Source organism: Molothrus aeneus, chromosome Z (assembly GCF_037042795.1).
Source record: "Molothrus aeneus isolate 106 chromosome Z, BPBGC_Maene_1.0, whole genome shotgun sequence".
NCBI lineage: Eukaryota > Metazoa > Chordata > Aves > Passeriformes > Icteridae > Molothrus > Molothrus aeneus.
In genome coordinates, this window is record NC_089680.1 from 7,070,814 (window position 1) to 7,123,224 (window position 52,411).

At 50.2% G+C, this 52,411-nt stretch overlaps 1 protein-coding gene across 1 annotated transcript; it reads right to left on the reverse strand.

The window, feature by feature from the left end:
- Positions 1-13,220: 13,220 nt before the first annotated feature.
- NOL6 (nucleolar protein 6) lies at positions 13,221-39,791 on the reverse strand. Its single transcript, XM_066569196.1, has 26 exons — positions 39,786-39,791; positions 39,454-39,666; positions 38,039-38,155; positions 37,593-37,772; positions 36,832-37,000; positions 35,945-36,079; positions 35,634-35,797; positions 35,296-35,416; positions 34,904-34,962; positions 34,665-34,766; positions 34,017-34,132; positions 33,464-33,641; positions 32,949-33,071; positions 32,645-32,793; positions 31,849-31,924; positions 29,478-29,618; positions 29,082-29,193; positions 28,708-28,862; positions 28,314-28,477; positions 27,738-27,890; positions 26,484-26,581; positions 25,482-25,606; positions 25,232-25,321; positions 22,965-23,162; positions 14,712-14,813; positions 13,221-13,616 (listed from the first exon to the last, which is right to left on the reverse strand). Exons 1-26 carry the CDS (start codon positions 39,789-39,791, stop codon positions 13,467-13,469), a joined length of 3,396 nt encoding a protein of 1,131 aa, XP_066425293.1. The 3' UTR covers positions 13,221-13,466.
- Positions 39,792-52,411: the final 12,620 nt, after the last annotated feature.

Sequence of the window (52,411 nt, forward strand, 5' to 3'; positions counted from 1 at the left end):
GAGGGAAGAAACATGCCTTTTTATCTTGTCACATTCTTGCATATGCAAGGGAATAACTGAATCCCTGTGGCAAGTTCTGCCTAGCAGAGCAAGCCCAGCTGCAGAACCTCCCAGTGCAGCCCACATAAACATCACCTTGGGAAGATCTCTTGGGAGTCACAGCACAAAACAGCTCTGTGCCTGGCAACAACTACAACAGTAGGGAAAAAATCCCTCACTATGGAGCCTGGGTCTCAAGGCACTGTAACACATTAAGCCTCACCAACTCATTTCCTTACCCTGGGGAGGCTGCACCATGGGAAGCCACCCGAATCCTCTCATAGGAAGTGCTATGATGGGGAGGACACTCAGCAAAACAGGTGGTACCACACCTCACCTGCACTGCACAGGGCATTGTTGAAAAAAAGGACATCCTTACCCCCTCAAGGAGGGGTAATGAGGCAAGACAGCAGCAGGATGAAGCAACAACTTGGGCAGCAAAAGACACAAACAGGAAAACCTGCTCTTGGGTCAGATGTTTTAGCCCAGGCCAGATCACCCTTTTCTATCCCATTCCTGTCATTACTGCTGCTGACCTTTCAGAGCAAACCCTGACATCCAGAGATCTGCAAGGCAGATGGACAGTGACCATCAAAGCTGACCACTGGCATCACTCAGGCTGAAGAGCTCCACACCCTGGTTTGCATGGCCAGCTTGTGGCAGCAGAGGGGCTACAGGAGTGGCTTCTATGTGACTTCTATGAGAAGCTTCTGGAAGCTTCCCCCCCCCCGTCTGGCAGAGCCAATGCCAGGCAGTTCCAGGCTGGACCCAGCACTGGCCTCTCAGGACTTCAGCTGGTCAGAGTGACCCCAAGATGTGTTAGAAAGTCTCTTTTCCCAGCTAGGCAGTTAAAGAAGGAGTCAGAACTCTTCAGTTCTCGGTTGCAAAGTTGTTTATTGTTTCTTATCTATAAAATTCTCTCTCCTGCCCAGCCGAGGTCTGCTCAGCAAGACAGAGGCACCCTGTCTTGGATTCAGGTGGTTTTCCAGACAGAGGCACTCTGCCTCCCCCAGGGTGGTGTTATCTTTTTATACTAAAAACCACGTGTACAATATTTACAATTACTTTCCAATACCTATCACCTGTGTTAGACAGTGAACTTCTACTCTAAACCAATCTAAAAGTGCCAACATCACAGCAGAAGATGGAGACCAAGAAGAAAAAGGAGAAAGGCTGGACACACCCAGATTCCCCATCTTGCCCCCTGAACCCCCATATTAAAAACCTCAAAAAATCTATTTCTCACACCTGACAATCTAATTATTATTCTATATAAGGTTGGTAACTTTTTCCATGGGTCATAATCAAAGTCACGGGCATCTTGGGCTCTGTGCCAGGGTCTCTGAGCCCCCTAGCAGGGGTCCTGGCAATCCAGGACAGCCAGAGAGATGTCCTGAATTCTGACACTGGCCAAGGCTGGGCCTGTCAGGAATGACAGTAATGCCTTTGTGATAACATATTTAAGGGAAAAAAAGTTATTGTGCAGAGGCAATTGCATCCAGAGAAGAATGGAGTGAGAAGATGCGAGAGGAGCATCCCTGCAGGCAGGCAGGGCAGTGCAGGAGGGGCAGGAGCTGCTGCAGGCTCTGGAGCTCAGATTCCCCTGCAGCCCCTGGAGCAGCCCAGGCTGAGGCAGCTGTGCCCCTGCAGCCCAGGGAGGGCACGGGGGAGCAGAGATCCACCTGCAGCCCCTGAGGGAGCCCGGGCTGGAGCAGGGGATGCCCATGGGAAGCCTCTGCTGGAGCAGGATCCTGGCAGCACCTGTGATTCCATGAGAGAGGAGGCCAGGCTGGAGCAGGTTTGCTGGTAGAACTCCCCCGTGGGGGACCCACACTGGAGCAGCCTGTTCCTGAAGAATTGCAGCCATGGAAGACTGAGCCACACCGTGGGATGGACTCACATTGGAGATGTGCATGGAGAACTGTCTCCTGTGGGAAGGTCCCCACACTGGAGCAGGGAAGAACTCCTCTCAGGAGCAGCAGCAGGAACAATGTGCGATGAACTGACCACAGTCCCCTTTCTGATCTCCCTGTGGCACTGTGGGGGGACGTAGAGCTGGGAAGGAAGGAGGGGTGAGGTGGGGGGAAAGTGGTTTTGAGATTTATTTTACTTCTCATTATTCTGCTCTGATTTTGATCAGTAAAAAATTCAATTAACATTTTCAGTTTGAGTCTGTTTTGCCCATGACAGCATCTCATGAATGATCTCTCTGGGTCCTTATCTCAGCCCATGAACTTTTGTTATATTTTCTCTTGTCCAGCTGAGCAGTGACAGAGCAGCTTTGGTGGGTGCCTGGCATCCAGCCAAGGTCATCCCACTCCCCCTGCAGTTCCCAGCCTAAGCCTGGCCATCCTCATGGGTAGGATTTGGTGAGCTCCTTAGCAAGGCAGCTGTGTGCTCACCACCTCAGAAAGGCACCCAAAGAGCTTTTGCTGGCCAGGGTCTGCCTGTGGGTATTCACAGCTCTGAGGGATGGCCCAACAAACCCTGACTCTCTGCCTTTGTTCCTCTAGAATTCCATACTTTTCCCTGCTGCTGTCATCTCAACCATCCCACCTCTGCCCTCAGTGTTACCTTTCCCAGCATGGCCATGGGCAGCACCACAGCTGGGATTTCAGACTCAGGGAGATGGGGCCTGGGAGCAGGGGATTACCCAGAGATGGGGTTACAGAGAGATGGGGTGAGGGTGGAGAGGAGGGGTAGGAGGGGTGGCTTCCCCATGCCTTTTCCTTGAGCTGTTCCACCTCACATGGGAAAGAAAGAAAAAAAAAAAAAAAAAAAAAAAAAAAAAAAAAAGAAGAAGAGTCCCTTGAGCCACAGAATGCGTAATAGTGAGCACAGCTCCACCGTGAGTCATTTCTGCTTCCACACAGGACAGGAGGGCTGAAGTTTCCCACGACTTGAACACAGAGGACAGTCTGGCACTGGCACTATAAATCAGGGGAGCATCTCCCACAGGGTCAGAGACACACAGCCCTCAGACACAGCCCAAGCCAAAGCCTGGCCTGAGAGGAGAGGACATCATGATACATGGTTCTCAGCTGCTTGTCTTATGTGACATTCAGCAGGATCCCTTCCAAGTCTTGTGGAAGCTGTCCCTGCCTGTGGTAGTTCACCTGGGAAACAAGATGATCTTTCAGGTCCTTCCAACCAAACCATTCTGTTTCAAATCCCAGCTTAATGGGGTCAAGTCAAATTTCCCTGCAGAGTGAGGATCCAGTACCTGACTACCCACTAGAGAGGACTGCATGTGTTACTGCTGAAATCCCAAGATGAATACAGGAACCTCTCACACTGGTGCCACAATCCCACTGGAAAGACTAAAAGCAAATCTACCTTTGGATCATCCTGTGTGCTTTATGCTGCCACAGAGAGAGCCGCATGAGAAGCTTCCACCTGCTCTGCCCTTTCCCACATTTCCCTGTGTGTCCCTGGAGATGTGGCACAGAAGCAGCACTAGGGATGACAGTGTTTGTTGGACCCACTAGATTCAGGATCCCAGCTCAAGCCTCTCTGCTCCCACCCCAGAAGCAGATTATGGTCACTCAGCCCCCCTAGGAGGTGTGTGGGGAGGTAAATGCTGCCCTCCAGCCCTCACAGCTGGTTTGCCAGACACACATGAGCTGAAGGCATAAGCTGAACAACAACAGCTTGTGCAGGGACTCTCCCTCTGAGGGCTTTGCAGCCCTTTTTGGGGTTACACAGGTTCAGGCTGTCCTAGTGGGCAGTGCAAGAGTAACCCCAAGCCGGAGGGTTTCACTGGATATGGGTACACTCTTGAAGACAGCATGGAGGCAGCTTGGGCAAAGCAGTGCAAACCCTACTCTCCTCTCAGTGCTGCATCCATGCCCATCCACCCCAGGTTAGCTATTTTTGTTGATCTGGCTGCACACAGCCAGATTCTGTCTTCTCAAGAACTCCGTGTGGGTGATCCCCAAACAGACCTCAGATTCTCTGGCACCAGTTGCAACATTCCTGCTGTGCACACTGAGCTCTGCTTCAGCAATGCTCAAAACCTCAGAAAAACAGATTTCTGCTCTCAGGATCCCCAGAGAGCTGCTCTGGTAGTGAGTTCACCTTTGTTGTCTACAGCAACTCCCAGAGGAGGCTGTGTTGATCTCTTTCCTAGGAGATGAACACTTCTGGAGGGCAGCAGCGCATGCGCCGGCACAGCCAGGTCTGCCCTGACTCACACTGAGTCCCATTTGCCCCAGGGCCACCAGTTCTAGCCATAAATCCCAGCCTGGGCAAGGTCTGCCAGCACGCTGGGCCCGGCCAAAATTCCTTCAGAAAAGCTAATACTAATAAATGAAGGTTTGCTGGAAGTGTTGGCACGAGGCAGCAGGATGTTTCTGAGCTCTGCACAGAAACCTACCAGCAGCGTTGTGGTTTCAGATGAAACTCAAGGCATGTGAGTCCTCCGGCCAAGTTTCACCACTGGGTTTCAGTGTCACCCTCAGCAGCAGGAGCCAACCACCACTGCAGGACACTGGGATGTTGGGCTGGGAGCACAGCCAGATCCCCAGCACATCCAAGGCTGGATATGCTCCTGGTTCAGGAGGCAGAGGGGAACTGGTCTCCCCTGTACCCTACAATGACAGGGTTCCCTGGCAGCCTGCAGGTCCTGGATTTCACCTCACTCCCCAAAATGTGGCAGGGAGGCCCTACCCCAGTCCTCTCACACCAGGGACACAGGAGAGGCTCCTGTGAGTGGTGCCTGGCTCACAAGCCACACAGGGCAGCTGGGACCTGGCTGGTCAGCCCATGCACCTCCATCCCCAGCCTGACTTGCTGCAGTGATTGCGAGCTCAGGCAGCCTCCCATGCTGAGTGACCTCTGCATCCCTGTCAGCTGCACTGCCACTGGGAGCTGCAAGCCCAAAGCCTCCTCTAGCTTCCCCATCTCTCATCCTGCATCTCCAAAACTGCAGCTTGTGGATTTAGGGCTGCTGCTTGCTACTGAGAAGGCTTTTCTCCAATTGCCACCACCAATAGATTTTTGCCCATGCAAAACTGCAGACAAGCCACCTCCTATTTCCAGGGACAAAAGGTTTGTGGGGCAAATCCCTCCAGTCAGGCAGGGCTCTTCTGTCCTCATCACAGGAGGGGTGGCAGCTTTGCACATCCCATTTCCATGGAGCTGCCCCGCAGCAGGAGAGGTGTAGGAGAGGCCTTGAAGAAGTGTGTTATAGGCTGATAGTTTATCTTGGACCACTCCTGAGCACAGGCAATCCCTCAAGCCTTGGAAGAAAACTCTCTTGGCTGCTTTGAACACTACTGTTCAAGCCCAGCAGCAGACACAGGGAAATATTTTCATGCTCCAGGACATGTTTTGCTGGAAGAGGGAGAAAGAGTGGCCAGATTCATGTCCCTGCTTCCAGCACTGCTGGTGACTCGTCCTGTGACTTGGGTCCCATTGTTTCACAAACCACACCATGTCCAGCTGAGATGGGAAGAAAAAGGCAGCCCCACACTGCCAGACCATGGCTGTCAGACATTTTTATAGCCCTTTATACACACAGGTGGTAAAGATTGCAGCCTTAAAAGGGAATTGACATGTTTGCCCCCCAGCCTGGCTGTGGGTAGCTGAGGGAACAGCTGCTGCACTGGGGAAATTGTGTAAGCCAAACCAGGAGCACAGGTCTGGAAAAGGCCAATGCTTCTCCCCATGATGGCTGCATCAGTGACAAAGCCCCACCTTGGGATGGACACCACATCACTGGGGTGAAGAGGGGGTGCCAAATGCAATTTTGGATGGCTGAGATCCATGTTCATGGCATGGAAAAGAGCAGGGGAAGGAATCCTGCAAGCCCATATGCTGTGTATCAGCATGCCAGCCATCCTCCTGCCTTGCACAACAGGGACAGGCTTCCCCTTTTTCCAGGACCATTCCCAGACCCGTGGCTGTGATGTCCCACCCATTCCCTGCCCAGAGCCCATGCTTACCCTGAAACTCCCTCCCCATGTGCTGCTCACGCCCTCCATGTCTCATCCTACCTGCCTCCAACCGTTGGTGCTCCAGGGCAGGGAAAATATCTCCTTGCCTCCTTTCCATGGGCTGTGGCAAATTGCTGGGGCTAAACAAATTGCAGTTCCTGCCAAAATTCATCACTGTCGTAGGGCAGGAACTGAGAGCGTTACTCACCCAGGGAATTGTGTTTGCCTGTGTCAAAAAGGGCTGGGGGCAGCAGCTGCCCTGCTCACTCTCTGCTACACACCAGTGGTGACGTGGCACAGGCCACCAGTCCCCAGCTACATATTCCAGGGAAAGGCATGTCATTCCCCAGATCCTCACCACCCTCCAACAAGTACCCAAAAGAGTGAAGGAAAGGCATACCTATATAAATATAAGGTGTGGGGCAGGCATAGGGCAGGGCAACACCTTGCTCTGTAACCATGCAAGGGAAGGATATGAAGTATACCTTGAAGGGCATAAGGGAAAGGAAATGTCCTTGGGATGGGACTGCCTGGGCAAGAGGTCCTGGTGCTGTGGCAGCAGGAAGAATGCTAACCATCTACAGCCCCAGGCTGTACTGGGACTGAAGCATGGGATTTGGTTGCCAATTATTCCACCTGGCTGAGCCTTTAGCAAAGATAATCCCCTCTGACAAGATCTAACAGAAAGGGCTGGCTCAGCCCTGCACTGTAGGACACCCCTTGCACCATGCAGTCCTGCCCTGTGAGCCCTGATCCCACTGGATGGTGGAGAGGCATCTCCCATCCCTTCTGATCTTCCTTTGGTTTGGGAAATGGCCTTGTTTTGGGACAGGGTCTGCTGATCCCTGGTATCCTTACACAGCTAGCTGCCCAGCTGCAATTCACAGCCCCTCTTCCCTTCCCTGTAACTCTTTAGTGTCTCCCATCATGCAGAAGGACATGGTTACCCCACAGCAGCAGCTCCAGCCCACAGCCATGATCTTGCCCTGCATTAACACAAAGCAGGTCAGCATTCCACCAAACCAAGCCTGGCTACCATGTGTATTCACAGAATCACAGCATAAGCTGAGCTGGAATTGGCCCAAAAGGATCATTGAGTCTAGCTCCTGACCCTGCACAGAACCACCCCAAGAGTCACACCATGTGCCCAAGAGCATTGCTCAAACCCTTCTTGAACTCTGTCAGGCTTGGTGCTGTGACCACGTTCCTGGGGAGCCTGTGCCAGTGCCCAGCCACCCGCTGGGGGAAGAACCTTTTGCTGATATCCAACCTAAACCTCCCTGGTACAACTTCAGGCCATTCCCTCAGGTCCTGTCACTGGTCACAGAGCAGAGATCAGTGCCTGTCCCTCCTCTCCCACCATGAGGAAGTTGTAACTACAATGAGGTCTGCCCTCAGTCTCCTCCAGGCTGAGCAGACCAGGTGACCTCAGCCCCTCCTCACTTGGCTTCCTCTCAAGGCCCTTCATCATCCTTGTTGCCCTCCTTTGGATGCTCTCTGGTAGCTTTATATCCTTCTTTTATTGTGGCACCCAAAACCGCACCCGGAGCAGAGCAGGACAATTTGCTCCCTTGCCCAGCTGGCCCGATGTCCCCAGGACAGGGATGTCCCTTCTGGCTGCCAGGGCACCGCTGACTCATGTTCAGCTTCTCATCAACCAGGATCCCCAGGGTCCCTTTCCCTGGCACTGCTTTCCACCTCTCATTCTCCTGTCTGTCTGTCCCATGTCCCAGCCCTGTATCCAGGGTTGTCCTGTGGTGCAGAATCCGGCACTTTCCCTTGTTGAACTCCATGTGGCTGGTGACTGCCCAGCCCTCTAATTTGTCGAGGCCTCTCTCAGGGAGAGAGCTCCTCCCAGCTTTGTATCACCTGTGAACTTGCTCCAGTTCTGCATCCAGGTAATTTATGAAGGTGTTGAAGAGCAGAGTGCCACGGATGGAGCCCTAAGGAACCCCACTAGTGACAAGTCCCCAGTCTGATGTCACCCCAGCCACTATAACCCCTTGTGCCTGATCTGTGAGCCAGCTGGTCTCCCATCCTATGATGTCTTCATCCAGCTGTGGAATGGACATTTTGTCCAGAAGGACACAGTAAGATACAGTATTGAAAGATTTACTGAAATCCAGGAAGTTGGCTTCCTGAACTGGCTTCCCTTGATAACTAGGCAGGGAAGAGACAGAGAATGACAAACTTAAAACCTGGTGGGGCCACCACTGCAGTTTGCCTCCCAGACACTGATCCTCAGTGTTTTAATATGCATGAAACAATGGGATGTAGCCAAAAAGGAGAGACTCAAGGCTAATAAATCAATACAGTACCAGGTTCCTGCCATGCCCTTTTCTGGCACCTCCCTTAGACTTCCCATGCATATCCAGGAGCAACATTAACAGGAACAGTCTGTCTGGCACCTTCAGCAGTGCAGGAGTCAGCAGCACAAGGCACAAGTGTTTCTCTGCAGGCTCACTGCCAACACAAGCTCTCGGCACCTTCGTTTGTGACAGCAAACGAAACCCTGGGGAACAGATTCCCCCATTCTTGCTCTCTGGTGGGAAGAGGCAGAGTTTGCAGAGCCTGGTCATGATGCTCAGCAAGAAAGTGGAATAATGGGGAGGTCCTTGATACACCCCCAGTTCATTCCTTTGCCAGATCCCACCATGCATCACCAGCTACCCAGCACCTCCCTGCTGTGCTTTTGGCCAATGTTTATTTTTCTCCTGGTGGCTGCTGAGCCTCTAGCACTTGAGTCTAGTGCAAAGGCTTCCCAGCACCAGAGAATACAGCTTTGTGACAGCTCGTATGGTCTGAGCAGCTTGCAGTTTCGTTCTGCTCCCCCTCACGCAGCCCTGGGATGCCAGTAACCAGCATTGCTGCTCCCACTACCCCATTTGTCCCAACCCCAGCCTCTTTCCAGACTGCATTTCTCCCATTTTGCAATTCCCCCACCCAATATCTTGATTTCCCCTTCCCGGTGGTGCACCCTGCACTTACTAAATGCCACCCTCACCCCTTACTTAGCTGCATCACTCTGCCTTTCTGAGGAGACCACAAGCACTAAAAGCTGCCACCTGCCAGAGCTGCATTCCTGGGGAACCAGTACTTCCCAAGAGCTGCTGCCTTGGCTGGGAATAATCACTTCAGGTCCAGAACATTTGTCTGATAACAAAAACCCCAACCTACAAGTCATTGCCCAGGCTAGAAGAATGGCCATTGTGGGAACAGCAAACTAGGGGATATTATTCCCTTTCCCTGCAAAAAAAAAACCCAGACAATTGCTCCTTCCCTAGCCAGCCATGGAAATTTAACCTAAGGGTTTTCAAAAATGACCAGTAATTGTGGGTGCCTGAACAAGAAGCTTCTTTATTTGCAGGACACACGTGCTTCTTGCTTTCAAAGGGTCAGCCTCAAGCCAGACAGCCCCACAGAGACCCCAAACAGCCTCTGAAAAGATCTCAGCTGCCCCAAAGAATGAACAAAGTCTGAACAATTCAGCAAGCAAGAAAACCTCACAGCACTCAACCTGCTGTGGTCATCCCATCATCCAAGCTTGTTTTATCAACCTGTTCCCCCTGCTCCCTTTCATAAATCTTGTTATGGTCACGCAAAGCTGTCGAGGGCACCTGGCAAGCAGGAGTCTGGTGGCACAAGATAGGCTCCATCTCCCTCCCCTCCTCCTGAGCCTCCCAACAACTGCTGTCTGCCACATCCTTGCATCCTTGCAAAGCATGAGCTGATCCTTTTAGGAGAAAGCTGCCCAAAGGGCGGCTCAGGTAAAGGCCCAGGGGGACCCACCAACATTTGGAAAGCCCTGCTAGAAAGCAGAAAGCACACATAAAGCATGCACCACTTGAGCTATCTTGGCTGGCTCCATCCATACACTAAGTACACCAATATCATCACACCAGCCCCGTCTTGCGTTTGGAAGCACCTCCCTGTTTGCACTCGCCCCCCACGCACAGGAGACCCCTGTAAAGAGCTCCTGAGGTAGCTCAGCAAAACCAACACATCAAAGCCCATTGCTGCTGCCTCAGCTCTCCCTTTGCCCTCCTCCCAGCTCTTGCAACACGACACGGCGTGGGCTCCCCAGGGCAGCTCTGTGTTTGTGCAGCTCTTGTTTATGGCTGGGACCACAGCTAATCAAACAAGCAAGTGCCCACTCACTGCTCTGGAAGTGGAAGCCCAGCATGGTTGTCAAACAAGAGTGCTCTGAATAACCCAGGCCCTACCCCAGCTTTCACAATAGGAATTAGTCACAGGGCTCCAACAGGAGCAGTAAATCCACAACAGGAGATAAAGTTACAGCAGAGACCTCACTTGTCCTCTCTTGCGTACCTGAGACACCCCTTTCCTTCAGATCCTGCCTTTCCAGACCCCTTAGAGGTGCAGGGACCCTCTGCTCCTGAGGAAGGTGGTTTGGATTTTGCCTTAGGTAAACTGCTGCTCAACAAGTCAGAGCACAGCAATATCCAGGCCCTCAGAGCAACCAGCAGATGTGCAGAGGACGCCACCAAATTTATTAAAGGGATGGAGCACCAATCCTATGAGGAAGGGCTAAGAGAATTAGATTTGGTCAGCCTGGAAAAAAAAGGCTACAGGGTGACCTAGCTATGGCCTTCCAGTACCTGAAGGGAGCCTACAAAGAAGATGGAGAGGAACTTTTTGCAAGACACATAGTGACAGGACAAGGGGCAATGGCTTCAGACTGAAAGAGAACAGGTTTAGACTAGGTATTAGGGAGAAATTCTTCCCAGTGAGGATGGTAAATACTTAGACACTGGGAGATTTAAGGCAATGCAGAGTTATCCTTCCCCTGAAAGCAGAGCCTGTGCATCACCTACAGCTTTGGCAACAAGAGTATTGCAAGCAAAGCTGGGATAATTTGTTATCTGGGTAACTTTTGCTGACACAGGTATATCCCTTCAGGTGATGTAACCTGGGCTAGCAGTGGTCAATACGGTGAGTCTTAGGTGAATTCATGACAAGGTCTTTGTTGAGGTGCCTATGTTTGTCACCTAAACTGGGCTCACATCTGGCTTCTGAGCACAGTGGCACCACCTTATGAAACACCAGCAGGTTAGGACTTGTACAAGGGTTTGCTTATGAGTTTCATTTATCATCATTTTATTGGGACCTGCAGATTTGCCTGGATGTTTCCTGTCCCTTTGCTGCACGCTGCAAATGGAGGGTGGAGGAGCAGTTTTATGCCTTTTTAAAGGCAAGAAGGAAAAAGTAGAAATAAAATACCTGACAGCGTAAAAGAAGCAGATAAAAGCAGACCAGGGCTGGGGAGGACAGGGCAGAGGAGATTGCAGCATTGTTCAGCTGAAAAGGCAGAAGCCATCACACCCATAAATATATCCAGGCAGGGAATAAGCCACTGAGGGGCCACGTCCCATGACAGCCCCAGAGAAGCACAAGCAGGACCTTCAAGCCTGCCTGGTGAAGGTAGCTGGAGGAGCTCTCCTGCCCTGGAAGCTCATGCAGGCTCTGGCACACGTCTGTGACCTGGGAAAAAGCAGATATATGCAGTGGGGAGAATGTTCCAGCATCTGCAATATACAGCAGGGGGAAAAGCAAAGGCGGATGGGGCATGGAGGGAACAGGCAGAGCTCTGGCACGAGCAACCACTGCACCAACTCCAGTGGTGTCTGAAAGCTGTGTTGGCAAATTTACATGACTCTAATGTCAAACTGCATGACAGAGTGAAGGCAACCTGACACAAAAAGAGGGAACAATCCAGCTACCATCTCTGAAGGCAGGTTGGGCAATTCCAACATCTAGAGGATGATAAAGCACAACAAAGAGAAGATTAAGAATTAATCCCTAATTAGCTGCTTCTGAAACCTGTCTAAATCACTGCCTGCATCATTTGTTAATGGACTTGTCAGCAAGTTCTGAGGCTGCAGGGGTCACAGCAGCAACAGAACGTGCTGCTTTGTTCTCAGGTGAGAGGTCTGTTTTGCCCACTAAGAGCTTTTGATGATTTCAGTTTAGGTGTGCTCAGAAAGCTCTTTCCAGAAACAATGGGCAATGGATTCCACACACAGCCTCCCTCAGCCAACCAGCACAGGGAAGAGGGAAAAATTATCCCTGTAACTTAAATGTACCAGATTTATCCCATAGGCAGGGGTGCTGCACACATGTTCCTACCCCACTGTGTGAGGACACACAGTGTTTCCAACACCGATCAATGGGCACTAAGCAAACAGCACAAGCCCAGAGTCCCATCCCTGCCATAGCCCACTTTAAAATGATTCAGAGAAAACATCTGAAAAAGAAGTTGTGAATTCCCTAAACAAAGCCCTGGGCTCGCTGCCAACAGCTGGAAAGGCCAGCAGGTCTCGAAGCAACACACTTAACTTCCTATCTGAAATGCTCCTAACCAAGAAACAACTGCCTAGTTATCAGGCTGCCTAAATATCCACTTGCCTTTCCAGGCTTGATCTGAAAAATCAAGCAAAATCTGCTGTCATGAAGTCTGTTTTCTTTGCTCTGCATCTGATTCATCCATGCTTTGCTGTTGGAATGTGTGTTCTGCCTCCACCAGAAGAGGGGATGGGACAGTTGCATTTGCTCCAGCTTATTTTCCTCTCTTCCCTTATCAGGAGCCTTCACAATCATTCCACATGTCAGAAACAATCCAACATCCCTGCTCTGAGCATATGTCCAGTTGGGTTTTGAGTATGAAGTATGGAGACTCCACCTGGGAGTCTGTGGGTAACGTGTGTCAATGTTTAATCCCCTCATGGTAAAGAAAAAGCATTTTAAGCAGAACTTTCTGCATGTCAATTTACCCCTCTCACCCATCATTTGGACTCAATCCATCTTCTTTACTGCCTCACCAGGTATTAAAACACATTGGCAATAATCCCCTGAGCCTTCTCTTCTCCAGGCTGAACAAGTCTGGCTCTTGCACCCTCTCCCCCTCATCACAGAGGCTTCAATTCCTTTATTGTCTTTGTTGCCCTTCACTGGACCTGCTCCAGTATCCATGTCTCCTTTTTATTGGGAAAACCAGCACTGAACACAGTGTGCCAAATATGCCTCACTGGGGCTGAGCAGCAGGGAATAACCTGGTCATTCTTGTAACAACTGTTCTTTTGCTAACCCCTACAACAGCAGCACCTCATATAAACTCCCTACCAAACCAGGAAACTGCCTTTCCATTGCACACTTCAGCCATATTTTTCAGACCTTTCCATTTTCATGTGAGCAGACCTACAATTCCTACAATGAACAAGAAACAGGAACATTTTCAAAAACTTTATCCCATCTTTATATTTTCTTCAAAATAAAAAGGTATTTGTATTCTTGAAAACAGTATCAGGTCCCATTGCTTTTCTGAACCATACATATAAAGATAAATAGAGTAAAACATACAGTTCTGGGATTTAGAAAGCTAAAAGGCTCTTCTAGGACTGATTTATAGAAAGGAACAGACCCAGAGGTAACAAACTGCTTGAGGACAGGCCGCTCTGACACCTCTCAGTGGTTTCAGATAGTCCATTTCTCTGTACGAGCTTCCACACTTTTGACCAAGCCTTCTCCCAAAATCTCGAAGTCCTCGAGAATCGCCTCCACATTGGGAATGCAGACCAGCTCGTTGTTCAGAATTGTCACCTTCCTTCCCCTCATGCTGGAGACCTGCAGGACACAGAAAATATTGCACAAATGGGAGCACCTGCTCAGAGTTGCATTGCAACCTCTGCCAGCCCCAAGAAAGAGAATTAAGTTCCTCTCCTGCCTTGTCACATACAAACCCTGCTACACCACTGCACCCAGTTCCACAAGCTTCACTTCTCAACACTATCAGTGCTCATTTTTAGAGCTAAAAAAGTGCAAAAGTTACCCTTCTAGGCCCTTTTAGAGTTTACCCTGGAGCCACAGTCCAAAGACTGTGAGGAAGTCACGAGGCAAAGCAATGGCCAGGGGCATGGTGGAATGACAAGTGTGCAGATGCATGGCAGAGCCTGGGTAAGCAGGGCACAAGGAGTATGCAAAAGGGATCACAGCACAAGGTTGAGTAAGAACTGCTTCTGTTCTTTGGTGGGTGTCAGGACCTCAGGTGGGAAGATATCCTTGGCTCCAACAGTGGCAAAAACAAAATCCTTTTGTTTAATCCAGCCAGACTCAGCTCCGATGCAAGCATCTCCTCCTCTGTTTCACCACTGTGAATAACTGGGTTTCACAACAGCAGCCAGGCAGAATGGCCAATGCCCTCTGGCCGTGAAGAGAGGGGAGATAAATCACCAGAGACTGACAGAAGAGCCTGGGCTGCCAGCTCCGAGCCATGAGTAACCGGTTTCTTTGCGTCTTTCCTTCATAGAAAGCAGCATGAATCACTCCAGCATGCCTCACACCTGGCTTAACCACCCTCTAGGGTTTGCCAACCCACACAGTGCAGCTGGAAAACAGCTCCATGCATCAACGAGGACATGGGCACTCTGGACCTAGGCTTCTTGTGGGTTGGGTATTTCTGGTAGGATCCCGAAGCCACAAGAATGTGATAGTCTATTTCCCTTCTCAGTTTTCCTGATGACTTGAAGGCACTGTGGCCACATCTCTGTCTTGGTTTCTCCCCTTCTAAGAAGCAACAGAACCATGACCTCCATTTCTCAGAGGGCTTTGAGGCTGATGACAGTTGGACAAAGCAATTACCATACAGAAAAATAAAAAGAGCCCTTCAAGCTTTCAGGGTACAAAGGTAACACAAAGCTTAAAACAGAGGCAAAAACTCACCTTAAAAGGCTGAGGCTGGAAGCTCAAAGGTTTCCACAGAACTGCAATCACTTCCCCTCCATGCTTGTCATAGAAGAACAAGGCAAGATCATCAAAGGCGTTCTGGAGAGAAAACAAACACAGGTTAAGGACAGTGACCCTTCAGTGACAACCCACTGAGTGTCCCTCACTGTGGTCCTCCATCAGCTGACCTGGCACTGCCAAGATGTAGTTTCCCAGTGTCCAAGCAACTATATCCAAGATTACACAATGCATGAAACAGAAAGAGGCAGGCCCTACCCAGCAGGCAGTCCTGCCACAGTACATTTCATGGCACCAAAGACAAACACAAAACCAGAGGCCAGCATCTCAAGCTCTGCAACCTGTGCAACCAAGGTATCAAAGCTCCTTCTTCCACCAAGATAAACCCCATGTGAGCTGTCATGACTTTATCCAAAAAGGAAACATTAGAGCAGAGGTTTTAAGTAACACAAAGTTCTGTGGGGTGGAAAGAGATGGAAAGCTCAAAGGAGGCACTGCAGCAATCTGTCCTCCTTCCCCCTTGTGCTTCAGCAGTGGTGCCAGTGAGCATCTCCTTTGGTGGTGCTGGGCAGCAGAGATCAAAGAGAGATGTTACACAAAGGGATGACTAAAGCTCGGTCTGGCTTGCCCCAAGCCCACACCAGCTGGATTCCCAGGGCTGCAAGGAGGCAGATGAGCATCACAGCAGAAGGAAGCAATGCTGTGTGCAAGCAGCTTCTCGAACCTTAAAGTCTGGCCCTACAGCTCATCACCCAACATGCTGATACCAAGAGATGTGTACCCTGAAAGAAGCTGACCAAGCAGCTGCTCCCTGATACATGTTTGTCTTGGTGGAGATCAACATCAGGCAACAAGATGTATTTACCAGGCTGAGCAACAGTCCCCAGCATCAGTACAGAAGAAGCTTCTGCACAGGGCTTCACCAGACTTGGAACAAACTATTGCCCAGAATACAGAACCTCTGCTCCCTCTTCAGCCTTCTTCTCCATCACTTTAGTTTCCCAGCTTCTACCAAGAGAGGTCTCTGCTGGCATCATCGTATCATGAGGTTTTCATGAGGATGTGCATGAAAAAAATCATAATCAAAGACAAGCTTGGATGGGCTCTTGTATGTCCATATACCAGAATTGCAGTAGGAAAAAAAAGGTAGAGTGGGTTGGTGTTACCAGTCATCCTAAAAGGCAAGGTGGCATTTTTAGAATACAGACCTGACAAGCAAGGAGAGGTGGTGTTGTCTACAATCTTCAGAGACAGATTTGGGTTTGGAGTGTTGTTGCCCTCACAGAGGGCAACAAAAATCAGGTCATCAAGATGGAAAGATCCCAAGAACTGCCAACTCATCCCACTCCATGGGCTTTCACAGGGGCAAGCCTGGTCAAGGCATTATTTCACCAAACTGGCTAGAAAAACCACTGTCTAAAAATACATTGAGAAAGATGTAAACCACCCTGGCATTTCTGTACTGAGAGCAACAGGTTATGCTCAGAGCCCAGTCAACAGGGAAGACTCCTCTTTTTTTAGCCAAAGAGGGAGGGAGGGAAAGCTCAAGGAATGGCAATAAAGCTCAGGGCACGCTGACCGCCAAGGTGCAGCTTTCTGAAGCAAAGGGGAGCAGACATGTGAGAACCTGAAAAAGCCCAGCTACTCTGCAGGATGAGATCTCAGTGCCACGCAATGCTCCTTGTGAGAACAGTATCTTGCTGGATAGAAGCCAGCAGCATTTGCAGTAAAAAAACCCTCCCAGCTCAGCTAATTTCCCAATAAAACCACTGTTTGGCCTGATACCCAGCAGGTTTGTTTTTTTTTTTTTTCCCCAAACAGCAGGGAGCAGAGGGCAGATGTTAAAAGGATGGCATTCAATTCAAAATCTCAGCATTGTTCTGCTCCTAGTGTCACCCATGTGATAGTGTTTCAAACTGGCCCATGAGCTGTGGAGCTCTTGAGAAATGGCAGCATTAAAAGGGTCAGGTGTGTTAGTCACTGCACTCCTGCTTGTTCAGAGGCTTGGGGAGTAAAAGCAAACAGTTCACCCTCCTTTCCACATCCCACGTTCTCTGCCCAGTGTCACTGGACTTGTCTGAGCCTGTGAACACCTTCTTCCAGGAAAAGTTTCAGAGAAATTGGAGAAAAGGCAGGGACTACATTTGTTCACTTCTCCAGGTGCTGCATCTTTGGTTGCAAGTCAGCTTTCAAGGCCCACAGAAATCCCTGCCATCAACAAATCCTACGGCTGGTTCCCATCTCACAGGGACATGGGGGACCTACAAGCTCAGGGCTTCACTTTGGAGAGGCCTCATTGTCCAGGGAGAAGGTGTATATGGCACCTGGAAGAAGATTAGAACAACCTCTGTAAAAAACCATCAGGGTTATAGGAATGAAAAGGGTGGAGAAATGAAAAGGGTGAGTAAAACAATGCCTGGATCTAAAATAGGATCACCAGATTAAGCAGCTCCATCTGAAGTGTGGATTTTGCAATGAGCTAAGTGAAATTTAGTTAAGTATCTACTAGTTGTTAGGTGTCTACATTGTTAAAGTATCTACTTGCTGCTAGTTAAGTATCTACTGTTTAAATATCTACATTGTTTTTTAGGGATAGGGTTTTTTCCATCTGACCCTTTATCCAAGCTTTTTTTTCACTGCTTCTACCAAGAGATTAGGCTCATTGCATCACAGATGCTGGAAGAGACTTTTAGGGAGGGTCTCTGCACACAAAAGTGTGTCCTACAGTAGTATTCCCTGGTTCAACAGCAGCTCAGAAGGCAAATGCATCAACACTTGCTCAGTGTTCAGAGCATTTTAAGTGCTCTTAGCAAGGAACCCACCAGTGTAAAACCTCATTAAAGCTACTTACTTCCAACAAACTACTTATTGGTGGTTAACATTTCGAGGTTTCTGTAACCTTATTGTGACCTGCCCTGATGCTCCCAGGTATGTGACACAGAGAGAGCCTCCCCCACAACCCAAGAGAGCAAGGAGCACTGTCCAAGTAACCCCAGGCTGGGGCTACCTCTGTGACTTTCTTTTAAAAGACAAAGGAAACCCTTGGGTTTGAGATTCAGCTCATAAAAGGCTTCAAATTGAATTCAAACTAAGCAAACTTTTCCACCTGAGAGGCTACACACCCCTCCTTGTCCTGGGGCTTGGGGGCAGCAGTAAAGAAATGTGGAAAGGAAAGAAATGTGGAAAGGAAAGAAGCCACTCGTTTATCCTCCTGGCTGCATCAGAGCAGATATCAATCCACCAAATCATTCAGACAAAAGTCTGTCACTTTCTACACAACAAACCCTGCACAGGCTCTGGGAGGGCATTACCAACACAGAAGAAATGCAGCCACAAGTCCCCTGTCAGCTCAGCCCAGAAGCACATGGGGCTGATGCCCCACTGAGCAAAGGGGCGCACACACACTTGTACCCACCCTCAGCCCAGGGCACTGTGCTAAGGGTCTGTGGCAGCTCTGCAGCCCTGAAAGCAGGTGATGGATTTCCTGACACCTCTGTTCTTCCAAAGGTGCAGATCCAGACAGGAAGTTTCCTGCCCAACATGAGAGCCCACAGAGCTTTCTCAGCTTTTCCCTGTTTACCTGGTGTCACCATAGGAGAAGTCAGCCCTGTCAGTCAAATCAAGAAGGGAGCAGACTGACCTGGAAAGATTTTACCAATTACAGCTACATCACACGATCACAGCTTACATGTTTTACGAGATAGAGAATTTTTATTCTCATTAATTCCTTTCTAACATGTAGTAGCAAGAGACACATTTTTATATCATGGGAGGAAGAAAGGAATGGGCTCAAAGTCTTCCTGATAGGTCTCGCCTTAAGGTGCAAGAAATGCAAAACATTACTTTAGAGGGACGTTTATTGTAAAGCAGGAAACATTTTCCTGCTCTTCCACACAGAAAAGATCTCAAAAAATGGACAGCTTCTCTGCCATAAGCTCTTCCTACAGCCCAAGAAAGCTAAATCTCAGTGAATGAATCTCAGCACATCCCATCAGTGACCTGGTGAGACCAAAGATCCAGTAAGAAATGTGAGATCTATTAAGAGCCATAACAGACAGGCAGATGGACATGGCACAGGCAGCTTCACCCAATTTACCCCACAGTGAGTGAACAGCTCAGGGAAGAGACCAGAGCCTTTGGCTTTTGTGAGCTCCAGAATGCAGGCAGACAGGCATGGCAAGCAAATCCACAAGCCCTGTGTCCTCTGGATGGTCTCAAGGCCAGAGTACAGCCAAGTAACCCTCGAGCAAAAGCTGCACAGACTGAGCCATCTCACACCACATCCCCAGCAAACACAGGGGTGTCCTGTAGCCACACAGCCACCAGAACATAGATCAGCAGCCATGATGGAGACTCAATGGGAGCCTCATTCAAGACACTTAAATTTAATTTAGCCTTGCTGGAGAATCCCCACCAGGAGCCAACCCAGAGTTTGCTCAACAAGGCGCTCTGAATTGTAGGTGGCAGGAAGGCTGCTGATGGGCTGAATCTCCAGGGAAGCCCTCTCTGTGTGATGTCTGGCACCTGCTTTCCCTCAAAAGTGTCTGTCTGCAAAGCCTTCTCATGTGGACAGGATCACAGAACAGGTCTTCTCTATCAGATCTGTTCTGGAATTGAAGAATTTGCTGCCTTAATCCCACAGCCAGCCTTTCATCTCTACCCAGAGCCTCCCAGGCACCAGAGCAACTCAGGCCAGTTCCTGCAGCACATCTCCTTGAAGCAGGAAAAAAATCAAGCAGTCAGGATTCAGCACCTCCTCTCCTTTCATTTTCTACTCTGATTAAGCTCCTTGGAAAAGGCACACAGCAATCTTTCAGGTCCAGAGCACTACTGCCTTGCTAAACACTTCGACTTTAGAAGAACATGGGCAAACAGGCTGGACAGAAGAGTGGATCTCCTGGCTACCAGTCGGAACTAGGGGAAGAAGCCACTCCCTGCCCCCCTCAATTCAATCAAAACAGCAAGGCATTTAAATCCTGTTTTCGTGTGGAAATCTCAGTAAAGGGCAGATGTTTCTTTTTTGCCCACAGAAGAACACAAAATCTCACAGCATCTGTGAGGCAGATGTCTCCCTTTGTTGCTACAAACCCACCACAGCTGCACTGTCAGCCATGGCTACAGCCCCATTGCTCAATTCTGTGGTTTGTGCTGTTAAGAGAGAGCAAATTACTCTGAATCAAAGCCAGTCAGTTCTGCATCCAAACTGCCTTCTCATCCAAGTTCTCTCACAAGGATTCACTACTGTCACCACACTTCTTTCTGGCACCAACTTCTTGCAGGATTTGGATCACCCCCAGGGCTTCCAGCCCACAGGACAGGGAAGAGCTGAACACTGCTTAGAGCAGCAAGAGCCAGGGAAGGAGAAATAAAAAGGTGCTGCAGAGTCTACCAAGCAAAGCCAAAGTGAATGAAAAAGTCCTGCCTTGAAGCAACAACATCAATACACTGAGACATGAAGTCAGATGATTTCTAATGGATGGAGTAGCCTCTACTGAGCAGCTTGCAGTGGTCCTGCAGTGCAAAATCAGCTTTTGAGGCCTTCCAACTTAACTGGATATGGATGAGTTCTCTGAGACCATGTGCAGCATCACCTCTGTGACTTTTCCAGGAAAATAAACACCTGTTTGCCTAGAAAAGCAGATATTTACCAGCTCCTTCAGGACTGCCCACTACTGATCTGGATGCTATGAATGACAAGCAAACTGTTACTGCAAGATATCTCCAATATGATAGCCACAAGAAAACAAACAATATCTAAGAGCCTTAAAGACAAAGGAAAGACTCCCAGACAGAGATGCTGAGGCAGATTTCAGGCTCTCTGCCCCACAGCTCACTCTTCAGAGAAAGCTGCAACCAGTTCCTGATCTGTTCCCTCCTAGGAACCCTCATGTCAAAGAACAAGGGACACCAAGAGAATCAACACTGATTCCAACAAGCAATGCGACCTTTGCTCATATGCATCTTTCTTCACTGGGATGTTAGCATATTGGATTTAGGAGCAGCTGTAGTTTGCAACCTGAGCAAACCCAACTCCCAGTCTATTATAACCTGTATTAATAAAAATGGGCAGTAAAAAGCAGTAAAAATTCTGCAATTCTCCAGTCAATAGTGACATCCAAATTCAGCAATTTGTATGTCACTACTGACTGGACCACAGAAATCATAACTGCCTGAAGATTAATGAAAGCTGCTTTCCAAGAAAATCTTTTCTCTACCTTTCACTTCCAGAGCCACTTACTGACATCAACTTGTCTAGATGCATAAAAGTAAACCCTATAAGCCCCAAAGAGTTTCCTGACTGACTGCCTCAATCTACAGCCAGACCTGCTCCAAGCTTCGCCAAAGAGACAGCTCTCCCAGTCAGCTCATCCAGCATCCTCCAGCTTTTCTTCAAGCAAGCATTCTTCTTTCTTTCACGTTTCCATAAGAGTTGCTTAACCCTTCAGAGATACAGAGTCTCTGTCCCCATGCATCTGCAGCACCTTCATAGCTGCTGAAAAGCTCAGTTCAGCTATAGAACCCACCTCCAGCACTAGATAGAGAAGGATTTCAGACTTTAAAAACTCCATTTCCTACCCACATCTGCACCTCTTTGGCTGAGGTTTCATGGCAGCAAGTCAAACATTCATCATTGAAAAGCAAGGGGCTGGTCCTGATGTGACTCCTCAGACATCAGAAAGGAAAATGGAAGAGCAAACAGTTCCAAATCTGCTTCCTCCTCCCTTTTAAAACCCTTCTAAAGGATGCTTCTCCTCTTCCTTCTTGCCCAAGAAATCCCCCAGTGCTCTCTAGAACATGTCTGCAGGACCTCCAGGTCCACCTTCCTTCTCAAAGGGAGGAGAGCACTGGGCACCTCCTCTCCCAAGTGTCCTTCCAGCTAAGGAAGCAGTGCTTTTTGAAGGGAAATTGTGTGACAATTTGTTGGTCTTCCTCAGTTTCATGAAGCCTTTCACACATCCCTGTCTCTCACCACCCAAGACTGCCCCAGGCTGCTGTGGGTGACAGGAGGACTAAGCTTACACCTTGGAAGACCTGGCAGTTCTGCTGAAGCCACAGCAGATTCCCATGGGCACAGGTTATCATGCACTGGGGCTGGCATGCAACCTGGGAGGTAACAGGGCTGTGCCCAGGATGAGGAAATCTTCAAAGAAACCCTTTCAAGTTTTCTTTGCCCAACTCCTAAGGTATCTAGTTAAGGTGAAAGAAGAGCTTGAACTGAGAGGGCCCAGAATCTTCCAGCCTAAACTGGAGTATCAATTCAGGCACCATTTTTTCAAGGGTGGCCAAACATTGGTGGGGGAAGTAGGAAATCCCCATCCCTGGAGACAGACAGCATCCAGCAGGACTGGGCTCTGTGCAGCCTGCTCCAACATGAAAGCTGGCTCTCTCCTGAGTGGGGAACAGGGCCCGAGACCCCCACAGGCCCCTTCCTGCCACAGCCAGCCTACATTCCCATGCTTACAGTTCTGACACCTGCTCACAGCACTGCTATCAGTAAGGGATGATGGCACTTCAAAGTCAAGGCAGGCTTTGAGAAGAGGGCATCACAACCCCACCTCTCTGCACATCTGACACTAACATTTAACCCAGCTACTACCACATCTGAAGCTGGGAAGTGCCAGGTGCTGCACAACTGCAAAGCACAGGCTGACTACATCCAGAGAAGAACATTGCTGTCATCCAGGACCCTGCATATCTCCCCAGCTTGCCAAAGCTTATGGTGAAAAAGAACATGTCAATGACTTTGGGTACTGATGTTCTCCATATTCCCACATTACCAACTTCCTCTCTTGTTATGCATGCAGCCAAACACAGAGAAACCACTCTGTGACCAATACTGATCTCCTCTGGCTCATACAACCACTGGCCTAACAGCAGAAACCTTACTGGGACCATGTCATACCTGTACTTCCCCCCAGAAATTGTATGTGGCTACTGCCCATCATGCACACCAACTGGTGGAAGAAGCCATGAAAAGTGAGTTAACTAACTAGAGACAAATGGCTTAAAGACACCTTTGTGAATACAATCTTCTTCCGCAAAAGCTCCTGGTGGTTTCTGTCTGAGCTCATCCTCACATCACAGCAGCACTCCCATTTCCATGCAGGAGGTGGTGTATTCACAGGACTTCTGCTGGAGAAGCAATGCCCATCCCATGCAAATACCTAAAGATGTCACCAGCCATGTCCTGCACCAGGCACCCCATCTGCCTCCCCAACAGGCCGTGCTTACCCTCAGCTCCTGGAGGTACAACTGCACAGGGTCATAATCCACCACAGGAAAGAGGATATTCGTGGCAGAGCTGTTCTTCACCACGCCACGGGAAACGGATTTCACCGGCCGGTCCACGCTCTCCAGGAGCCGAGGAATCTGGTTGGGATTCAGGTGGATCAGGACATCATAGAAGTCCAAAGGAGGGCGGAAGACCATCTGCAGGGAGAAACAGTGACAGTCAATATAGGACACAAGGAGGCAGGAGAGGTAAGAGAAGTTTCCCAATTCCTTGTTAGCATTTTGTCCTCTTCTCCTTAGGAAGCAGTAAACCAAAGACAAAATTTTTGTGAAATTAATGCTACAAGTTTGCCACAGACCCCAGGAAGCCTACCTGAGTAAGTGCTAGTGGGGTGGGAAACTGAGAGAGGGACAAAGAGGTGAGCTGAGTGAGAGATAGATAACTGCACTGCACGTGGTAAAGTCTCAGGATGAGGAGGGGAAGCAAGAAGCCAACAGGAGCTGAACAACACGGAGGGGACAAAGGAGCTGTTTAATAATGGGATGGATGGCCCCATCTGTCCACCAGGACTTGCCCCAGAGGGCAACAGCATCTTCCATCAAACAGACAGAGGGTGAGAGCAAAACCCTATTAATGGACAGGAGCAATCCAGATACGTAAATATTTGGACAGGCAGGATCTAGCTGTGGATACAGCTGTATTAAAATGGAAAAAAACTTAAAACTATGTGTACATTTTCAAATGGAACAAATGATGCAGAGACATGAACAGAGGCATGGGACACTGCTCATCTTGGCACTGGAAGAAAACCCACTGCCTGGAACTGGTTTACAGCCAGGCCAGGGAGAACACACATGAAGAACATCAGTGACCAGCACTGAGTCAGTCCCAGCTCTGTTCCACACAGACCTCCTGTCCCACCCAGTGATGAAGTCCATGGCTTCCTGTGCGTGCCCTGGGAGCAAACCCATGTGTGTATCTTCATGACAGCAGGCATGTCCCCATGGGACTCAAATGCAAAGACAAAAAAAACAGCTTGCAGCACTCTCTTAGATACAGAAGGCAACTATAGAGGAGCCAACTCTAAACTAAAGTGGAAAGGCTTCTCCCTCCTCCCTGCCCCAAGCTCTGGCCTGGAAACAGCATCCCATATTTATTCCTAAGGAACATCATAGGCTCCCATAGGGAGGACACTGGCATAATTCCATGCCAATGAGAAACATTCCCACTGCAATGGAAGGGAGGAAGGAGGAGTCCCAAGGAGGCTGAGTCAAGGTGTTGGGAGGCTGCTCTGGCCAGGTGACAGTTTTTTTTAGAAGATAACCATCCTCAGCTCACAATGTGCCTCTTGAATTTCACTCTTGGGCCAGCACTGTGACTGCAACACACTGCACATGCCTCATTCCTTCACAGCCCTGTAACACACACTGCTACTGCCTCAAGTACATCCTCACCTCATAGCATTTCCAGTGCACAATAAAGCAGAACAGAAAGCAGTATCAACAAGTCCTTTTTATATTGCTTAGGCAGAAAAAAAATCCCACTGTATGTACTGCTTTCTGGTTTTGGTTTTCATTTGGGGTTTTCTGTCCCTAATGTGAATCTGCCATATCTAACCACTGCTTGGCTTTTTAGTCCTTTGAGATTCAATCTCCTGGTTCACTACCTAGTACACCAACAAACTATCCTTCAAAACACATGTATCTCCCTTCAAAGGCCAAATAAATATACATCTCTCAAGTCCATTGCAGTAATGGATGTTTTCGTTTACTTAAAAATGAAATCACTGAGAAAATGAAGAGGGTTAAACTCCATAGGGCTTTACTTCTCCACTCAAACCAAAAGAACATCCTCCTAAAGTGCCTGTCCTGCTAAAACCTCCAACACCCAACTTGGTTAGAGTTGAGCACACAAGCCAGATTTCCACAACTATTCCAGAAGAGTCTCCCAGAGGAACCATTTGATCATGTCATGGACACACAACTGGTTTGGCACAGGAATATTGTGGGTTTGCTCATGTCCCAAGAGAACTAGAGAATACAGAATAAACTTGTCCTAGTCACCCCAAGCTGCAGTGCAGAGCTGGGTCCCTCAGAAGCAGGGTGGCATAGAGGGACACCAGCCTCCCTCCTCCCATCCTTGCGGCTTGACATCCCAGGGCAACCCCATGGCCGCAGCCTGAAACCTCCTAACACATCCCAGCAACCACCACCAAAGCCCAGTCTGCTCGGCCAGAGCCTGAAAACCCTTGTCCCCAGGGGGTTACCTTCACATCCTGGTCACTGAGCGGGTCCATGAGCTGCTCCTCCAGGGCACGGAGAGACTCCGAGGCGAGCAGGACAAGGCGCTGCAGGATCTGGGGAAGGAAGGAAGTCAGAGGGTAAAACTTGGCAGTCTTGGATGTAACAGGGACATCCCTCCCTCACGGGGCTCTAAGAGCTGGCTCCAGCACTAGGAGCAGAGAACTGCCCCAAGCCAGCAGCACCAGAGGCAAGGGGACAAAGGGCCCAGCTCACCTGTGCCGAGGGGCACTCCCGGGTCCACATGGAGCTCCACTGGTCCTTGGGGGTGGCCAGGAACATGACGGGAAGGCGAGAGCGAGCTGCTACAAACTTGTTCTTGATCTCTGTGCAGTCAGAATCTGGAGAGGGCAGGCAGACAGATGAGATACTCTGCTCCATCCACAGCCCTCTGATCTCCTCACGCACATCACAGCCAGGAAAAGGAAGCACAACAGGATTTATCTTCTCCCATCCTCTGATCCCACAGTCCATGCGAAACCAGAGCTCCTTCACCTCAGGCTTGTGCCTCACTCCCATCAGATGGACCTTCACTCTAAATCCACTCAGGTGAGCTCAGGCATGGTAGGTACAGAGACTGACACAAGCTGGAAATTCACATTATAAGCTAGTGACAGTTTGTATTATCCAAAGAGTGTTCTACCTTTTGTCTTTTATTTCCCCTCAAGTGGGGAAAAGCTCTTTAGTTCATTAAAATAAGTTGGAGGGCACTTTGGACAATACTAGTTTTCAAAACCCAATTCTCTCAAACACCTTTACTTTTTTTTTATAAATCAGCTTTAAAGCTGGGTATAACTCTCCTCCATCCCATGACTTTGCAGAGCAAATACAATCCCATGGTCTCCTGTGGCTCCAGCCTGTATCCAAACGACAATCAACAGACAAAACACTAGAGGGCAGGAACAGACTGCTTCAAAGACAACTCCACATCCAACACCACCCACGCTTGTCACAGATTTCAACAAGACCAGAAGCAGCAGAGTATCATCATTGAGACCCATCTCTTCAGAGGCAGGCAGGGAAGAAAAGGAAACCACACATGGCACAACCAAACCCATCCTGCAGGCAAGTGAAACATGACAAGGCAAGAGCAAGGGAGTGGAAAATCTCCTTTTCATAGTGCAAGCTATGATGTGTCCAAGAGATGTGGAGCCAGGCACTGACCAAGGAGGGCTCAAGAATCTCATGCTGCAGCTCTCCTACCCACTGCCTGCTCACCTGTGAGGCCAGTGTTTAGGTTGACTATCAGAGGGTTGTTTTTCCAGTCAAAGGTTGCCAGCAAGTTGAGGAAGCGCAGGAACCCCACCTGTGGAGAGCTGCAGGCAGGACAAAACAGTTCAACATCAGCATTTGCTCCCCTGGCAGAGCAAGAAGGGCTGCACTTGGGGTGGCTTAGTGAAGGCCCAACCCATATGCAGCCCAACAAGGGATATCTGTGATGGGAAAGGGAAGTTCAGAACAAATTTGAGACACTTCCCCTTCTCCAAATCTCCAGGCAAAGTCTTTTCATCCTTTTCCCTCATTCCTCAGGAAAAAGAAACCAGCAAAACATAAATCATAGTGTCCCCCCCAACCCCCTCCCAGCTGTCCAGTCTCCTGATGCTCTTTCCACCCAGACTCCTGGGTCTGAAACAAGGAGGAGGTAGAGAGAGAGGGCTGCTCCCATCTCTGGTGCAGGTCTGATCACCAGCCAAGTTCCCAGAGTGCCTCTTTCCCTGCAAAATGACACATGCACAGGCCAGATAGCTGGGAAGATGGGGATTCTGTTATTTTAGGAGACAGGAAAGCATTCTAGGCATCAGACTGCTGTTCCTGCTACTTTGGGAAAGGAAACTGCACCCCAAGTGCAGGGCAGAGTAACCTTTTGACTCCACACAGAAGAAAAACATTTCCTTTAACTTCATTTCACTTCCTCTGGGCCCCATAACATCTGTCTGCCAGGGGCCAGCATTACCAACACATTACTCCATTCAGATTTCAGGGCCCAACCCCTTGTCCTTCCCTTGGAAACCTTCTCCAGGAGGAAGTCTGGAGCTGCCATCACCACCCTGACACCCTTCCCAGGGAACCCAGAAGCCCCAGCATGCTGGTAGCCACAACCCTGCTTCTCCTGGCCATCACCCCCAGAACAAGGGGCCTCACCAGTCCTCCAGAAGGCACAAGACACTCTGCAGTTGTGCCACCAGCACCTAGAGGCCACAAGGACACTCGCTCCCAGCCTTACCTGCTCTCCCCCTTTCTCTGCAGTGCACAGCAGAGGGAAAGCCACAGCCCTCAGTGCTAAGCATCTCCATCTCCTCTGGCAACTCCCAACAAGACTTGGGACAGTATTTTGGCAGCACAGAGGCCCCATGCTCCCTGCTGTGAACCCTCCCAACACCTCCCACCTGAGCAGCATCCCACCCTTCCTCCATGCCATGTAATGAAAGGCACTAAACCCCCATCAGGCCATCCTGGGCTCCTCATCCTCACCTGGGTGGTGTGAAGGGGGCTGGGTGGAGGAAGAGAAATGCCACAAGCAGGTCCACACACTCCTCAGAAATGCTGTTGCTCAGGAGCTGGGCGCTGATCCAGCGCTTGGCCAGCCGGGAAGTGCTGCCAAACACAGGGTGCTGCTGCTGGAGCCTGTGAGGAGGGACACATGCCACTGCTCAGCCCACACACCCCAGGACCCACATTGGCATTTGATGAGAAAGAAGAGAGGGGCAAAAATCTGTGAGGAACACTTACACAGCATCACAAGCACAGAGACTTTCAGCAGATGCTGAGATATTGGGAGAAGAAGGGAAAATGCTGCCTCATGCTTCCCTCTAAACATGCTGCATTTTAGTATTTGTCTCCTCACACCAGTGACTACAGGGTAAGAAGTGGTGCCACCCACACCCACATCCCTCCCTTAATCCTTCCAAAGAGCCTCTCATGAGGCTGGCTGAAGGGCCACTTCCCAAAGCAAGCTCCTCTACCCAGGAGGGATCCAAGGGCACCTCCATGCTGGTTTCCAGGCATGTCCCACATTCTGACCTCTCAGGCACTTTCTGCCTCACTTACCCATGCAGTGAGCTGGTTAGATAGGGCAGATGCAATGTTTCCAGCTCCAGCTGCCGAGATTCCTCTGTGTCCTGGTACTTCAGCATTCCTTCTGGAGTGACCACTTCCTTCAAGATCAGGGGCTCCCGGTGGTAGGCTACTTGGAGACGGAACACGTAGCCATCCTGAGATGGGACACAAGGCAAAGTCAGGCTGGGTGGTGACATAAGCAGCATGATTAGTGTTATGCTGCCCCTCAGGAATACAACAGCAGCAGCCTGACATCAATGCAGTCTCACCACACTCCTTCCTAGGCCCACCATCCAAATATTTTTTTTTTGTCCAGTGGGATCACTGCCACAGCCCCTCACCTCGGTAAGGTCAGGCCTGGGGAAGGTTCTGGGAACCCCCTTACCTTGTACACATCAGTGTGGGTGACTGCAGGTCTGCACACCAGCTGGTGCTGCTGCCGGAGGAGCTCAGCCAGCTGGAGGTGAAAAGCGGCCTTGATGCGCTTGATGGCTCCTTTGTCCTGTGGCCACTGGCCACTGCCTTCCATGTGGCAGATGACTGGGGGCAAAGGGAGAGCAGGAGGTCAGTGAATCCCACCCAGAAACAAGGTGTTGGATAGGGGTGTCTGGATCTACAGGTTACAGCACAAGGGCAGGAGGAGACAGGGTTCTGCTCCTGCCTGTAGCACACCAACACAGCAATAACAGAGCCAGGATTGATGCTTGCCTCCACTTCCCTCCAACAGATCATCTCCCACTCACATCCCACCCCACTTACTCTTCAAAGGTGTTATGTAGGCTGGGCAGGGCTTCTCCTCCGAAGGAAGCAGAAAGTGCTTGCTTTTGTTATGGAAGGAATAAATTGGCTTCATAGGAATGGGAGGAAAGACCTGAAAGAGAACAGCCACCCAGCAACTGAGAACAGGGAGCAGAAACCTCTTGGCAATGTGTATCCCCTCACCCAAACCTCCCACACTAGCAAAGCCCTCCAGTACAGAGGGTTTGGGCAGCTTGTGCACAGCCAGCCCGAACAATGGAACAGCAAAGAAGAGGCACCATATTGCCCCAAGGGCTCTCGGGAGCCACCAAAGCAGAGAGTGGCTCATTCTCTCGGTCCTGCCTCACCCCAGCTCCCTGCAGCCCCCTAGGCGTGGCCATGGCCAAGGACACTCACGTCTGTGTAGCGGAGGGCTGGATGCACACCCTGCACAGCCGTCACCGTCAGCGGCAGCTCCTTCAGGCTCCACAGCTTGCGGCTCAGGTCATCGTAGGAGCAGACAACACTCACCATGGCCTCCTCGCCCGTTCCTCCTGCCTGCGGACACACAGAGAGCCTCTCCATGCACCTCTCCTGCTCCTGCACTCACCTCACCTCCCTCATGGGCTGGCATCACAACCAAGCTCCAAGGAGCCAGCACTGCCACCCCCAGGGAGCAGCTTCTGGCAAGAGTGCTCAGCAAAATGGGGAGGTAAGAAAGAGAGCAAAGACAAGGGCAAGTTGCTATCTGCAACTCTCCAGCAGCCACAGGTATCCCAGAGGCAAATAGAATTATTTATTTTGCAAGACACTAAGGCAGCACCAAGAGCTGTACTGCCAGCAATCACTATAGTAAAGGAGAAGCCAAGAATGATCAGGGAATAAAGGGATCATACACTGGGAATGCAAGAGCAGTGCTACTGTCTCCCAAGCAGTTACCATGGCGCCAACAGAGGCAGCAATTAATAGAAAACTCCACTGACTACATCCTTAGCCAAGGCAGAGCTCTGGCACATGGCAAAAGCAAAGACAGAAAACATTCAGAGCATCACAGGAACCCTGTGGAGGGTAGCAGAGAAGCGCCAGAAGGAGAACTGGTGCTGCCCTTACTGCTTCCACCTCTCCAAATAACAGAGCAGCCTGATCTGTCAGGGAGGCCACATTGGTGACACCAAACCACCCAGCTCAGAGGCAGCTGAGTCACACAAGGAGCCAACCTGCCTGGAGGTTTCTGACCTGGGCTCTCTGGCGGAGCAGCAGCACCCTCTGTGGGTGTGCCATGAACCACCAACCCCATCCTGCTTGTGGCTGCACCTTTCCTCTGCCTTCATCCTGCACATCCCCACACTGCTGGCTCCCCAAGCTGCCTGCACACAAACACCTGGAGGAGCAGGTACGACTGCACCCACCACCCAAGACTCAACAGCAACTTTCTCCTTTGTTCCTCAAGGACGGACAACAATGCAACCCCTAGGCACCCCTCAGGCTCCAGGAAAATGCATCCCCTATCAGACTGGGGAGTATCAGCCCTGCTAACCCCAGATCAGCCTGAAGGGACACAGCACACAGACCTTCCTGCCTCACCACACAACAGGCTGTGAAAACCAGCATCCCGTCCCAAATGTGACACCCAGCTCTGTCCAGACCACAATCGGTTCTGGCACAGGTGATCCTTTCCATCAAACGTACACCCCTTCTTCAATCTGAAAAACTGGAAAGGAAACAATTTCTTCCTCCATCCAACAACCCAGTAAAGAGCTGGTTGTATTGATGCCTTTTTGGGACTACCTAAAAGCAGAGTCCAGACAAAATTAAGGGAATAAAAAGGGCCTTCAGGTACATTTTCAGGCAGACAAAGCCCCCTTCAGGGGCTACACCCAAAAATAGTATGGATTTTCATACTTTCTTAAGTTTGGTTCATTTGCACATTAGGGGTTAATCTTCCAATAACAGCTTCAGGTAATGAAGACATTCACTCCAAGTCTGCTCCCTCTCCAACTCACTTTTGTTTACGTTTCTCAGGGCCTGAGACAGTAAGGTATGCTTGATTTCCAGGCCTAGAGAGGAATTGTTTTGTCTAACCAAAATGTGAAGACAGTAGCTAACACTCTATATGAGGTTTAGAGTTATACACTAAAGAACTGCAGGATTATAAATATGTGAAAAATATTAACACTAAAATCCTAAGGCATCAGTACAAAAAGACCAACAAAGTGTGCCAAAGTGCTCATGGCTCATCTCCAGACTTTAATTTCACAAGCTGAAAAGCAGAAGTTGTAAGGAGGGACATTTCCCAGCCTCTGAGATGCATCTTTTCTGTCTGAAAGTTCAGGTTTTTTTGTTTTGGCTGCACATTCAAATGGAGCACAATCTAGCACTTTGCAATATGCCAGGAAAGATCCTTTTCCTGGGTTTGCCAGCTGGACCTAAGGGATGGCAGAACAGAATTGCCTGGCCCATGTCCTAAAGGATGCAATACCTCAGAGGTGCAGCCAGAAGAGCACTTGGGACAGTAATATATGCTCAGGCATGAGGACAGAAGGGCAACAGCAGAGACAACAGGACAGTGGGGTGCTTGCAGGAGAAAATGAGGTCTGGGGGATGCTAAAGCAAGAGGATATCAGCAGTTATGCATTGGCTGCCATGAAAGACTTGGCAGATCCTTACCCTTATCACATTCTCTTGGGAACCACCCAGCTGCTTCAGAGCCACTCAAATGACCTCCCTACAGCCTTCCCTCACTGCTTTTCCTGAAGAGAGCCCCAGCCCCAGGGGGAAGCAATCATACCTCTTTCCCAGTCCTGATCACAGATTCCAGCAGGGCTCCTGTGTAGCAGATGGAGGACTCAGGAATGTCCGCATGGCTACATAAGAGAAGACAACAGAGCATCACAGCTATGACATGCCAGCCTATTGATCCTATTGACACTACATGGGTCAGCCCAAGGATGAGCAATCCCTCTCTAAGGAAGATCCTGGTGAAAAGACAAATCTCTGTGCATTCCTCCCTGCCCAAGTAATCCACCCAAAGTGATCAGCAATTGTGAAGCTTCACAGGATGCAAAGCCAAAGACACCAATGTGCAGCCTTCTGTCACAAGACCCATCCTCAAGTCAGGACAAAGAGGCATAGGCAAACCCTCCTTTCTGTGCAAGAGGGCATCACTTTTGGCAGATGGTATAAACTGCTGCAGAGGCATTCCAATGCCATAGGGAAAACACAATCTTGTGAACCACTACAAGGTCTCAGAGGATTTCACAAAAATGTCCTGCAAGGTACCAGACAGCTTCTCTTCCAGCTCTGAGGAGTGTCCCAGCATGCCATCCACATGGTAAGGGCAGGACCAAGCTGTCTCCTTGCCCTTTGCATTACATCCAGCAGAGGCTACAGCACCAGGTGCTTGCCCTTCCCCCTGCTCTTGGGAAGCAGCTCACAAAATCAGGACAACTAAAATGATCTCACAAATCTGAAACAACCCACAACACCCCACAAAGCATAAAGCTGATAATGGGGTCACCAGGGACAGGACACATGGCAGCAGTGACACATGGAGCGACCCACAGCTGCTGCTCAGTGCAACTTACAGCTTCAGCAGGTGCCTGATGATCTGCTCAGGAATGAGGCGCTTCTGGCAGGCAGTGCTGGCCTCCCACACCACAGCCTCACAGATGCTGCCATCCTGGAACCGACGCAGCTCTGACTTCTCTCCCCAGAATGTCCGGAACTCCAAGGCCTGTGGGGGGACATTGACCATGCCAGCACAGGGACACAGGTCATTTCTGGGCCAGACAAAACCTTCCCAAGATTACCAGCCAGCCTCCCAGCTGTGTTCAACCACAGCACAGCAACAGCTTTGCTCTTACTCAGCACAAGCAGGGTTCCCCTCACCTCGGGGTGATCAGCCTGAGGACCTTTCTCCAGTGTGCTGGCAGCAAACTCTGGGACAAACAGGAGGCCAAACGTCAGGGGCCCCACATCCTTGTGTTTTGGGGGCTCAGCATCAATTGGCCACTGCGGGAAAATGAGGAACATGAGGCACAAGGAGAGATGAGGTTTCTGGAGCAGCAGCTTCTGGGATATTGGAGTGTTAGACGAACCTCCTGCTATGCTCTCCCAGGGACCCAGACAAGCACAGACAGGGAAAGTCTCATCTAATAGGTCTTCCCAATTACAAGAAAAGCTGTCTTCACCCTTCCTCATTACTGGACCAGGACTTGTGCCCAAACCAAGCAACACAGCTGCATCCCACAGCCCAGTGCAGGGCCTCAGGTTCCATATTCCCAACAAGGGAGACAAGCCTGTCTCCTTCCACAGTGAGCAGGGATGCCCTCCCTGTGCTCTGTAGTGCCACAAGAGACAGTTGAAACCCTACAAGATGCAGTGTCATTGCCAAGCTGCCTTACCTCAGGGATCTGGGGCAGGGAGTGAGCCACAAGCTGTGCTCTCTGGGACAGACCACGTGCCAGCAGTGAGACAACGAAGGGCAGGGCTGCAGCCACGTAGTTCCCACCCCGATCCATCAGCTCATTCAGCAGCTGCATCTTCTTGCAGGTACCCTGCAGCTTGGAGACATGCTTCAGGCTACAGAAAAGAAGAGAAGCTGGTCACCTACCTCTGGCACCAAATCCTTTCTGAGAGAGGGCTATGTTAGAGGATGGACAAAATGGAACTGAGGGTCCTAGCCCACGATGGGTGCTACAATAATGCCCTCTAGCATCTCAGGAGATGCTGGTCATTGTTTCCAAGGCTTAAACATTGCTCCCCTCCTCTGGGAGGCTATCCAGACAGTAAAAGTGGAACAGCCCAGTGCAAGGAGGCACCAGTGTCTATCTCAGAGCTTAGCAGAGCCACCTCCCACCAGGTAAGTTCAAATCTAACCCAGACCAAAGCAGCAGCAGCTCACTTGTCTTTGAGCAGGCTGCCTCAGCACCACCCCACCAGCACAGTGAGACTCACTGGAAGATGTGGTCAAAGGTCCTGAGCATGGGCTTCGGGGTCATGAGCAGCGCCTGAAAGCCATCCACCATCCGGTCATCCAAAATCTCCATAGAGCGCTTGGCTTCGAGCTGGACCTGAGTAAGGAGGGAAGGCAGTGCAGGAGCAAGAATGCAAAGGGAGAAGGAAAGAAAATCCCTCCAGCAGTGGTAACTTGTGCTCCCCCATCAACGAGGGCCAGCCCAGTTCCATGGTCAGCAGCACACCTTGATTCCAGTCTCTGTCCTTAGCATGAAGCCAAGTAATAAACTGCTCTCACTGCTGGCCAGTCCATCCCTTCTTGATATCCCTGATATCAAGGTGATTTATTTTTTTTCTCTCCGACAGAACAGTCATATCTGCTAAACAGCTGCTTGGCTTCACCCAAAGGTGCACACAAAGAGAGAAAACAACTTTCCCACACCATTCAAGCAAGACTGGTAAGGTAGTACTGCATCTAAGTCCCCGAATTCACTTCCAAGCTTCAAAGCTGGAGATGTTAAAAGCTAAGAAAGCCACAATGAATGCTCTCTCTTGGTCCTACATCCTCCTCAAGGACATCTAACCATCCTCTGTCTGAGCTCACTCCTAAGACAATACCTCAAGAAGCCACCACAACCTGCTCAGTACCTGGTGGTATTTGCTGGCAGTCATATCAGCACAGAGATTGACCAGTCCAGAGGGATCCACAAAGACCACTTCAAATGCCTGGTGGAAATCATCCAGGACAGGCTGGAAAAGCAAACACAGTCCTTAGTGCTACAGTGCACCCCAAAACTGTTGCCATCTGCCATCCCTGCAACAGGCACATCCCAGCCCTAGGAGCAGTGGCAATACTCAGGCACAAGACCCCTCAGAGGGCTGCTTACCAGGGAGGGATCAGCATCCTTGGCTAGACTGATCCCTGTCACACTCAAGTCAGTGGTGGCTGTGGACAGACAGGAAGGAACAAGTCACACCAGCATCCACGTTTCTCACCCTGGTGACAGTGGCATGGTTACATGCCAATACCACCAAGGTCTAAGAATGTCAACAGAGCTACAATACAATGCTGGCCTCCACCCTATGATGGGAATCACCCACTGCAAGCTGCACCACCCAGCCCAGCTCTGTTGACTCATCCCCTCCTGTCCATCCCACCCACAGGGGCTCAGCACAAAAGAAAAGCCACAAAGGCCTCTCTGCCTCTTCCTCCACTGTGCTGAGGCTTTGTGCAGAGACAGCAACCTTTCCTTGTCCAGAGAGGCCCCTGGAAACTCACCCAGGAATTGCAGAGTGCTCCTCAACACTTGGTAGCCACTCATCATTTTGACAATCTTGCGTTTCATCAGCAGGTAGGCAACAAGCATCGAGACCAAGAAGCCACTGAAGCACCCCAAGCCCTGTGAAAACAGAAGCACCACAACCCCATGGCAGCACACAAGTTAGGACAGGGCCTCCATGAAAACCTAACACAGCTCAAAGCAAAGCCACAAGCCACCCCCCCATCCACCAGACCAAAGCACCAGGACCAAAGCACCACCCTTCTGCCACAGGAAGGAGAGCAGGCCAAAGGCAGGTTAGCTAGGTGAGCAGGACCCACCTTGGCACAGGACATACCTTACTGAGCTGCCGCTGGTTCAGCCAAACTTTGAGGAGGGCCAGGCCATCTTTCATGCCTGGGAAGTCCGTGGCTGCATTAGACAAGAAATGCAGGTGGGAGAGCATCACTGTGTCACAGAGGATGGAGTTGTTGTAGTGTGGAGTCGGGGGCTCAGTGGTTCCTGTGTGGAGAGATGACAGCATGCTGGACCCAAACACCACCAACCACCTGCCCACAGAGAACGGCTGCAGTGAACCCACCCACAGGCAATGGGGGCAGATTCTGCCTGAAACAAACAGCCTGATGTTCCCCCAGCCCCAGGCTGTACCTTCTTTGGGGGTGCTCTGCTCCATGAACCAGGCAGTCCGGACGTTGTTCTTGCTGGGGTAGAAGCGGCTGGGTTTGAAGAGATCCGAGTCAGGACAAGCATGGAGTCGGACAGTGACAATCTTCTCATCCTTGCCTGTAAGCACCCAAGGGGAGATATACAGGAGGAAGAGGTGTCAGAGATTAAACTGGGAAAACATGGAGCATCCCCAGCCTGGGCAAAGGCAAAATCTCCTTCCCAGCAAAAGTTCCACAGCAGTGGAAATCATGTCAGAGCAGAGAGTGACCACGTCCCTGAGCCAGTGATGACCTTGAGGTCATACAGCTCATGTCCCAGCCCCAATCTCCTCCCCACTGCTCAGCCTGGCAGCTTCACCTGCCCTGGCCTTGCCATCCCACATCTACCCCAGACCCCAACCCACTATCTCATGAGGGCTATGGGAACAAGCAGCACTTAGCAGCCCGTGCATCTCATGTCATCTCATCAGAGAAGAGAGACTGCACACAGGTTCCTGGGGAAGGCAGGAGGACAGTGGGGAACAGGGCTGGGGAGAGTAGGAAGGAAGGGCAATGGTGGATGTAGGTGTGTTTTGTAGGGTTTACTTTTTTACTTACACTGGCAGGACATGCCAGCCAGTGAGGCCAAGGCTGGAGAGCCCAGCCAAGCACAGGGGAGGATTGGGAAGGGGAGAGACCCTGAGGACTAGACTCTGGGTGAAGAGAGAAAACAGTTGAGAAGCACCCAAAATTTATCACCAATTGTGATGGCAGCCTCCAGACTGATCTCCCCCGAAAGGGGCACCAAATGGTATCATACCACCACCAGCACCCTCCACCCAACACCAGTACCCAGTCACACCCCACACCAGAGCAAGGCTCAAGTGCCACCTTGGGGCCTCAGGAGCAGGATGGGCTTCAGATGGTTGCTGTTCATGTAGGCAAACTTCACACTGCCAAAGAGCTTCTCCTTGGACAAATGCTGGGCAATGTGGGACAGGTACAGGGCTCTCTTCCGGTGGTAACGTTGATTCAGGTTATCTTTGTCCTGAAAGATTTCCTGGGAAAAGAGGGACAGGACAATGCCACCTCACCTGCCTGCCAAGTTCAGTTCAGCCCAAGGCACCCCTGTACCCAGAGCTCCCCCTGGCCCCACAGGCAGCCCTATCTCAGCTCCAAGGAGCTCCAAGCTGGTCAGGAGCTTGATACTGGCTCACTGAGCTCCAGGACTGCAGGAGACAAGAGCAGTCATGCAGCCAAACAGGGTGTGCTTGGTCTCAAGCTTTTCTTACAATAGTCTGGGCAGCAAGGGGAGGTTACTAGGCTCCAAACATCTCCCTCCCTTTAACACAGTCTTGGGAGCTGCAGTAGAAGTGCAATATGGTATAAAAACAAACAGCATGCATCTCCCTGGCAATGTTCCATCCAGGCAGAGAAAAAGATCCTCATGAGGAACTTAGATCAAACAGCTGCTCTGATAGAGCAAGAGGCCAGCACACACTCCCCAGCTCCTTGTGGAAGTCACCCTGCATATTCAGATGCTGCCACCTCACTGAGGAATGGAGTGGGCAGGGCAGGGGTCATGGAGGACAGGAGAGGACAGGGTTCTGGCAGGCCCCAAGCCATTTAGGAGGTGCCATGGCCAGACTCACCCGTGGCATGGTCACTGCAATGTCCACGTTGATCTCTGGCCTGACACAGGTGCCCAGCAGGTAACTGCCCACCACCTTCAGCTCGGCTGGGGGCACGAAGCGGAACCTTCCCTTGACGCTGAATGGCACCTGCAGGAACGGGACCTTCACACCCTCAGAGAGCCAGGCCTGGTCAGTGAGCTGGGAACAGACATGACACACAAAACACTCTGAGCATCAACAGCAGCAGGCGTGCAGGGACCAAGACCCCACTCCCCACACAGCTGCACACAGAACCTAAAGACAGTGTCCCCCCTTTTTCCTCGAAGAAAAAGAAAATTATTATTTTTTCAGCCCCTAAGGGAGACAGTCTATGAGCGGCTCTGCTTGCAGAGCAACAGCAGAGCCTGCTTCTGCTCCATCCAGGACAGGGGTTTTGGCACCTCTTCCATAACCCTGGAACATACTTCAGTTTCTGGGGTCTCTGGGATGGCACTCAAAAGGCTGTTAATTTCATGGAGGAAGGCATCGATCTTCTTCTTCTTTTTCTCCTTCAATGTCACCTCCTTCAAAAGCTCTTCAATCTGTAGGGGGAAAGAGGACCATCAAAGGCTGGAAATGCTTTTACCTTATCCTCCAGCACCAACCATGAGCCTGCTACAGAGGACAGCTGGTGAGCTGAAGGACACACAGAACTCTCCTTAAGGCTGGAGGACACACAGAACTCTCCTTAAACCCTGCCTGGAGCTGGCAGTTTGATCAGTTCCTGCCATTTTTTTGAGTGCTGGATTACAATCATCTCCAGCCCACCCAAGGTCCAGGCAAAAAAACCCTGATGTAATTCACACAAGCACGGGTCTCAGGAGGGCTATTTATATGACAGAGAATCAGCTGCAGGAAACAACTACACAGGTTCCCACCACAAACCAGGCCCTAGAGATCCTGCCACTGACAGCAGCAAGGAGCTAGGAGATCCAAGCTGTTCCTCACAAAAATCACCAATGTTAGAACCACCTGAAGGAGGGGATACCATACAGAGGGACCTGAGCCCATGAGTTTCAACTAGACACCATGTGCAAGATGTTGAATCCAGCTTGGGGGATGAGCAAACCCAGAGCAGCCCTGCCCAGAAGGGCTTGGGGGTGCTGGGGGTGAGAGGCTGCACATGGCTCAGCCATGGCACTCACAGCCCAGAGAGCCAAACGCGTCCTGGGCTGCACCCAGAGCCCCGTGGGCAGCAGGGCAGGGAGGGGATTCTGCCCCTCTGCTCTGCTCTGCTGAGACTCACCTGGAGCACTGCATCCAGCCCTGGGCTCCCAGCACAGGAGGGACAGGGACCTGCTGGAGTGAGCCCAGAGGAGGCCACCAAGATGGTAAGAGCAATGGAGCACCTCTCCTATGAAGAAGGGCTGAAAGCATTGGGATTGTTCAGCCTGGAGAAAAGAAGTCTCTGAGGAGACTTACTGTGGCCTTACAGTACTTAAAAGGGTCACAAAAAAGCTAGAGAGGGACTTTTTAAGAGAGCATATAGTAATAGGAAAAGGGGCATGGCTTTGAACTGAAAGAGAGGAGGTTTAGATTAAAAAATGGGACGAAATTCTTCCCTGTGAGTGTGTTTGCACAAGTTGCTCAGAGAAGCTGTGGATGCTGCATTTCTCAAAGTGTTCAAGGCCAGCCTGTATGGGGCTCGGAGCAACCCAGTGGTCCTGTGAAAAGTGACCCTGGGGAGGTTGAAACTAGATGATCTTTAAAGGCCCTTTCAACCCAAACTGCTCTATGATTCTATGATCCGGTTACCAGCTGATCTTCCCCTAACACAGCCCCAGGTCATCTCCGGCTCCGGGCTCCCCCCGTGGGGCAGTGCGCGGCCCCCCCGGCTGACCTGCAGGCGGAGCAGGCTGGAGTGGAACAGATCCTCCGTCTCCTTCAGCTGGTTCAGCTCCTCGCTGGTCGGCGGCCTGTAGAGCTCGGCGCGGCTCAGCTTGGCCGGCTGCGGGGCTGCGGCTGCCGGGGCAGCCCTCTTCCCCCGCCGCACCGTGCCCCCGGCGGGGGCCTCCGGCCCCTGCTCCGCCTCCTCCGCCGCCTCCGGAGAGCCCTGTGGGTAGAACACAACACAGCATGGCTCAGCATGGCATGGCATAGCATAGCTCGGCTCGGCTCGGCTCGGCCCAGACCAGCCTCGCAACCCCCCGGCCCGGACCCGCCGCCTCTCACCGCCATGGCCGCCGCCCACGTGCACACCCGTCACCACGTGCGGCGCCGCGCGCCCCGCCAGCCACCGAGCGCCGCTTCCTATTGGCCGCGCACGACGGAGCTGGGCTTCCCATTGGCCCCGCCGCCCGTGCCCGCCCATGGGGGCGTGGCCGCAGCGGCGCTCTGCTTCCGCAGCAATGGCGGCGCCACTGGCAGCCTGCGGGGGCCGCCGGGGTCGCGGTTTGCCAAAATCGCTGCCTTTTACCCCAAAACTGCGGCTCTCGGGGCAGTGTGACGGACTTCTGCCTTCGGGCGGGTGAGCGCGGGGCCGCCTGCGCGCCGCAGATCCCGGTTGTGGTACTCGATGCTTTATAGGGGTGGATATCCTGGATGTGGCCTGCCAAGAGCCTGAGCCGGCCTGGCCTAGCCGGCAGGAGCGGACACCAGGAGCCAGGAAAACCCTTCTGGCCTGGAGGAGCGGGCACCGGGAGCCATCATCCTCCTGGCCACCTTCCGCAGGGACTGGGAATGACATCAGGAGCCAGTGGCATCCTACGTGCAGAACACTGAAGTGGGAGGAATATCCCCTTTATATCCCCTTTTATATCTAATTATATGAATTAGATATATAGGCCTTTACAGAAGCAGCTCTGGACACCAGGTCTGATCAGATTTGGGTTGTCAGGGCATTTAAAAGACCATGCCATGTGTGTCCCTGAATAGGAGGACACAGATGTTGGACCAGGTAATTTTAATTCTCTTTCCAGCTCTTTGGATAACTGCAGTCAGTTAATTCACTTCTCTGCACACTGCCATGAAACAGGACTGCTGTCTCTCCAGTGCGACAGTCCTTCTTCAGAGAGACTGCTCTGGGATAGCAGCCCTGGAGTCTGTCATCCCCATGCCAGGTCCAAATTCTCCCTGAACCCTGGCCACACTCAGTAGCACTTTTTTCCTGCACTGTGGGAACACTACAAGCACGATCTCTTCAAGGGCAGATGTGTAGGCATGTTAAGACAGAGGGTAGGAGATCAGATATCCATCCTGAAGGTAAACATGGGAGTTCAGAGAACTCAGTGAAGTAAGCTGAGGATCCCTAAGCCAGATCAGCCCAATGCATGTAGGCTGTTGGGGGAAAACAAGAAGCTTTAGGGTAAAAGCTAAGCTCTGTTGGAGGCAGGGGGTGGGAAACAAACTGTGTTCAGAGGATGTTTGCAGCTGATACTCTCTGCCCTGCAGGTCTTTCCTGTGTCTGACTTGCCTCAGAGCAGGGCAGGTTCTCACCCATCCCTCTGCCAGGAAAAGCAGAGTAATGTGTTCTGCTCAGCTGCAGAGCTCATTTCCGCACACTGCAGCATCTCTGCCTGGGACATCAAAGTGCCAAGCTCCTGCTGAAGGCATTGTTTCTGTTTCCAAAGAAAGCTGGCACCTGACCTGCTGCTTGGCTGGGGTGGCCATCAGCAGTGTTGCCAAAAGCCCATCAAGCCTCTCATCCCTCCCTCATATTTATGACTTTCCATGCAGGAAATTTGCTGGAAGGTCTCAGCCTTTTGTCAACTCAGCTACAAGGACGCCTGCAGGTGGGCATTTGGTTCCTGCTTTCCAAGGAGAGTGTCTGGAGACCTAGGCTACTGTGTTTGGGGAGCACATCCTTCACACAAGCAACTTGTGGCAGGGATGCAGATGGCTGTAGGTGTGACATGAGGCTTCTGGTCCCTGTTACTGCTCATGGCAGTTGCTGCCTGACTGCTGCATTACAGCCTCTCTGGATCCCAGCCACCAGCAGCAACTTCCCCAACCCTCTCCAGAGGATTCCAGGAAAGGATTTTTGCTGATTATAACCTCCAAACCAATTTTTCCTTCATCTCAGTGGCCTTGGTCAGATTCCTCAGGCTTAACCCTGAACCTTGAGCTGAGTAGACAGACTCCCTTCATCCATCTGCATCCATGCACACACTCTCCTGCCAAAGATTCCAAAGTTGCCACCAGAATTGACTTCTGGTTAGTATGGATATTTACCTCCTGTTCAATTTTGCAAGTAATTCTTGAAGCCTCAGTGATTCCACCAAGTAAGAATCAGCTTCTATCTTTGGATAGGATCTTTGGATCCTATCTCCTATCTTTATCCTCCCTGTTACCAAAAAAAATCCAGTTTCTTGGCTGGAGGAACTCCCATTCCTCCCCCTTCCTGACAGGGCCCGGACTGCCATGCTCAGCTCTGCTCCACTCCCCCAGTGATTCACTGCCAGACACCTGCAGGTGCTGTGGCCATACCTGCAATGCCAGGCTCCTCTCTTTTTTAACAGGGAGGGTAATTACAGCCCTGTGCAGGATTTTTAGGAAGGCTGGGCAAACCAGTTTGGTCATCCCTGTCCCCAAGGACACATCCTCGTATTGCCTGAGAGCAGCAGGGGAGGAGGGGCTCACTCAGGGGCAGGTCCAGGGTGAGTTGCTGGGGTGTCCATTGTGCAAATCCCTCAGCATCCCCTATGCATCCCTGCTGTTGCTGGGATGCTGTGTAATGCCCAACTGGTTTGTATGAATGAGTTCAGAGTCTGTTTTGGGGACACTGGGGGGAGTTTAGGGGACTGGGGGGCACAAGACAGGTCAGCTCCTGGATGTGTGACCTCAGGGCAGCCCAGCCAGCTCTGCAGTGGAGAGCAGGACCACTCATGCTTACCCCAGAACAGGTTCTTTAATAAAGCATTTCAGCCCATAGTGAGTCATTAATTACACCCAATCCTACAATGCTAATAGTAGTAATATTAATTTTAAAAATTTTACTGCATTCCATACCATGTGCCTGCCCTTGCAGGCATCATGCGCCTCCTCCTATCCTGCCTAGCCCAAAGAGCTACTGCTGAGCTCCTGCTTCTTGTTATGCTTCATCCTTGCTGCTCAGAGACACCTGGGGCATTGGAGGAATGTTCCCTGCACTCTGTCCCTACAAATCTGGGACTCCTGGTTCAGGTGAAGCCATTCCCAGGTGGATTTTCAACAATAGTAAGCATCCCCAAACTCTGTGTACCAGCATCTCCTCAGCATGACCTTTTGGAGCTCCAGCTTTCCTAAGAGATACAGACAGATGGCAATGTGGCATCAATGCACTCCTGGGAAAATCCCACTCTGCCACACTGGCAGAGGGATCACTGGGAGCATGTGGAATCACATCCTCGGTGCTGCCTTTTCTGGAGCCGCACCTGAGCACCGCCAGCCCTCAGCCCTCAGCGGTGACGCCCTCCAGCGCACGGCTCGCAGCGCACGAGTGCGGCCCCGCACGCACACCTGGGTTCACACACATCCCTGCTCCCTCGGCCCCGGCCTCAGGAATGCTGCCGGCATCGCACGCAGCTGCCAGGAAGGGGCTGTGGTCGGTGCGGCTGCCGAGCAAGTTTAGCGGTCACACTGATCCCGACTTTTGTTGTGTCCACTTAACCCCCGCACCAGCTTGTCCCCTCCTGTGGTCTTCCCAAAAACACCACTGCTGTGGAAATGCTCTGCTCCCCTGGCAGCTGTGGAGAGCTAAACTTGCAGCAAAAACCTTGGCACGACCCTGTAGCTTGGTATCACCTGCAGGTGTCTGCAGGCAAAGACAGATCCTGTTCAGAGCTTCCCCCTCCAGGACTTTTGCATCCATCCCCTAACCCTCTTTGGCCACCCCATGGCTGTGGCTGTTTTTTTTTTTTTTTTTTACCAAGTACCCCAAAACCTCATCCCGCTGATAACACCTGGACATGGCACTTCTCACTGCCTGGCAGCTTCACCCAGATTTGATGGTTTCTTGCTGCTTCTGTGTAGTGGGGGCTGTGGCCCACTTCTGCATTTCATTGTAGGATTAAATACTTCCTCCCTTTGGTTTCTGTAGTATTTTCAAGTGTTTTAAATTCTCAAGTATTAACACATGACAAAGCCATTTGTAACTCTCAAAAATAACCTGGCACATAGGCTAATGACACACTCCCCTAATGTTCGACTGTCCATGCCAGGTATGGCCATATCACAGAAACATGTAGCCACTGAGCAATCTTCACAATGGCCAAGATGTGGGGGACTTCATCAGGGCAAAAGGGTAGGGCGAAGTAGATGTTTGTAGTTTTTAACTTCAAAACATTGAAGTTTTAAACAAAAGCTCAAGGACTTCACCCTGGGGTTCGGGCAGACACCCAGCACATTCCTGGCAGCTGAAAAAGTAAGATCCAAGGAGAGCTGGAGCCCAGCTCTGCCTGTGGGATGGGGTCAGAGGAATACCCAGGTCCCTTCTGGGGCTCAGGGACCACCCAGGCAAAACAATGTTGCACTGATTAAAACGAGGTTCAATCATCACTCTTTTCTTGGATGGATGATTGTTTAAGTCTCACCTGGTTCATTAATTCTCAGCCATCTGCACTGGGACATAGACATTGCATCCTCTCTCCACCAGCAGAAGCCACAGCTTCAGGGCTTTACAAGGGCAACACTTAGGTTCACAGGATGGTACAACAGCCACAGCCCTCCTGGGTGGGTCAAATGCTGGGATGGTGTGTTAGACACCCTGTCTGAAGAAAAAACAAAAAAGCAAAGCTTAACTAAATCATACATATATATCAGGGACAGAGAGGGAGAGACTGATTTTGAAGTCAGTCTCTGGCAGCTTTTTCTGAAAACTGTGGTGATCTGAATTACACAAAGAGAAGTAATGGGAAATTGATATGCTTTGAAATGTACCAGCAGTTTTCCCTCCTCTTAAATTACCAATTTGCATCTTGCATAGATTGTTTTGTGTACCTTGTTTTTATTCTCTGGTCTCTTTGTTTGCTTTATGCAACAGGCAAGAGAGCAAATTTACCTTATTTCCTGTCTGTTGCCGGGTTGGATTTACACATAGCAACAAGGAGAAGAAACCCTTTTCTTTTTTTTTCTGGTAGTAAAAAACAACTTGCAGTCTCTAAAAATCATGTTGGAGACACTGAAGGAAAGGAAAAGCTCTGCCTCCTTTTCTCTTGCAGTCTAGTCGTGTTTTATCAGTGATGACTTCGTATACCTTGCCTGTCCCACCAAGGCACCCCTGGGCAATCTCCCTGCAGTAAAATAGGGTTCTGTTTCCCAGCCACAACAGAAAAAAAATCAGTCTTCAGGGCAGCTTCTGAGACAAGAGGGAGTGGAGAGAGCCGGGAACATGCAAATGTGAGTTTTATTTATTTGTGGCTTAAACCTCTGAGTGCCAAATCACCGGGCAATGTGAGTGCCCTCCCTGCCTTTCCAAACCCAACTTCCTTTTTGCTGGGAAACGTCAGCAGGGGTGATGATGATGATGATGATGATGACAATGTGATTAATTAAAATCTTCAACTACACGTGACTCAGATTTAACAGCTCTGGCCTTTTTTATTCTTTGGTTCAGTCCCCCCCATTCCAATGACTCTTCAAGACAGGTATGTTACATACTCATTCACCTGATGGGGAACAGAGTCAAAGCAGTGGAGGGTTTTGCTGGAATGCAAATTCAGGAATTCAGGAAGAGCATTCAGGGAATTCCCTCATAGTTCTCCATTTTGCCTTTGCTTCTCATAAAAACAGAGATTAAGCAACAGTGTTGACTGTGTCTCTGCCACATTCCTCCTAGTTTGTGATTTTCAGCCCACAGGGGCTGCCTCACCTCCAGATGCAGATGTTTCAGAGCTGTTTAGTGGAATTTGGCAGCTCAGCTGAGTGGAGGAGAAAGACCAAGTCTTCCACCATGGGGAGGAAGATAGTGAGGCACTCTGAACCACATCACTAGCCACTCAAACCTCCACCAAAGATAGTGCTATCAGAAATCAGCTTCAAAGCTCTGCCACTCCAGGAACCCCTTGCAAAAGACTTACTCTGTGAATGTTGAATCCTCCTTTTGCATTGAGATGTGTCCCCATCATGTGGCCTCATCCCATGGTGTGACTTTGGGATGGAAGGGAGAAGCACTCTGTCTTTGGCCTAGGATGAGACCCTCTTTCCTGGCCCCTAAAGCCCTTGCAAGGCTGCTCTGTGAGCCAGAGCTGTCATCTGCTTAGGTCAGATTCATCTTCTTCCCCAGCAGGGAAGACACCTTTGAGCTCTACATATGGTTCTTCCACCAAAATAAAAACTGGGCATCAGCTTTGGGAAATCTTGGCAAACCTTTGCTGTCCTTTAGCCTTGTTTGATCTCAAAGAGAAGGAGTTACCTGTCCTGGCTTAGAAAGCAGGAGAGACATACCCGCAGATGAGTCAGGGGAACACAGGGTGAGACCAGATGCCTCCTGGAGGTGCTGACAGCTGCATAGAGAGCTGAAGGCTTTGTACTATCTAAAATAGAGGTGGATCCAAAAGTCCCAAAACCCAGGGATGTCAGGTATGCCTCCCAGCTGAATGGTACCTCATCTTGCCCTGCTGTGCATTACCAAGCCATGGGCAAAAGGCTTCATTGCCCCCTGGGAGATGGGCCTCTGTCCTGAAACAGGCTGGTTATTGTTTTGTGCTGACAATGAATGACTCTGCTGTCCTAGGGGGTTCCTTTGCCTCCCCTCTCCCTGGTGTGTGAGGAAACACAAAGAGACAGATCCCACAGGAAGCAGGTCCTGCAGTCTGTGTGAGGACAGCAGCAACTTCCAAGGAAGAAAGTATGGGCATGGGACAATTTTAAGTCACCTGGCAGATGGTGGGCATCTCATTTTGGGGAACTTTCCTTTGGTTTGTTTTTAAACAATCTGTAGAGTTGTACCTAAGACTCACTGAGCTTTTTAGAAAAGGAATGGAGGCAAAAAGGAAACCATTTTCAAATTATCATAGCACTACAAGGTCTCTGTGTCCATGGGAGGAACAGCTGTGTAGGCTGGGAATCTTCTGGAACAAAAAGACACTAAAGGAAAGGTTATAGTACAGCCTGCAAGGTTAGAAGAGTGTGGTTGGACAGAAAAGGACCATTTGTCATTTTCTCCATTGTGAGGATGAGGGCATCAAAAAAGCTATGAGGTGGCAGGATCAAAACAAGCCCCAAGGAAATGATTCTGCACCCAAACAGATCATTAGATTGGGCAGCTGTAAGGTACAGGATGTTGCAAATGCTTAAAATTTATCTGCCTTCAAAAATAATCAAGCAAATTATTGGGAGAAAAATTTGAAGGCTATTATGTATAAGTACACTTCTGGCTCAAGGAGTCTGAGTCACAAAAAAAAGGTCGGGCATTGAGGAGATATTCTCAGGAAGTATCACTTCTCCTTACACCAGGGGTGGACTCGCATGAAGAGAAGTGCTGGGGTAGATGTGTCCTTGTGGGCTATTTCTGGATTCCAGAATAGAGAAGCACCTAGCACTGAAACTTCATGCTGGCCATGACAAGTTCGCTATCTACCTGTGTGAATCTGCCCCAAGACCTCACTGCTGTGCTGTGCAAAGCACTTCCTGGAGGTTTGGGGGGACAGGACACGTGGCCCCCAGCAGGTGAGGACAGAAGATAGTACCTATCAGGACCTGTGCAAGCAGGACCTTGGAGATAAGACAGTGCCTGGGGAATCACTTAGCGCAGTGCCTTGATAGAGCAGCAGCTGCTTGGCTCTCAAGCCAAGAAACCAACCCTGAAGGACATGAGATAAAGTGAAGGCAGAGGGAAACCATGACCTGGCAGTGAGAATTTCCAAATCTCCTTTTTCATTCCTGTGACATAGGAAAATGAGATAAAAAGGGAAAATATTCAAAGCAATACATACCTCAAACAGGCACAGCTCATCCCAGCTGACCCAGACTCAGCTGCAAGATCAGGCTCTGAAAGTTTGTGCAATATTTTCATGGTCTTGACGGTCAAGATGCCCTGTGAGCTGTATGAGGAATGGACTAGCAGGAGCAGAATTCAATGTCATCCCAACACATAGGAGCACTTTTCAATCTTCTGGGCTGTTTTTACAGCTGTGTCTATAAAAAGAGGCTATTTCACTGTCCCCAAAACAGCTTCCAAGTCTTTAAGCTTTCCATTACTCCTATATTAGTATTTTCATTGGATGGCTATACACTGTACCCTGTACACCAAGGACTCTGCAGAGCATTGTCATCCCTCTCTCTGTGTGCAAACTATCTCTGGCGCAGCCAGTCTTAGTGCTGACAGAGACCCTCAGAGTCTCGGGTCTCACTTGGCAACCACCTCCAATGTCAATAAAATATGACTCAAATGGGCCCACTGCCAAACTGATAACCACAAAACACAGGCAGGGACAGGATGCCATGCAGAGGGACTTGGACAACCTTGGGGAGTGGGACCTTGGGAATCTCATGAGGTTCAACAAGGCCAAGCACACTTGGGTTGGAGCAACCCCTGGTACCAGCACAGGCTGGGCATGAACAACCCCAGAGCAGCCCTGACCAGAAGGGCTTGGGGGTGCTGGGGGTGAGAGGCTGCACATGGCCCAGCCATGGCACTCACAGCCCAGAGAGCTGCATCCAGAGCCCCGTGGGCAGCAGGGCAGGGAGGGGATTCTGCCCCTCTGCTCTGCTCTGCTGAGACCCACCTGGAGCACTGCATCCAGCTCTCAGGTCTGTGCTATAAAAAAAGTACAAACCTGTGTGCTGGTTTAGAGTACAGTGGCTAGGGTAGAGTTAATTTTCTACAGAGCTGGCTTTCTTCACAGTTATGTGGCTGTGTTTTGAGTTTGTGCTGAACACAGTGTTAATAACATAGACATGTTTTTGTTATTGCTGAGTGGTAAGAAAGAGCCAAAGCCTTTTCTGCTTCTCATACCACCACACACCAGGAAGACTTGGGGTGCAGAGGAGGCTGGGAGTAGACACAGCCAAGACAGGTGACCAAATTCATCAAACTGATTCCAGACCATATGAAATCATGCTCAGTATCTAAAGTGTTGAGAAGGAGGTAGGGAGACATTTGGAGTGATGGTATTTGTCTTCCCAAGTAACCATTATGTGTGATAGATCCCTGGCTCTCCTGAAGATGGCTGAACACCTGCCTGCCCATGGGAAGCAGTGGATTAATTCCTTGTTTTGCTTTGCTTGCATGCGTGGCTTTTGCTTTTCCTATTAAACTCTCTTTATCTCAAGCCACACATTTTCTCACTTTTACTGCTTCAATTCTTGGCCCAGTCCCGTCAGGGAGAGTGGCTGCCTGGGGCTTGGCTGCTGGCTGGGGCTAAACCACTACAGCCTGTCAGAGAGGTGGTGGATGCCCCTTCCCTGGAAACATCAAGACCAGGTTGGACAAGGCCCTGAGCGACCTGCTCTAGTTGAAGATGTCCCTGCTCGCTGCTGGGGTGTGGAAGCAGATGCTCTTTACAGGTCCCTCCCAACCCAAGCCATTCTGATTCCATGATTCAATAAGTGAGAATCCTTTTGTTTTCTCCTGCTTTACCAGCATTTCGGAAATACCTCCATGGATAGGAACAGCCAGGAGCTTAATGAGCTCCTATTTTCCAAGAGCCCCAGATAAAATATTACTCAAATGGCTTTTATTATTTATTAATCATCAGAATATGAGGAGTAACAGCAGGGTAATTTGATTGTACTCTCTTATCAGAACTTTTGACTGCTTTTGCAGGTTTCTAAACAGCAAGTAGATGTGAAAGACACATATATGTATATATATTTAATATGTGAAAGTCAGTGTATAGATGACTGTAAACAAAAATGAGATTAGGGTAGTAAAGTCAATGGGACAATATTTTCACATGTATGAAGAAGCCCCACAGAAAAATGCCCTATGGCATTGAAAATTGCTCTGGAAGAAGCAGCTTTATAGTGTTATCGGACAAATAAGCATACTGTGTGCAAACCCTCCCTTCTAATTTCTTTCGCTTGTAAGCATTCAAGTAAATTAAAGTATGTCTCACTCTAGGGAAAAACTCTGCATGTCTGAAGCTGAGCACATGTTCTAATGCTTAGGGAAGGATCTGAGTGTCCTGGCACTGCTCACCAGCGCTGCACTTAAAGAAAAAAAAAACAGATAAATAAATTAAAAATGGATGCTGAGAGAAAAACATGCTTGAGGTGGAGAAAGGCTTTTATCTAACTTTTGTGGCCTTCGTGGAATGTTGGCTGCTTATTTGCAGAGAGAAGAATTCACTCCTCTGAAAGTCCTTACTGATTCCTCTGTTCCCATCTTGCAACCCCTGCTCTGCACATTTTTCCTGAGGAGGGAGAGGCCTCCACCCCATAGGTCTTTTCTGCTTTACCCCACTCTCATACCTAAGGGGCAGCATGAAGAGAGAAATAGCTAAAACTTGCCTTTTTTTTAGTTCTTCTTGACCACTGGAAAGTATGTTCACAGTTTTTTTAACTTCCCCAGGGAAAAAGCAAAGTAAGGGCCTTTGATTATCTTGGAGATAAGGAGATGCAGACCCATAGGACCGGACTACAGCCAGCTCACCCAGCTGAAAGCCTCCCCTGCAGCACCACTTAATGTGTCAAAGACAAGAAGAAAAGCATATTAATTTAAAGCACTGTGCAAATGAGGGTCCTGATGCAAAGGCTTAGATCTTAAGCTCCCTCCCTCCTACTCTTCTAGATCCTTGAAATGGAAAAAAAACATAGGAAAACCAGACCCCTTTGAGATAAAAACCACAGCTTATTGTTCGGGACAGCATCAGAGCTTTCTCCATCTTTAAAATGGGAATTCTGCAGAATGAATTGTCCCTGATGTACATCCAGACACAAACATGGCTGTTGGCTCTTTTTGCACACTTTCTGCCCTGGAATTGGCAGGTGCAGGTTAGAAGAGGGAAAGAACCCACCGTAGAGGCCAGGCAGAAGGTCTGAGATGTGCTAGATGGGACAAGGAAATGGGATGTGCCAAAGCTACTGTAGATTGAGAGTTTCAGGTGGGTGCAGCCAATGGGTTCCCTGCAGGATGGATAAGCATGAGGTTAATTAATGGAAATCTCACAGCAGGTAAACAAGTCTGGAGGAGATATACCTGGCCTTACAGGCAGCTGTAGATGGGGATTGAGATGTTGGCACAACAAAGCATTGAGGGACAGCACCTGCAGGGCACAGCCATGCTCTACCCTGTCCATGTGCCCCAGGGATCCTTTTGCAGGTCTGAGCCCTCCAGCCTCAGTCACAAAAACAAGGCAGGAATATAACTGTGGTTGCCCCAAGGTCTGCAACAGGGTGCTGATGGAAATGGGGTAACCAGCAAGGGGTGGTTGGAGGGGACAGGAATGCAGAGCAGCTGGTGGAGCCAAGAGGAAGACAATCAACCTCCTGAACAGTCCTCTCAGGCTCCCATCCCTCCCTTCTCCAAGAGGGTGTGTGAGCACTGCTTTCCAACATGGACAATGCTGGAGGGTTTCAGCCTTGTGAACTCAGTGGTTTTCTATCTGTTTTTTTAAGACCCCACAGAAGTTCTTTCAAAATTTCCATGGACAGTAAGCCCCAGGGTGGAGATGACAGCATCTCTCAGCATGCTCAGGATAGGCAGGAAGGCTTTTCCAGACTTGTTCACCTGTCTGGGAAATTTGCATCAATTACCCTCCCAATGATTCAGGCTCCTGCAGGAAAGTTCAGCCTCTTCCTTTCTACATATGAGTGCCCAGAGCTGTTTTCAGGATTGGTGCAAGCGTGTTTCCCTGCCCAGTTCTGCTTCACACTCACCACAAAGCAGTTTCCAGAGCTCACAACCTACTGGTGCACATAGCAGAGTGAGACATTACATGTGGCACACAAGCCCTACAAGCAGTTTTTCAGAAGAGCATCTCTTTGTTAGGAAGTTGGAGGTGGAGATGCTAAGGGAGGATCCCCTGCCCCTAACCCTCTCTGAGCCTTTTCACCCAAGAGATTCCTTCTCCTATTCAGCCACCCAAGCCTGCTGGCCATGCCTTGGGCTTGGTGCTTATGCTGCAGTTTGGTTTTCTTCCTCTGGATCTGTTCATATTTAATACGGGAAGAGTCACAAAAAGGCCAAATTCAGCCTCAGCAAAGCAAGCTCGAATTCATTTCACTTGGCCTTCCCTGTTTCCTAATGGAAAGTCTTCTTATGGTCAGTTTTCAAAGCCTCAGGCAAGATCTGAGCCATGCATCTTCATCTACACCTTGCTGGGCCTGCATTTGGGTTACTGGCAGAAGATGAGTGCATTGATCCTGGAGACAAGCCCACAGAGATCACCCAAGGTATGGCAACGAGTGAGAGCATTGTAAGCTCAGCTGACAAGAGCTGATATCATGCCATTCAGGATGGTACATGGTGTTGGTGCTCCTAAGCAGGAATGGTGTGAGACCAGAGGGCTTCCTCCTCCCCCTTACTCACCGTCTGCAAAATGCTATCCATCCCCACCATGGCTTCTGCAGAAATACAAGGGTAAAGTACCCTTTACTCTGAGGGTTAAAGCAGGGTCTGGTGAATCCATCAGGCAGCTGCTCTGTGTACTCCAGCTCCTTCACTCTGCTGCCAACGCCTGCCTACAGAGATGGCTCATCCCCAGGAATGGGGATAGCTGTTAGTCCCTCCTTGATGGTCACCCACCCCACAGAGCTGATCCTGTGGGTGAGGCGAAGGTGAAACACTGGGGATGTTGGCTTAGGCTGATGTCTCTCAGAGCACAGCCCATGCTACCTTATCCTAGTGGTGCTGGCATCCATGCCATCTCAGCCACACCAGAATGCTGGAGACAGGGATGTCTTGTGCATCAAGAAGAACCTAAAATTCCAGCTCCCAA

Bases quoted from the DNA above. Each gene is read 5' to 3' on its own strand.
- NOL6 (XM_066569196.1), bottom strand. The intron at 35,417-35,633 runs GTATGTCCTGTG...CTGTTTTCACAG, and splicing joins ACCAGCGGCAGCTCAGTAAG to GGCTTGGGGTGCTTCAGTGG. The intron at 23,163-25,231 runs GTAACCCCCTGG...TTCTCCCTGCAG, and splicing joins TCAGTGACCAGGATGTGAAG to ATGGTCTTCCGCCCTCCTTT.